The following is a 72,089-nucleotide window of genomic DNA, read 5'->3' as shown; positions in this document are numbered from 1 at the left end:
AGGTTTTGTCCCATGTATCTCTGCTCTTTCTTGGACCAGGGGTTACCCAGAGCATTTGGTATGATCCATGTACCTTATTCTGGAGCCAAAGCTGAAAGGGCAGCAGCTACATGGGGAGTATGTTAATCACGTAGTGGACCATCAAAGGACAAAAGCTCAGTTGTGCAAGTTCATTTCCACCCTGGGCACATTACTTAATGTCTCACTGATTAAAGCAAATCACATGACACAGCAAGAGGAGTAGAAGCGTACTCTAGAGCTAGAGCTAGAAGAGTACATTCTGCCCACCATAAAGCCAGGCAGGGGTGTGGCTATAGGATTCTATTATGGTTGAGGAAGCAATTAGAACCACTAATTAAATCTACCACATTTGGCGTAAAGTAAAACTCATCATCTTTAAGAAGATTGAACTGTATTATCATTTATTATACTTTGTACAAGTGGTGGTTAACTCATATAATCTGTTGTATTTACAATTGATGTTTTATTTTTTCCATTTCTCAACACTGATGTTGATTTCCAATTCAGAAGTTATAGCCCATTTTTTACTAAGGACCTCTTTTTTACAAAAAATAGAAGAGTGTCATTTATTATCTCTTAAATTAAACTCACCAATCTACCTGCTCTTTCTGCTGCTGAGGCTGGGAACTCATCTGCTTTGCCAGATGATTCCACGCTTGACTTGCCAACAGGAGGTGCTGGAGGGAACTGCCAAGCTAGAGGAGGAAGTATGGACTGTCTCCCTTTTGTTTGCTTCCTATGGGCTTCCTTTCAGCTCTCTCTCCAGTGAATATAACACAGCAAGACTTTTTAATTTCACCAACAGCAGTTCATTGAATCCACTTTGCAGTGCCCCTAACACCCACAGCATTAGCGGAGTAACACCCCCACCGCAGAGGCGCCCCTCCTCCAACCCTCCTCCAAAAGGCTTTAAGCTTCAAAATTTCCAACCTCTCTTTGCTATTTCTCTTCATTTTTAGGAGTGAGAGCTGCTTCCAGCAGTTGCTACTTCATCTTACCTTAGCTTTCTCTTTCTTAGATAGCAGTTCTTTGTATCTAATGAACAATCGTCAATATTAAATTCCTTCTTTTGGGGTGCCTGAGTGGCTCAGTTGGTTAAGGGTCTGACGTCAGCTCAGGCTCAGGTCATGATCTCATGGTTTGTGGGTTCAAGCTCCAACTGGGGCTCTGTGCTGACAGCTCAGAGCCTGGAGCCTGCTTTGGATTCTGTGTCTCCCTCTCTCTGCTCTGTGTCTCTCTCTGTCTCTCAAAAACAAAATAAACATGAAAAAAAATCTCTTCTTTTAAAGTAACAGGTGAAATTGTTGTCTCCTACCAGGGAATACTCTACTTTTACCTAATAAGATTCAGCTTCATCTTTAGGGAAGACATACGTTGCCAAAAAGAAGAAGAAAAAGAGGAAGAAGAAGAAGAAGAAGAAGAAGAAGAAGAAGAAGAAGAAGAAAAGGAGAAGAGGGAGAGGGGGAGGGGGAAAGGAAGGGAGAGGGAGAGGGAGAGGGAGATGGAGAGGGAGAAGGAAAGGAAGAGGGAGAAGGAGAAGGAGAAGAAGAAGAAGAAGAAGAAGAAGAAGAAGAAGAAGAAAAGTAGGAGGGGAGAACAGGCCATGGTTGGGGCCAGGCTGGCAGAACTCAGCTGGGTTTTTATTGTGGTTCTCCAGGAATACAAATTTGTTTCCATTAGAAAAGCCAAAGACCTTTTGGATGACCAAGGAGACTGGAAAGTAGTGTGGGCAAAAGAGCAAAGATGTAACAGCCTTCTCTTTAACATAATAGAATAGCTTTTAATTTCTTCTTTGAGACCTCAAAATCATAAAGTAAGTAGATTTTTTGCAAAGTGGGTTTGTTATGATTATCAAGTTCTAAACATCTCTCTGTGCATACAGTACTGCATTCTAAACTGGTTGAGGCATGGCCCATTCTGTACTTCAGGGATTTTTATGGAGTCTTCATCATGTAAGCATGATCCATTATTAACTCAATCTTTAGCTCCCTTTTCATCCCCTGAGAATGGCAGGTGCGGCTGAAAGTTCCAAGCTTCTGGTCTTGATTGGTCCTTTTAGTGACCACCCCCATCCAGGAGCCCACTAAGAGTTGCTTTATTAGAACTAACGATGCTCCCATCACCCAGGAAATTCTAAGGGATTTGGGAGCCCTGTGTAAGATGCTCCTATCACCCCATTACTCAGGAAATTGCAGGAGTTTTAAAATCTCCGTGTCTCAGAAACCAGGATCAAAGCCCAAATATTTGCAAGAACCAGGGGCAGAAACCAATATATTCTTATTATTGCACATCCATTCTCACTGTAGACCTTCACTGTAGATATATATGTATATATAATCTCAAATAATGTTCCCAATATTAACCTTAAATCCTTTCCTCCTGGCTGATTCCTCCTTGTCTTCCCTCACAGCCCTCCCTAGACTAGGTTAGGTGCCCCAATTATAACCTGCTATATTGGCTTGTTCTTATTTTTTTATAGCACTCATCACAAAATACTGAAATGACAACTTTCTACATCTATCTTCACCATTAAAACGTAGACTTGGGTAAAGAGATGTATGTGTTTTCTCCTACTGTGCCTCTGGTCCTTGGCATCGTGATGGGCACATCGTAGGTATTTCAGAAATGTTGAATGGAGGGACTAACAAAGTGCTAGACTTATGGGGAGCAGGGGGTTAGTGGCAGTCAATCACGCATAGTATCTATTATATCTATTATATTATAGATTATATATATATAGATCTGTTATATCTATATCTATACATACATAGATATATAGAAATATAGATATAACAGATATATACATAGATATATCTATATATAGATATAGATATAACAGATCTATATATAGATATATAGATATATATTATATCTATTATATCTATTATATCCAATAAGTATCTATTATACTTTGCATTCTGTGTATCTAGATCAGTGCTCCCAGGTGACTTTGATAGCATTTGCTAAGGGACTACACTGTGAGAAGCAAAGCTATGGAAAATATATCCAAAATGGAGCCCTCTCACTAAGACCCTAAGTAGGAAAGAAGTAAATGAGACTCACATGTCTCCATTCTTCCAGACCCTTAATCTTTCCTTAGCCAAAATCCTTTTGTTGGAAAACATACACATTTCTGAGTTAAGTGGCAGAAAATTGTAAATAACCATGGGACCTGTTTAATATTGTTCATATTTTTAAACAAGGAACAAAGCCCCTGTTTATTTTGAAACAAGGGACTAGAACTCTGTGTGATGTCAGGTATAAAAAAGCTAGTAAGGAAAACTGGAGACCACACTCGTAGGCAACCAGAGACTTGACTCACTTAGGAAGTGCAGCCCTGAGAACAGCACCTAGGACAGGGTGGGTGCACAGACATGTTTGTTGAATCAATAAAGTCAGATCAGTCTAGCATATCCCTCAGCGAAAAGAAAAAAAGTATACAAATTGTGCATGCACAGAGAATCTGTGCCATTGTGGGCCTTCTGGAGCTGTCCATGAGACTCATTAAAAAAAAAAAAAAACAACCCACATCCTACCTACAGAGTGCTTGCTCACCCTCCATGGGAAAAAAAAAAACCCTGAAAATAAAATATTGTTAAAATAGATGTCGTTCTGGCTGAAATTTTGCACATTTGGTAAATGATTCACTCTATTAGGTAGGCAGAAATAGGCACAGAAAATTCACTAGGGGATGCTTGGAATTAAAAGTAGAGAGAAGTATGAATTTCTGTGCCCAATTCATTGCGTTCTCCCACCATTAAGAAAGATTCTGTCATTTCAAAATGCAGAGATTCACAGTTTCTGATTTTTTTGGAGACTTCTCCTGAAGCTCTTGGTACTTCCAAACATGGATGGTCAATAACATTCTGTAGAGAAGACCTCCATTGTGGAGGATAAGAGCTGTCATAGTCGTTATAGAGAATAGGAAACACAACCTGCTGTGTCCCAGAGCATTCCGTTCCTTCAGGGAGGACACACTCATTCCTTCTGGTTACCCTGATGAGCACCACGCAATGGTGATGGATGGGTAAGGCTCAGATCTTGACTCTGGTGCTCCATCAAGGTTAGATATGCTCTACTTTGCTGCCTTTTTGGTGGTTTTGTGTTTGCTTCGCTCTTTTCCTGTCTTTTATACATGCCTCCACGTGACGCTTATGGATATCACCGTTGCTGAGTTTGGGCACGCTTCCAAAGAAGCTCAGATTTTGCTCTTACTTTTCCATCCAATAAATTCATCTGTTAAGTATCGGGAGAAGAATTCTGGAAACTTCATCACTAGTTGGCAACTATCACATTTCTTAGGAGAAGAAAAATCTTCAATCTAGTTGGAATCATATTTCTTGTGCTGGAATGGATTGAAGACAAAAAATATATTGCACATTTGGGCATGGGCCTTGATTTTTCAACATAGATCTTCCATGTGTTAGGAACTGATGATGCACATTTTTCCCCCCTTGGGGATCTTCTTTTCCTTAAGGCATTAAATTGCCTGTTCAGATGTATAAAGTATCCACTACCTTGAAGGAATGGGCTAATTAGCAAAGGCAAAATTTATGGACATACACTGAGAAGAAAGTGGAGATTAAAATCCCGTTGTATTTAGGTATTCTATGTTTACACAAGGGAAAACAAATTATGGTAAAGTGACTTCCTTTGTCTAACTGACAATTTAGAAGTGGAAGGCAGTCATGCATTGTGTGGAAGGTGGAGAGCAAAAGCTGTCCTTTTTCTGCCTCTCCAGCAGATATCTCACACCAACAGGTCTTAAGCTCTGCCATCCATGGACCCCTGAGAAAGCCCCCATCGCTAGCCTTGCCCATGCCTCCGTCCATTGCCTTAGCTCCTGTATCCAACTGTAACCCGGCTGATCTTGTAGGTCACTACCACCAAAGAGTTCTTAAACCTGGCCAGCTCTAATTACCGTTTACTTTTATGACATTTTCGTCTCTAACTCAGTGGTTCTCAAAGTGGTCTCAGTGGTCTCTGCCCCAGCAGCAGCAGCACCTGGGGACTCGTTAGAAATGTGCATTCTAAGGTACAATTCCAGACTGATGACATAATAAATTTGGGGGGGGGGGTGCCCAGCAATCTGTCTTAACGGGCACTCCAGGTGATTCTGATGCATGCCCTAACTGGAAAGATCTTGCTTCCTAATTTGAAAATGAAGATTAAAAGACTGTTCTTTGGTCTGAGTCCAGAGTAGCAAACAAGTAACCACAGAACAAGTATTCAGCCCATACGAATCAATGAGGGATAGCCATGTGCTTTTGAAGTTCAGCCAATAAGCAGCAGCAGCACTCCAGGACCTGCTTCTGAAAGTCAGTTAATCCCTAAACTTCACAGCTGAAAGTCAGGCAATTTCTAAACCCTCCCACTTTAGAGAGTCTGCCAATCCTTGGACACCATGGTTCCTAAAACCCTTTATGATATCAAGTTTTGCTTTGTACAGAGAGAATGGGATTTTTAAGACTAGCTCTCCATTGTTTAGTAAGCAGTAAATTTAGCTTGTTTTACCTATATGTGATTGAGAATTTCATCCATCAACCAAAAAAAATTATTGGCGATTTTGAGAAAGTCAAAATCTGTACAGTAGTTCCCCCTTATCCTTGGGTGATACATTCCAAGACCCCCGGGGGATTCCTGAAACTGTTTATAGTACCAGCCCTATATATACCATGTTTTTTTCTATGCATACATACACACCTATGATAAAATTTAATTTGTAAATTAGCACAGTAAGAGATTAATAAATATACTTAATAATAAAATAGAACAATTATAATAGTATATTATAATAAAAGTTAGGTGAATGTGGTCTCTCTCTCTCAAAATATCTTATTGTACTGTGCTCACCCTTCTTGCGATGATGTGAGTTGATAAAGTACCTATGTGAGGAGATGAAGTAAAGTGAATGACGCAGGCATTGTCATGTAGTGTTAGGCTACTATTGATCATCTGATGATAGGTCAGAAGGAGAATCTTCTGTGTACACAATGCAGGTGACTCTGGGTAACCGAAATGGTGGAGAGTGAAACTGAGGAAATAAAGGTTGGGGGGGGACACTATTATATTGACGGAAGATTTGCTTGGCATTGTTGAAGCTTTAGTGGTAAGGACAAGACATGATGTGTCTTGTCCAAGACAAGGACTAACTATGAATCAGATAGAAGATTATTTGGGAATCAAAATATACAAGAAAAAATAAGAGATGAAGTATAATAATTTTTCATTACTCTACAGGCATCGTTATTATAAACAATTACTATTCACCTTATGAAAAGTTGTGATATAAGAATCAGGAGAATGGGGAGAGAAGAAATGAAGTCATGAGGGTGGTTTGGATGCTAAATCGTAATTTGCTATAGCAGGAAGCCAAGGAGAAAGGAGATACATGGCAGAGTTGAAAGTGGAAAAAATATATGATGTCACCATTACATCAATTAAATTTTAATACAATTCAAGAACTATTTATTGGGCACATATGTACGTTGGACTCTTAAGATGCTGGAGATATAAAGATCAAACTGTCAGAAGAGACAGGCTGTAAATAATTTCGGCACAATCCAAAGAAGAAATTAATTAATTCTGACAGGAGTGATGTGATCAGAAAAAATTGCAAAGAGGAAGTCATGTGAGTTAGGTTTTTTAAAGATGAGTAAGCACTTCCTAAGCAGACTGAAAAGAGAAAAACATTCCAGGGTGAGGGAATAATGGGGCAAGGGCAGAGGTGTGAAAATAAAAATGGAATTTGGGAATGAGGGAAATGGACAGAAGTGAGACGGGAAAAATAGTTTAGGGCTAGGATATTAAAAGCCTAGACATCATGATTAGGAGTTTAGATTTATCCTGAAGGCATAATTTTAATTTTAACTTGAAGCAACAATATTCATTTTAATGTCTTGGTATAACCTTAAACTGGAACAGACTCACGTTTACTGTTCTCAGTAGGGGTGTGCTATGTATTGAGTTGTGTCCCTCCCAAGTTATATGGTGATGCCCTGGTTACAGCAATCACCAATGTGATTGTACCTACATGGAAGCAATTAAGGTTAAATGAGGTCACAGGGTGGGTCCTAATCTGATAGAATTAGTGTTCTTATAAGAAGAGACACAGAGAGTTTTCTCTCTCTCCACCACCGTTTCTCTGTCCCTCTTTCCCAGTCCCCATCCCCACCTCTCTCCCTCTCTCTCTCCCCCTCTCTCTCTCTCTCTCTCCACCATGTGAGGACACTACAAGAAGGCAGTCGTCTGCAAGCCAGGGAGAGGGCCCTCACCAGAACCCAACCATGCTAGCACCCTGGTCTCAGACTTCCAACTTCTAGAACTATAAGAAAATAAATCCCTGTTGTTTAAGCCTTTCAGTCTCTGATATGTTGTTATGGCGGCCCAAGCAGATTGAGACAGGTGCTGCCGACATCGGTTGGAACAATCCTTTACACTACAGGACTTTTGTGTACGTTGCTGGATACTCAGTAACTCTGGTCCCCAATGTTAAAATAGTGGTAGTACTACTCTGTCACCATGACAACCGAAAAGTGCTCCTACACCACTCCAAGTGCCCCTTAGTGGGGGATTGTAATGTTTCTGGTAGAAAACCACAAAAGGAAGCTATTGAGAAGACTACTACCATTAAAATAGGATTCATCATACTTCTTCCCGATCTGTTAGCAAGAGTAGGACAATGTGATATAACAAAGGATAATTTTAATATTCTTTCCAAGAACCTATGGGGTCTTACTATTTTGAGGATGGGGTCTCTGATTTTGAGAAAGCCAGAGTGATTCCTTGTCTGGTTGCCGGAATGATGAACACATCATTATACCAGTGAAAAAAATAAGAAAAACAAAACAAAACAAAACAAAACCCAAGCTCTTTGCTTTGAGATAAATAAAACCAAAACAAAAGAAAACAGTAAGTACACTGCTTAGCACTAATCTCCAAAATAAATGAAGCCTCGAGTCCTTTCTATTAAGTTGCTTACACTTCAGGAAAAAGTTATCCCCAATTTTTGCAATACTGAATTTGGCAGATATGTGGTACTTTGAAGATAGAATAATTGTGTGAAGCAATTGCTGTTTATCTCACCCTAAAAAGACTAAATTTAATCTTGGTAAACTTGTGAGGTTTTTTTCCAAAACTGTAGTGTCTTTTATTTGGAGATCCCAATCTTTCTGAACTCTTTTTAAAGCTCTTCAAGTAAAAATACTTGAGAATATTTTAACCACAGCTGAAATTTCATCATGCTCCTTTACAATTAGAGGCAATTATTTTCTGCTTTCTATCACCATAGATTTATATTTCTCTTCTTGGACTTCATATAAATGGAATCAGTCACTATGATTATTTTGTGTCTGGTGTTCCTCATTCAACATCTTTTTGAGACTCATCCATATTGATGTGTGTATCAGTAGTTCTTTTTTTTTTTTTTTTTTTTGGCTGAGTGTTATTTTCAGTGAGTGGACATACACAATTTGTTTATTTATTCTTCTATTGATGGACATGTGGCTGTTTCCATGTTTTGGCAAACATCAGTAAGGCTGCTAGGAACACTACTGACAAATCCTTTTGTGGACATAAGGTTTCATTTCTTATCTAGAAGTGGAACTGTTGAGTCCTGGAGTAGATGTATATTTAACTTTATAAGAAACTAAAAAAACATTTTTCTGAAGTTTTTATGGAATTTTACATTCCACCAACAATGTAGGAGGGTTCCAGTTACTCCCATCCTTGCCTTATGTGGTCAGTCTTAAAAATTTTAGCCATTGTAAGTGGTTGAAAACAGTATCACACTTTTGGCTCTAATTTTCATTTCCCTGATAACCAATGACGTTAAATATCTTTACATACGCTTTTCATAAATCTCTTTTTAAGTCATTTGTCCATTTTTACTGGGCCATTTGTCTTTATATTGTTGATTTATAAAGACTGTTTTATATTTATGAACACAAGCTATTTTTTTTTAAATATTGTATTTTTTCCCCCGTCTGTTACTTGTTTTCTGTATCTTTTGATTAGCAGGCATTTCTAATTTTTATGAAGATCATTTATCAATGTTTCCCTTTCCTGGGTAGTACCTTTTGTGTCCTAAGAAATCTTCATTTACCCCAAGGTCACGAGGAAATTCTCCCATGAGTTATTCTACTAGAAGTTTTCTAGTTTTGCCTTTTACACTTGTCTCTATAATCCATCTCAAATTATTCCTTTTGGTATGGGGTCAGTAGAGTCCAGTTTGTAATATATGGTGTTCTCCGTGAAACACATTTGCATACAGAAGGTTTATTGGGGAGCATTCATTCACAGGAAAAATACTTGTGAGTCGTGAAGGAAGCAGGATTGGGCAGAGGGAGAAATTAAAGTGTGATGCAAAAAAGGCATCAGGCAATCCTATGAGGAGCTCAGGATTTAGATGGCTCTTCAACATTTTTTTAAGTGATGCGAGAGTCCCGGACCTTTGTACCTCTACACTAGCCAGTTATTGGATTCCCGCTTTTACCAAGGAGAGGCTATAACATTGGTTGATGACAACAGTTTCTGGAGAAGGGGCTCAGCTGTGAGCCATCAGCCGCCAACACTCCAGTGACAGAGAAATGAGTCTGAAGAGGGAATCTGGATTGTGCACCATAGCAGCCATTGAAAGGTTATTTTTGTTTTATTTTCAATTTCCTTTCACTATTTGTTAAAAAGACTTTTCTTTCCGCCATTAAATTGACTTGTTGCCTTGGTCAAAAATCAATTGTATGGGTCAATGCCTCTACTCTATATTCTCTTTCATTGACCTATTTGTCCTTATGGTAATATCAAACTGACTTGATGATTATAGTTTTGTAGTAGTTGCTGATATTGGGTAGGTTAAGTCTTCCATACTATCAAATTTGTTCATTTTCAAAATCATTTTGGCACTTCTTGATCATTAGCATTTTCAGAAAAAACTTAGGATCAGCTTGAGTTTCTTAAAAAAAAATTTTTTTTAGTGTTTATTTATTTTTGAGACAGACCGAATGCAAGCAGGGGAGGGGCAGAGAGAGAGGGAGACACAGAATCTGAAGCAGGCTCCAGGCTCTGAGCTGTCAGCACAGAGCCCGACACGGGGTTCAAACTCACAAACTGTAAGATCATGACCTGGGTTGAAGTCAGATGCTTAACTGACTGGGCCACCCAGGTGCCCCAGGATCAGCTTGAATTTCTTTAAAAACAAAACAAAACAAAACAAAACAAAACAAAACGCTGCTGAATTTGTTTGAGAGTGTATTGAATCTATAGATAAATTTGTGGAGAATGGATATCTTAACAACATTGAATTTTTCAATAATGAACACTATAATTAAAGACCTAAATGTGAAATGTGAAACCATAAAATTTCTAGAAGAGAGCACAGGCAGTAATTTTTTTGACATCCACTGTAACAACATTTTTCTAGATATGTCTCCTGAGGCAAGGGAAATAAAAGCAAAAATAAACTATTGGGACTACATCAAAATAAAAAACTTCTGCACAGCAAAGGAAACAGTGAACAAAACTAAAAGGCAACCTATTGAACAGAAAAAGATATTTGCAAGTGATATATCTGATAAAGGGTTAGAATCCAAAATATACAAAGAATTGATACAACTCAACACCCCCAAAACAAATAACCTAATTAAAAAAATGGGCAAAAGACATGAACAGACATTTCTCCAAAGAAGACATACAGATGGCCAACAGTCATCTGAAAACAGTCACGTGAAAAGATGATCAGCATGACTCATCATCGGGGAAATGCAAATCAAAACCACAATGAAATATCACTTCACACCTGTCAGAATGGCTAAGATCAAAAACACAAGAAACAAGTGTTGGCGACAATGTGGAGAAAAAGGAACTCTTGCGCACTATTGGTGGGAATGCAAACTGGTGCAGCCACTGTGAAAAACAGTATGGAGTTTCCTCAAAAAGTTAAAAATAGAACTACCCTATGATACAGCAATCGCACTACTGGGTACCTACCCCAAAGCTACAAAAACACTAATTCAAAGGGATACGTGTACCCCTATGCTTATAGCAGCATTATTTACAATACAGTAGCCAAATTATGGAAGCAGCCCAAGTGTCCACAGACAGATGAATGGATAAAGAAGAGATGATATATACACATGTATATATATTATATATATATATAAATGGTATAAAAAAAAAAGAAATCTTGCCATCCTCAACAATGTGCATGTAGTTAAAGAGTGTAATGCTAAGCGAAGTAAGTCAGGGAAAGAAAAATGCCATATGATTTCAATCATATGTGGAATTTAAGAAACAAAACAAACAAAGGAAAATGAGAGAGAGGAAGAGATAGAGAAAAAAAACAAGAAACAGACTCTTCACTATATAGAACAAACTGAGGGTTACGGGGGGGGGCGGGGGATGGGTGAAATAGGTGATGGGGATTACAGAGCACACTTATCATGATGAGCACTGAGGAATGGGTACAATTGTTGAATCACTATACTGGACACTTGAAACTAATATAACACTGTATGTTAACTATGCTGGAATTAAAATAAAAAACTTAATAGAAAATGATGAATACCATATGTTTCTCCCCCTTTATTTGTGTTTTCCTTAATTTCTCTCAGCAATCTTCTGTAACTTACAATGTACACGTCTTGCCTGTCTTTCATTAGCTTAATTTTCAGATATCTGATTGTTCAGATGCTATTATATACAGCATTTTAAGCTTAATTTCATTTTCCAATTGTTTATGGCTAGTATGTAGAAACACGATGGATTTGCAAATTGCTTGCGTATCATCCTAACTTTAGTTCTAGCAGTTTTTGGCAAATTTCAAAGAGTGTTGTAAATTCAATTCATGCCTGCAAAGAGTGACAGTTTTACTTTTTCCTCTGTAATCTTTATGCTTTTTTATTTCTTTTGTTTTCTTATTGCTCTGGACTAGAATTCAATACAATGTTTAACGGAAGCGATAACAGTATACATCCTTGCCTTGTTCTGGATCATAGAAAAAAGGTGTTTGTGGCTTCATGATATACAATGTTACCTATAGGTTTTCCGCATGAAAAGTTATCGCATTGAAAAAATTCACTTCTATTCCTCATTTGTTGAGAATTTCTATTATGAATAGGCAATGAATTTTGTCAAATATTTTTTTGCATTTATTCAAATAATTATGTTTTTGATCTTTTTTTTCTGTTAGTGTCAATCATTGATTTTTCAAATAATGAACTAACTTTATATTCCTGGAATAAAATCCACTTTGGCATGCTTTTTATGCATTGCTGGATTGAATCTGCTAATATTTTCTTAAGTTTATTCAAATCTATGTTCGTGTGGGATATTGGCCTGTAACTTTAAAAAATATTTTTGTCAAATATTATTGTTGGGGTTACATTAGCATCATAAAAATAGTAAGTGTTCACTTCTATTTTCTGAAAGAATTTCCTTCTTAAAATCTTTGATAGAATAAACTGATAAAAACTGGAATTTCTTTGTGGGAATGTTTTGATTATAACTTCTATTTATCAGATACAGAGTTATTTAATATTGTATGTCTTTTTGCAAGTTTTTGTAAGTTGTATTTTTCAAGGAATTTGTCCAGAGTTGATCTAGTTGGTGTTGGGAGATAATTATCCATGGATTTGCCAAATTTTGCATGTTTTGTGAGCTGAAACACTGACAGCTTTTGTCTCAGACTGTCTTTTGAAGATATTTACATGGCAAATAGCTTGGAAGATAGAAGTCATTTCTCTGTCTGGAGTAGAGGGCAGGTTTTTTTGTTGTCCAGTATAATAAAGATAAGGTCTTCCTCTGGGGCAAATGTCAGACCGGTTTGCTTGCTGTTCCTTTTCAAAGATTGGAGTTTCTCAACCTTGGGATTCTTCAGTTGTGACACAAACCAACTGATGTGCAGCATCCAGCTGAACTACCGTGTCACCTGATGGAACTGAGGGATCAAGGGGGAACCTGCTCAAACATGAAGCTCATAGACTTGCTGTGAGGAATATCATTTGTCTCTGACCTAGGAGTCTTGTCTTCTGCCAGCATACACAAAATTGGCAGGCTAACTTATTAGCTTACAAATATAGTGATATCTTCATAGTTCTTGAAGTCGGGACCCTTGCATTTCTTGACTATTAGCATAAATTGCTTATAATATCCCTTATTATCATTTGAATGCAGTTTAGTAAAAACAAAAACAAAAACAAAAAAACTTTGCCTCATTCATTTTATTGTTCTCTCTCTCTCTCTCCTCCCCACCCCCTCACCCCCCCCCCCACCCCCTGCTTGTGTGTGTGTGTGTGTGTGTGTGTGTGTGTGTGGTTTCATTGATCTTGCTAGGGGTTTATCAATGTTATTAATTTTATCAATGTTACTGCCTTCATTGATTTTTCTCAATTTTGTCTTTTCATATCATTAATTTCTGGTCTCATATATAGTATTTCCTTAATTGTGCTTATTTTGGGTTTAAATTTTCTCTTCTTTTGCTAGTTCCTTAAGAGGAAACTTAGATGATCAATTTTTATACTATTTTATTTTCTAATACAAGTATTTAATATAATAAATTGCCTTCTACGATTACTTTAATGTACCTCACAAATTTTAATGTGTGGTATTTTTGTTACCATTCATTTTAAAATATTTTCTAATTTCCTTTGTGATTTCTTCTAAATAACCCATGGGTTATTTAGATGTGTATAGCTAATAAATTTCCAAAAATTTGAAGACTTTCTAGATGTCTTATTATTATCAATTTCCAATTTAATATTCTAGTGGTCAGAGAGCATACTCCGTATGTCTACCTTGGTGAACGCTCCATGTGCATTTGAAAAGAATATATCTTTTCAGTATTGCAGCTGTTGGGTATTGTTCTAAAATATCAGTTAGTCTGGGGACTGATAGCAGTTTTCATGTTTTCTATATCATTACTGATTTTGTCTATTTGTTTTATCAATTACTGACAGAGGGATATAAAAATTTCCTATTTCCTTTTTTTAAAAAAAAGGTAGATTTACACCTTTTCCCTTTTCATTCTCTCAGATTTTTGTCCATGTATCTTGAAATATTTAGAGGATTATTATGTTTTCTTGATGACTCAACCTTTTTAACTCATCAAGGAACGTCCCTCTTAAACCCTGGTAATACCTTTGATCTTGAAATTGACATTGTCTGATATTATAGTCACACAACCCATCTTATACTTGGTGCTTGCATGTTTTATCTTATAGCACACTTTTACTTTCCACCTACCTGTGTGTTGATATTTAAAGTGAATTTCTTGGGTGGCGGCTGGCTGGTTCAGCGGGCAGAGCATGCAGCTGTTGATCTCTGGGTTGTGAGTTTGAGCCCCATGTTGGGTGTAGAGATTACTTAAGGAAATTTTTTTTAAAGTTATTAAAGTGAGTTTCTTGCAAACAGCATAGAGTTGTATCTTGTATTTTTAATCTGGTCTGACAATCTTTGTTTTTTAGTGGGAATGTTTAATTAATTTATTTATTTTTTATTTAAAATTTTTTTTTCTAATGTTTATTTATTTTTGAGACAGAGAGAGACACAGCATGAACGGGGGAGGGGCAGAGAGAGAGGGAGACACAGAATCGGAAGCAGGCTCCAGGCTCGGAGCCATCAGCCCACAGCCCAACGCGGGGCTTGAACTCACGAACCGCGAGATCGTGACCTGAGCTGAAGTCGGACGCTCAACCGACTGAGCCACCCAGGCGCCCCTGGTTAATTTATAATTAATGTAATTACTGGTATGGTTGGGTCTGAGTCTACCATATTGCTATTTGCTCCTGATAGTTCCATCTCCTCTTTGTTTCTCTGTTCATTTTTTGATGACTTCTATCTGGTGAATTGAATGTGATTTTTTAATTATCTGTATCTCCTCCATCGACTTTTTAGCCGTACTTTTTGTGTGTGTGTGTTTGCTCTAGATATTACAACAAGCATCTTTAACTCAACATAGTCTATCTTCAAACAACACTTTTTTATTAAAATTTATTTATTTTTGAGAGAGAGAAAGAGAGACAGAGTGTGAGCAGGGGAGGGACAGAGAGAGAGACACACACAGAATGCGAAGGAGGCTCCAGGCTCTGAGCTGTCAGCACAGAGCCTGACGCGGGGCTGGAACTCACAAACTGCGAGTTCATGACCTGAACCAAAGTCCTACGACACTTAATGACTGAGCCACCCAGTGGAAGGAACACCCCGAGGCAGAGTCCCAAGTCCTTGAAGGGGAATAATAGAGACCGGTGCTGGAGGCAAGCGTAAATAGGTTACACATTAAAAGCTTGGGGTCACAGGCTTCCAAAACCTTGGGGCTGAGATCAAGAGGCACAGGTGTGGAGCAAGCACTCTCCTCTTCCACCTGTGCCCAAGGACAACTTCTAGACTCCTGATAGTACATTTGCATTGTGGGTATTACCACCACCACCATGGAGAAAGGCTGCCAGGGCCCTTCAGGTACAACTTTGTAGGGTCAAAAACTGCCCCCCCCCCCAACCTGTGGGAGGAGCTCTCCAAAGGATTAGAAGCAGAAATCTGCCGGTCTCCCACCTTGGAAGTATACTTTTGCCTTAATAAACCTCTTTGGGCCTGTTAACTTTCCTTCTGGCTGTCTTTATTCTGAGCACGGACCCTCACATGAATCTTCTCATGGGAATCCAGGGACAGAGACCTCCATTCACACAGCTCAGACTGTCCCACCGGTAACAAGGTCTCCAATCTATAGCCTGTGGGTCAGAAGCACAGGTGGTCACCTGGGCCTGCGACTGGTACCTGCAGTGGCAGAGAAGGCAGTCCTGTAGGACTGAGCCTTTAATCTGTGGAATCTGATTCTATCTCCAGGTGGAGAGTATCGGAACTGAGCTGAATTGTAGGACACCCAGACGGTGTGTAGAAAATCACTGGAGATATGGGGAAGAACACCACCCACGTTGGAAATTGGTCTCAGAACTGCATTGCAGGCCATTAAAAGTTCATTTAGATTTTGCCTGTTTTTTCCTTACCCCTTTCAGTATCCGATTTTCTACTCTGCCAGGGATGAATGTGGCCACGGGTCTCTTTTCCCCTAAGAAGGGCCGGTCACTTTCTGGAATGTAGTTCATTTAGATTTCTTTGTGTCCTTATCTCTCTGACAGATGAAGAAAAAAACGCCCACAGCTATGATTTAGTAACTTCTCTGGAGTGTTCTTGTTGCTAGGATAGAAGCAACAGTTTCTCATGACTTTTTACATCCTCACAGGAAATGGCAGTCACCCGATGTCACTTTAGATTTATTTGTGGAACCCAGTCCCTCAGTGAAAATTGGTATAAGCCTTATGACTTCTGTGATCACTTTCAGTTAATAAAAAGGTCTTATAGTCAGCAATTCAAATGTTTAGTCCACTATAATAATAAATACTTAAAATTTCATTTAAGTCCCATTTTTCTCAGGTTCAGCTTACTGCAGGCTGGCCACCAGCCGTGGGAGAGGGGGCATCGTTGCCTTTTTCTTCCCCACCCTATGCTTTCCTGCTTCCTCTTGTCTTTCTAATCTCCCTTCAGATCCCCCAAGAGGTGGAAACAGCGGGGAGAGCTAAGAGTGAGGAAGCAGAAATGCCTCATTTGACCAACACCAATTTCTGGCTGTGCTGGATTTTTTTTTTTTTTTTTTTTTTTTTTTTTTTTAACCCAGCTCTTCCTTGAGATCTTTCATGGGTTTTTGGAGTGCTGGGTCTGTCTCCCTTATTTCCAGGGAATCTCTCATCTTGCTTACCTTTCAGGAAGGTGGATCCACCTTTATTGCAACAGGGTTTTTGTTTGTTTACATTTATTTATTTTTGAGAGACAGAGAGAGACGGAACATGAGTGGGGAGGGGCAGAGAGAGAATGAGACAGAATCCGAAGCAGGCTCCAAGCTCCGAGCTGTCAGTACAGAGCCCAATGCGGGACTCGAACTCAAAAACCGTGAGATCATGACCTGAGCCGAAGTCGGGCACCCAACTGACTGAGCCACCCAGGTGCCCCTGCAACACGTCTTTTATGTTTTTCTCAGCTCTTAACACTCTGGCTTCAGTTCAACTGTGAATTTTTCTTCCAGGTATTCCTGTTTAACAGAGCCTAAGACATCCCACACTGTCCTTGCTTGGGGTCCTCATCCAGTCCTGAGGAAACACACATTCCTTGCCCAACTTTAGGAGTGCAGGTTCCCTGTACCGTCTTTTTGTTCATCTTCTAAGCAGCTAGCCTTACAACCCTTACCTTTAGGTTTTGTAGATGTACAGCCATGTATCAAACTCTCTGGGCAACCATCTGGAAGCATCTTTCTTTGTCATGAAATGGAGAGTGAGGATCCCCAGTGCTCCCCCCATGGGGAGCTAGGATTCACAACCCAAGACTACGGTCTCCAAAATATTTGCTCATCTCCAAATCTCAGCCTCTTTATATCCTTTCTGTGGGTCAGAAGCTTAAGAGTCACAAAACTGGTTTTTCACCTCTTTTAGAAATCATATGATCTTTACCTCGCTTTGGGATTGTTAAACACTAGACAACGGGTCCAAAATTGAGTGGCTTCCTCTAAGCCCCATGTCACCAAAGCAAAACTTTACTTAATTACGGTTTTGGCTCTGCCACAAATGGAATCTTAAACCAGGCAGTCGGGAATTGCGAGGTCAGCAGTAGTCAGGTAATCTGCCCAGTAGACCCTTTCTATCCCCTAAAGGAAAGCAACCCTGTGATAACCAATCTATTTTTGTCTAGTATAACTTCCTTGTTCCTGTTCCCTTCTGCCTCTAAAAGTCATTCATTTGGTACAGCTTTTTGGAGCTTCTCTCTATCTGCTAGATTAGAGGCTGCATGATTCATGAATCATTAACTAAAGCCAATAAGATCTTTAAAATTTATTCCATTGGATTTTGTTTTTTAACAAAATGTAACATCTTGGTGCCTCAGTGGAAACTTGCATTTTTAAAAAATTCTGTTCTACAGGAAGGCATGAAAAATTGAAAACGACCCACAATATGGGACTAATTAAGTAAAATTGGGGTACAGCTATTCAAGATCATATTCTGTAGCACCCCACCCCCCAAAAATGATGAGGACACTCTTTATTTGTTGATTTGAAATGATCCCTAAACTACAATGTTAAGCAAAGGAAAAAAAAAAAAAAAGGAACAGTGTATAGATACAGGATGCAATTGTTATTTTTAAAAAAGTGGAAATCTGTTTTTGCTTGTGTTTAATAAAATATCTCTGATAGGATACACAGGAAACTGGTTGCCTCTAGGGAGGGATGTTTGGTAGCCAGGGGTAGCTTTTTGTACTTTTTGAAATTTAAACCAAGTGAATATATGATTATGTTTAAAAAGAAGGTAGTATTAAATTGAAAGAACGCATGCACAGTGAAAAAGTAAAGATTACAACTGATTCTTTCCAGAGCTTGGCTGTGAAGGAAAGAAAAGAAAAGAGTAGGAGCCAGGACTGGGTGCAGGGTTGAGGAGTGAGGTTTTCTTGTTTGTAGCAGAGTCATGGCTATTCCATGATTTGTATAAAATGATGATGGGGTTTGGGAAATGCTACTCTAAATCATGGCTCCTTGGCATATTATTTTAAACTAAAGGGGTTTGAGAAAATGGCAGAAGCAGCAAGGTCACTCTGACTTTCCCCCCAACCAGTCTGCCCAGCAAGAGATCACAAGACCTTCATGAGAGAGGTGCCCTCTCTATACCTGGAGGGAAGAAACATCCTTATCTGCAAAGACAAAGAGATACTGAGAAGAATCCTAACAAACAAGTCTTGCTAATTTTCCCCAGTTCATTACACTTCCTTCAAACCCTCTGACCTATCACGTTTCTACCTGACTGCCTACCCTTCAACTTGAGCATAAAAATACTCAGGACCAAGTGAAGGCCCTCAGGTCACGTAAAACCTGTATTTAAAAAAAATGTTTATGCTTTTCTTTTGTTAACCCGTGTCTGTTTAATATTCAGATCCAGCCAGGGACTCTAAGGGGGTCAAGGAAATACTGTTCATTCCCTACAGCCACTATATTGAGTTGTGACCTCCTTCTTCCACCCAAGTATTTTCTGACACCCGCTGAGTAGCAGGAAGCTTGAGATCCTCCTGGGAGATCTTGAGTCACAGCCACAATGGGGATTCGGAAGATATCAACACGTCTCCCAAATGGAGGTGGGGGGAGCAGAGACTGGAATATTCGACAGGACTGCCGCCGAGAGGACTCTAAGGAGTTATGTTCTGAGTTTGCCATTCACATAGCAAATAGTGTGCAAGGAGCCCTCTGGAGCTGTACAGGGCATTAGGTCTGTCAGGGACACGCTTGCCATCAGGCTTCTTTAAAGAAATTAGGGCAGACACGTGGGATCCTTCCCCTTCTCTTCTGTCTGCACGCTGCAGTTGTCCAGGCCCCATGCAAGGTACCGAGGTCAGTGTCCACACTGAGAACACTGAGGGGCAGAACCATCAGCAGGACTCTGTACCCCGGCATGGAGTCCTAGCTCAGCAGAGTGAGGCCAGCATTTCGGCGCATTGCAGATTCAGCTGGAATCTTCGGAGGCCGCGGACCTTTTGACAACAGTGCAGTAGCTCTCCAGCAGTGGATGACAGAACCCCGACATGGGCTGGGAGCGGGCTGGGAGAGGTAGGTCTCTAGCAAGGCAGCAGCAACAAACACAGTATTTTCATGACTACATGTAAGATCCTCCTTCCTTCTGGGGATCTCACATAGGCTGGAGGCAGAGGTAGGTGGAGGTTGGGGTTAGAATACTTGGCAAGGTGCAGGAAAGCATTTGTAAACTTTTTTTTTTTTTTTTTAACCCGGTACGATTCGGGTTTAATCTGGAAACTGGTGAAACCCGAGAGCATTTGGGTTGCATTATATTTTTCTTTATTTATGATTTACTTTTTGTGTAGTAGAGACTTGTATGTATTGGCTGTGTTTGAGTAATTAAGAGGAAGAGCTCGAACATGAAAGAGTATATGGAGTCTCTCTGAAGGAGTCCAACCAACCAGCTTGTCAAGGCCCTGGTCCCAGAATTGGGGATAATGGTGGAGAGAGAGGATTTTTAAAAAAAGAGCACCTTTTCTCCGAAGTCAGGAGGGGAAGAGTTGCAGTGGAAACGGTTTCATAAACACGGACCGGACTTCTTCAGTGTAGTCAGGGGCTATCTCACCTGCTGAGAGATGAGGACGACGAGTGGATTGGGGCCCTCTAGGAGAGCCATGAAGGCTTAGCTACTCCTTTTGGGAATTTGCGGTTGACCAGACAATTATAAAATAATTGCTGAGTGGTGCCAAGGGCCCCCCTGGAGTTGAAGGCCATGAATTTGAAGTGACATAGCCTTCCTGGGCCCCTTAAATCTCTAGGTTAGGTGCCTTCCTGTGCATTTCCATGGTACTCTGTTTTCCCATATGATAACACTATGGTGTAGTTGTAGAGCTTCCCTGCTCTGAGAAGAAGAAGAACCTCTCTCTCATTCACTGTTGTATTCTTTTCTGAGTCTAGGATAGTTTCTTCTACTGTTTCTAGTGCCTAGCAGGTACTCAACGAAACTGGTTGAATAAGCCTCAGCGATATGGCAGCTGTGAGATTTCTCCATTCCCTCAAAAATGCTGGGGTCGAGACGCAAAAGAGGCAGATGGAGTGAATGGTCCAGAGTGATTAGAAGATTTTCAGGTGGGTGTAGCTGGGGGTGAAGACGTTAGGGGTGCTGGCAAGAGCCTTATGGACACATGATGCTCCGTGAGGATTGGGTTGGACAGCATTTGAGAGGTGGTGCATGCCAAGGTGAGGAAAAGGTCTGGGGAGAGGCCTTGGGAGTGGAGTGTTTATGGGAATCACTAGAGATGGAGCAGGGCTGGGCTATGACCTTGGCAGGTCCAACTGTGCTCCTGGCCTTGACATTCTACTTCTCAGTGCATTCCTCACAACCTAGTGGGAACCTCCCACCGTCAAGGATAAGGAGGAGGAAAAAGCTTAAACAGCAAATAGATTCTCCTTGAAAAACAGATTTGTGAGTGGGAGAAGAAAGCAGACATTAGAACTAGGTTTTTCAATGACAGTCTTGACATTCAGTTCTTACAGAGAATCTTTCTTCCAAGTAGTTGAAATGAGATTTGCAAAAGCACGTCATGAAACTTTGCGGCTCTCATAGTGGTCGGTATTTTTATGCCGGTTCTGAAAGCACGGCCCATACCGAGTCACCCTTGTAGGCCCTGGGCCCAGCATGTGGGGGTATTGCCCGATAGGCTGGCATTGACCTAAAACCTGTCCCCAGGTCTTGCATTCACTTACTGCACTAATAATTAGAATCTATTTCCACGGACACCCCGATCAGTTAAATTTACATGCCTGTTTTTTGAGCTACCCAAGAAGTTTCCCTTTCTAGCTTGCAGATATCCTGTTTACACAATACCAGGCAGGACAACAAGACACGCTTTGTACAGTTTTCAGAACTTCATGAGTGAGGAGCGCTCACAGGCTCAGGAAGACTGCATTAAGAATGAATGTCTGCCGGGATATGAAATTTCACATCACTCTAGCAAACAAGTACTGGCCATCTTCTCTGTGGAAAACACTGAACAAAGGGAAAATACGCACTCTTCCTGCTCTCAAGAATTTTACAGTCAGGTGGAGAATGCCGGAAATGGCAGAAATAACTACAAGAGAAGCAAAATTGTGGAGGAGCCAGAGGGAAGATAAAAGGCCATGGAAATTAGCAGAGAGAAAGAAACTGCTTTCTGCGGTGCATAAAGGGCCTTCATTAATTACACTATTAGAAACAAACAACTTTTATGAGTTGCATATTACTAATATGTTTTATATTGATGAATAGTAAATTTGTTATAAAATTATGGTATTAAATTATAAAAAGAAAAGTTACTTGGTAGAACGCCACAGCAATCCCAGAGAATATAACTACTACATTATATGAAATTAATGCTTGAGGATCAAGGAGCAATACAGCAGTTGAGAAAGGAGTTATTAAATGGTAAGGGATGTCACAATTGAATATTAATGTGGAGGAAAAAAATTTAAATCCATGCCTCATCCCTAAAATTTCATTAAGTTCCAAATGAATTAGTGGGTTAAATTGTATTACAATCAGAAGAAAATAAAAAAGCCTATTTCTCCCACTGATGAAGAAGAGATATGTGCCTATTATGTTATACATTTTATATCATTTAATAGAATAAATCTAGGAAATATGACCCATTTCTCCTGGAATGGGAAAATTATAAGATCAACGTATAACACAAACTTACTGTTAAAAACAAAATTTTCTATATACACAGTCAGAACCCATAATGTAGTGGCTTAAAATGATAACCATTTATTTAGCGCCCGATTCCATGGGTTGGTAGTTTGGACTGACTGCTCCTTCGCTGGTCTACACTGGCTTACTCAGGCATCTGGGGTCAGTTAGGTGGTCTGGCCCCTAAGGCCAGCTGTTGGCTGATGCATTGGGGCACCTGATCCCATCATCCAAAAGTCTTGTCGGGGTTTGCTCATGTGCGGCAGATGGGTTCCAAGTGCAGCCAGGGGGCAAACCCCAGTGCACAAGTGCTCTACGTGTCACTGCTTGCATCACGTTGGCTACTGTTCAATGAGCCAAAAGAATCACATGATCAGTCCCAGAGTCCATGTGGGAGGGCATTGCCAAAGTATGTAGAGTCAGGGAAGAGGCAGATCGGTGGCCATTTTTGTAACCTACCCCACGTCAGTAATTGGCAAAGGAGACAGGCGGCTCTCACACAGAATAGCAGATCATTGCATGGAAACTTGATTTTAGTACTAGTGAATAAAGAAATGCATATTAACATTGGCTTCTAGCCTTTATTTTGTAGAGGAAGAAACTGAGGCCCAAAGCTTTGCTATCATGGTACAGAAGATAACCTCCCAGCCCGCTGACCAAGCAAGGTCTTTGATGCCAAGTCTAGCAGTAAAAGGCAAATCTGGGTTCAAACTCAGCTCTACCATTTCCTGGTGGTGTAACTTGCATAATATCTCTAAGCCTCAGTGTCATCTTTGTAAAACTGGAAAAATAATACATGCCATATAGATTATGAGGATCAAATGAAATCATGTGAAAATATGCTGTGAGGGGCCTGGTACCTGCTCAGTTCATGTCTCCTCCTTCTCCCCCCCCCCCTTTTTAAAAATAATTTTCTTTAATGTTTATTTTTGAGAGAGAGAGAGAGAGAGAGAGAGAGAGAGAGAGAGAGAGAGGGTGTGAGTCAGGGAGGGGCAGAGAGAGAGAGGGAGACACAGAATTTGAAAAGGCTTCAGGCTCTGAGCTATCAGCACAGAGCCTGATGCAGGGCTCGAACTTATGAACCACAAGATCATGAGCTAGGCCAAAGTCAGATGCTTAACCAACTGAGCCACCTAGGCACCCCTCCTCCTTCCCTTCAGTATGATGCAATCTTATAAAACCAGCAACAAAGGAAAGCAAAACAAGAATAGCTCAGGCAAAACACACCAGCAAATAAATTGATAAAGCTCTGGGGACGAAGAAGAAACTGCTACGTTTGTATGTAACTGGTGACTGTTTATACAGTTATTAAGTTCATAATTATTGGATACATTTCTGGGCCTGGCCCCATGCTAGGCAATGGAAATACATCCATGCCCTCATGGATAGTCTAATGGCAAAGACAAACAATAACCAAATCATCACATCAGTAAGTATGAAATTGTGGCCTTAATTAGTGCTATAAAGGACTTTTGATTAGTACTAATAAAACAACTTGTAAGAGGAAGAGGTACCCCAATTAGGAGCGGGAGGGGGCCAAGGAAGACCTCCTTGAGAAATGAATAGGTTGAGGTATGACGGGGGCAGTGATGGTTGTTACCTAAACTAGGGTAGGGTTATCAGAAAGGGTCAAACCACAGGGTCCTAGGAAATGACAAGTAGATGGTCTTAACCCTCAAAGCAATGTGAAGTCAGGGAAAGATATAAACAAATTTGGGATTTGAAAAGCTTTTTTTTTTGGAATCAGAGTCGAGAACAGATTGGAGGAGAGAAAGAATGGCTTCAGGCAGATGAATTAGGAGACTATTGCAGGAGTCCTGTAATTTATAATTTAGTTCAATTTTCCACAAAGTAATTGTAGACCTATTCATTCTACTTTGGTAAGTCCTAAGGAAATACACCCCAGATACTTGTATGTTCATCAGAAGTTATCAGTGACTAACATTAGACTAATAATATACATTTCAGAATGAATAAAGTTGAATAAATGGGCTTTGGCCAGCCAAGTCAGTGTTAAAATCCATATGTGTTTTTAACAGTCATAATTGTTTTGTCATTATCAATTTTATTTATTTATTTACTTTTAATTTTTTTAAAACATTTATTTATTATTGAGAGACAGAGAGACACAGAGCATGAGCAGGGGAAGGGCTGAGAGATGGAGAGACACAGAATCTGAGCAGGCTCCAGGCTCTGAGCTGTCAGCAGAGCCCGACATGGGGCTCGGGCCCACAAACCGCGAGATCATGACCTGAGCCAAAGTCGGATGCTTAACCGACTGAGCCACCCAGGCGCCCCTGTCATTATCAATTTTAAAAGTTGCCTTTCTTTCCCAGCTTGAAAGGACCAGCTTGATAATAACAACGTTCCAAGCAACATTGGAAGTTTGACCTCCTTATTAGTAAAATTTGCACAGACATCTCAAAAGTCTGGGTTACTCCAGATAAAGTTTGGATTTGGGCTTTACCTTGGATGCAGTTATTTGAAGATACCAATAGCTGAATTAATCTCACACAAATTCCTACATAAGTGAAGGTTTTCACCTGATTTTCAACTACCCTTTCTAACTGCCCCCGAAATGAATAGACCATAATAATGCAGAGGGTTGTCAGGAAAAATTGTGAAAAGCTACGTAATGGACCACGAGGATTATGGGGCATCTACAATGGTAAAGGAAGAACACTATCTACAGCACTGTTTGTGGCTACCTGGTTTTCATTGTTTTTGATATATTTTACAATTCTGTACATTGTGAAAAATTAGTAATAATCCAAATGATTCTTGTCCGTAGAAATACCATTGAGGGGCACCTGGGGTGGCTCAGTCAGTTAAGCGTCTGACTTCCGCTCAGGTCATGATCTCACGGTTTGTGGGTTCGAGCCCCACGTTGGGCTCTGTGCTGACAGCTCAGAGCCTGGAGCCTGCTTCGGATTCTGTGTCTCCCTGTCTCTCTGCCCCTCCCCCACTCACGCTCTGTCTCCAGGTTTCAAAAATGAATAAGCATTAAAAAAATTAAAAAAAACAAACAAACAAATACCATTGAAAAGTGTTCAGTGGAAGGAAATGACTAATTTTGCATATTTTTTGTAAATTCAATATAGCATTCTTTGTTGCCTATATATCTGTGTTTCTCTGACTTCTCCCTTGAACGGGTTCTAACTTCCTATTTGCTCTCTTGTTCATTAATGCAGTAAATAGAATCAATTGTTTTAAGGTTTATTTATTTATTTGGGGGGCAGGGGAGGGGCAGAGTGAGGGAGATAGAGAATCCTAAGCAGGCCTGGTGCTGCCGGCACAGGTTCCCTATGTGGGCCTGGAACTCACCAAGCCTGGGAAACAGGTAATTTGACACATGGGAAACAGTTACAAACTACACCTAAGAGAGGTGGGCAAATGAGTAGATTTTACAGTAGAGACTTCAGGTTGCCATTGGATTTGAGGAAAGAAGGAGATTAGGGCGGAGTAACCAGAAAAGACTTCAGAGAAAAGGTATGATTTCAGAGTCAGGACTTCAGAAAGCCCAGGAGAGATGGGAAGGTAGAGCCTGCTGTAATAAGATGCAGAGGAAATCAGCATGGCCTGTTCAGAGAGCTTTCCTCTTTGACAAGGACTGGATAGAAGAAATAATAATCAAGGCTAAATTTTATTCAGCATCTACAAAGTACATGGCAATGGGTGCCAGAGATTCTCAAACCTGCCTCCCCATTCAAATCACCTTTGGGAATGTAAAAATGCTGCGGCCAGGGAGCCCTTATCAGAAATTCTGATGTAATTGCCCCGAAAAGGGAGGTGCCCCGCACAACTCTCCAGATGGTTCTGAAAGGAAACAACGTTAGCAAACTACAGTGCTAGGCAATTTACAAGTGCTCTTTGATCTTCCATTTCAATTTAACTCTCCTGGTAACCCCCTAAGGGGGGTATTTTCATCCTTGTTTATATTATAAAGGAGGAAACAAAGGCTCCCAGAGACTTGGTGACTTGCCTCAGCGGGGGAGAGGGGGGAGGAGGATGGAGGTGAGGGAAGGGTGGGGTGCTGCTAAGAGAATGAGGGAAATCTTGGTTAGCATGTGACATAACATTCCTCTAGAGTATTAAGGAAATGCTGATAGAAGAAAAGAGGACCCACAATAAACAAATGAATACAAAAGTAACAAAATAGGACTCATTTGGGGGCATCTTATTAGTGTTTTTTCTTAAATGTTTATTTATTTTTGAGAGAGAGAGAGAGAGAGAGAGAGACAGAGTGGGAGCGGGGGAAGGGCAGAGAGAGAGGGAGACACAGAATCCAAAGCAGGCTCCAGGGTCTGAGCTGTCAGCACAGAGCCTGTTATGGGGCTTGAACTCATGAACCGTGACATTATGACCTGAACCCAAGTCGGAAGCCTAGACTGAGTCACCCAGGTGCCCCTGGGGGACTCTTATTAAAATGGAGAGTCTGGGATGGAGATTTGGCCTTTCTGACCTTGCTTCAGTAATGCTGATGATGCTGGTTCCCAGTCCATATTCTGACTTGTAATTTTTGGTTTTAGATAGCATGATCAATGCAGACCTGTGGGTCTCAGTTTCTTTTTCTGTAATTGGGGTCAATAACTGATCCTACTACATGAAGGTTGTTTATGCATTAAAGCATAGCGTCTGGGAATACAGTAATCACTTAAAAATTTTCCTTATAATTTTGTAATTTGCTTTAGCTTTTAAAAGACTTCCCATCAGAGTAAAATGGCATCCTCCTGGGGGGTTAAGGAAATGCTAATGGAAGTGATGAGGACATAGGACAATTAGGGTAAGGGATGTGAATGCTTTGCTGATGTTATTTCCATACAAGAGAATAACAGGTATGAATCTTGTGAAATGTGGTAGTCTCAGAGTACAAGTGTGGAACTGGAACTGAAATTTTTTAGTATACTTGGGTTTATTAAACCCCATAATAATTTTAGTAACTACTTTTCTGTATAAAATGAATCTCCATATGTGAAATAGAGTAGGAGTCTTACTCCTATGTTTTTATTTTCGATACATAGGAAACTCATGAGAATAGGAATATACATTAAATTAGGGATATTCTCATATTAATACGTTCTTAGGTCATAAACAGAAAGCTAGGATTATATAGATTATATCCAGCTGATTTTAGTAGCTAATATACAGCTCATTTTCAGCAGATGCTCATTTTCAAATATCCGTTTTGCTAATGGATATAAAGCTGAGAAACCCCTCCACCCTCTGCCTCACCTCTAGAAAATTGCTCTAGAGGGGTGCCTGGGTGGCTCAGTTGGTTGAGCGTCTGACTTTGGCTCAGGGTTGGTGAGTTCCAGCCCCGTGTCAAGTTCTGTGCTGACAGCTCAGAGCCTGGAGCCTGCTTTGGATTCTGTGTCTCCTTCTCTCTCTGCCCCTCTCCCGCTTATGCTCTGTCTCTCTCTGTCTCTCAAAAATAAATAAATGTAAAAGAAAAAAATAATTTAAAAAAAAATCAAAATTTCTCTAGAGAACTTTATATTATTAGGAAATTTGATGATAAAGGAGAAAACAGTTCTACATTTTGCTATTTGGAAGTTTGATTTTTCTTTTCTATAGAATGTGGTTATCATACGTTATCATAATCGTGTGCAGAACTATAAACTGGTTACAGATCCTTGTTATTAGTGTCAATGATAATTACACCATACATTTTTGATAGTTTTTACAATCTTCACAGGGCTTTTACATAGATTATTTCATTTAATATGCTCCACAAGTCTGAGTGGGAGGGCAGACTGTTACAATTGTTTATGAAGGAAGACAGGTGAGGTTTGCCCCAAATCATATGGCTAATAAATGGGGGAACAAAAATTAGAGCCCAAGGCTTCTGACTTTTAACCCAGTGCTCTGTACATGGTCTATCTAGTAATGCACTGAGATTCTGACAATGAATGTAATAATCTCTAGTAATCTGTAATGATTTTGCTAAATATAGTCAACAGGGATGAAAGGTTAGGGCAATGAAGCTGGGGGAAAATCCAGAGAAGAGAAGAAAGCCTGTTCTAATTGTGTTGCCTTTCTTTTATACATGTATGTACATACATACATATATATGTGTACATATGTGTATATATATATCTTTGCATATATATATATATTTATAGCTTTACTGAGATATAGTTGACATATAACATTGTGTATTTAAGATGTATGACATATTGACTTGACACACTTATATATTGTAAACTGATCACCACCATGGAATTAGCTAACACCTTTATCATGCCACATAATTACCTTTTCTTTTTTTATGGTGAGAGCATTTAAGATTTACTCTCTTAACAACTTTCAAGTATATAATATAGTATTCTTAACTGTAATGACCATGCTGTGCACGAGAATCCCAGAATTTAGTCATCTTCTGACTGGAAGTTTGTACCCTTTGCCCTATATCTCCCCATTCCTCCCACCTCCCGTCCTTTGGTAACCGCCCTTCTACTAGATAGTTCTGTGAGTTTGGCTTTTTCAAGATTTCATATGTAAGTGATATCATACAGTATTTATCTTTCTCTGACTTATTTCCCTTAGCTCTCATGGTCCATCCATGCTATCACGAGTAGCAAGATTTCCTTCTTTCTCATAGATGAATGATATCATATTAGTATATATATATATATAGTGTGTGTATATATACGTATTGTATGACCCAGGGTGATGAATCAAAAGTGTCTTGTTGTTGTTTTGAAAATTAGTTGGTGGTTAATGCTGAGTGAAATACCATCCAACTGGGAAAGAGACGGAAAAGTATCCAAAGGGCTAATTCCCAAGGTAATTGCCCTTACCACACCTTGGTTCTATGCCCACCCCTCATCCAGACAGGTGGCAAAGATTTCTGGAGGCAATCCAAACTCCTCTCTGGGACTTCTTCCATCTCCGTGCCCTCCCGCCTCTCCTGTTGACACTTGAGAGCATGTATTTCTTCCCTCTGCTCCTGTTCCTTTCCATGATGATCTAAATGAAAGATACTTTAGCACGAGGGAAGGAGCAAAGTTTATCATCTCCCTCCTTGAGGACCCTGTCACACAGTACTGTGAACACATTTGGCAAGGCAAGCGAACAATGAGACAGACGACGCTTGTTTTCTGAGCCAACTAGTATGGCGTGCAATCTAGCCAGCATGTGATTTTCTGTAGTTCACTGGCTGTTCTGGAAGCCTGGTAAGGACTGGCTGTGTGGGATGGTCCCTGCTCTTCGGAACTTCAGTTTTGTCTGTTTCTGCATCTAACTATCCGCAAAGTCCAGAAAGATCCCTGTGACTCAAGAACAGTTGTATTCATTTATTTTCATTTGTCCTGGGGTCTGGTTGATGTGTTGGCTGGGCCATCTGAGAAGCAGGTGTCACGATGAACTTAGAAGTGGAAGAGATTTACAGGGGGGTAATCCTTGGGAAAGATAGAAGGGAGAGGAGACAGGAAAAGGCAAGGAGAGCCTTCAGAGCATGACCCAGATCTGACAACTGTGAAAAGTGAAGGGCAGGAAAGAGGGATTGAGTAAGAAAGGCCTCAGACTGTAGTGCAACTCCAAAAAGATTGCTAATAGAGGAATCCTGCACAGGTACAGTGGTAAGCCCTTGTGCCACTTCTGTGTTCAGTCATTGGTTAGGGAATGCCTCTTAGGTAGCACTTAGTCTCAGCTTGAATGCTAGTCAGATTCTGAAAGTACTCACAGCCAGAGACTGGCAGCAGTTTTTCTCTTGAAAGTGGATCTCAATCTGCTGGCATAATCACAGCTACCGCATCTGGCAGAAGGGAAGGGGATGGTCACAGAAAATTAAGTGCCGAGCCATAAAGGTGAGAGGCTGGATCTAGCCAATGGATTTATGCCGTCTGTCCATAACAGGCATATAGATTCATGCATCCCTCCATCTACTCCTGCATGCATGCATCCACACGTCCACCAACCCACCCATCCACTCATCTATTGTCTTAGCTGACAGCAGTATTCTCTGAAGCTTCTGTCAGGACACGAACGTATGCTAGGTGCTGCCACACAAACCAAATCTAGAGTTTGCCTCTTCTGCCACTAAGGCCATAATCTCTGAGTGACAACTAGCTTGTGTCTCCCTGCAATCTGCCTGCGTCCCTACTTGTGACCATAAGTCAACCTATTATCCATCTGAGACCAAGCCCTTAAACACAGCCCAATTTTTGCCTGTCTGACACACCTCCTTCTTGCTTCCTGCTGGTATTTTATTCCACTGGGTGGATGATAATTCACGTTCCAGCCCTTTGACCCAGTTGTGAAAGTCACATCACCAGGCATAAAACGTGCATGGCGAGCGAGGAGTTTTACTGCAATGTCCATGGGTTCAAGGTCAGTGGAAAAAACTAAGGAGCAGCAGAGGTGGTGAACTGGCTTGGCTGTATAACTTTCAATTTTTAAGCCACTCAAGTTGTTTACCTTCAAAATGACCCTGGTCTTTGTTATTAGTATTTCATAGAGCTTCTTTGCAACAAATATGGCAATCAGCCATGGGAAATCATGGACCTCCTTCTGAGGCCACATTATTTTGGAGGACGAAGATGGTGGAAATGTCTAGGGTTTGGCATGTAATAAAAAGAGGTTGATCTTTTAAACAAATATTTCTGCCAATTACAATGTAATCATCCTCCAAATCAGTAGTCGCTAAGATTCTTTCATTTCTTTTATCCTATTACTTATTCTCTCAAAGAACATGGGTCTCACCATAATAGCAACAAATTCCCATTTTTTTTTCCCCCATAAAACAACGTTTATGGTTTGGCAGGTCTTCTCTCATGTGGGTTTAAAGAACCACATGTGTTTGTGAGCATGCTATCGCGTAGTTTAAAGAACATAAAACTTGCGGTTATAGTTTTGGGAGTAAATTTTATTGTTATGGCTTTAAAACACAATCAAATAGAAACAAAAATTCCATTAGTAGTTGAATATCGTAATAATAGAGTTGAGGATAAATTTTACTGTTATAGGAACTATAAAACAGCAATAATAAAAAAACAGTACTATTGTGAATAAATTGTTTGAGAGGACTAACTAGAAAGCCATAAAACACAACAGTGAGGAATAATCTAATCACCAGGAAAGATGTGATAATAATTCACCCTTGTTAGTGAGGAGTCCAGTGGTTCCAGTTCATTGGCTCTGGGTGCTCTAGGTTACTGGTTTCATTCCATAAGGTTGCAGAAAGATAATCTTTGGCCAGTGAATTGGCAGGAAACCACATACTGCAGTGCATTTGGACACGAGGATTGAGGAAAATCCAATTATCAGTGACTGTTAGGAAAACCCTGTGTAGCAATGCCAAGTGTGCTCACAACATATTTCTAAAATTTAGTTTATTTATTTATTTTGATAAAGAGAGAGAGAGAGAGAGCAAGTGCATAAGAGAGAGAGTTAGGGAGGGGCAGAGAGAGGGAGAGAGAATCCCCAGCAGGCTCCACGCTGTCAGCCCAGAGCCCGACACGGGGGTCTATCTCATGAACCATAAGATCATGACCTGAGCTGAAATACGAGAATTGGACACCTCACTGACTGAGCCACCTGAGCACCCAAGTCTCATAACATAGTTTTAAAAATTATGGGGCGCCTGGGTGGCGCAGTCGGTTAAGCGTCCGACTTCAGCCAGGTCACGATCTCGCGGTCCGTGAGTTCGAGCCCTGCGTCGGGCTCTGGGCTGATGGCTCGGAGCCTGGAGCCTGTTTCCGATTCTGTGTCTCCCTCTCTCTCTGCCCCTCCCCCGTTCATGCTCTGTCTCTCTCTGTCCCAAAAAAAAAAAAAAAAAAAAAAAGTTGAAAAAAATTATTTGTAGGCTTCTAATAGCAATTTGTATATATTGTTTATGCATTTTCATGTATTTCTTATTTTTATTTGTGTTCTTTAGCTTCGGAATAACTGCATACAGTCACATATCTGATGGAGGGGGAAGCCTATTCTAATCTCACCTTTTATTTGGACTACCCCCATACTCCTCTCTGCCTCTCTGCCTCACGGCAGAGAGGAGCCTGGAAAGAAAACACCCTCAACTCCTCTCTTCCACTCTCCCTCTGTGGAACTCACGGCTCCATTAAAACCTTTGCTTCAGAATGAAGACCCTGAGGTGACTGCTCTGTCCCCGCACTTGGGTGAGGGGAAAAGTGTCGGGTGTTGCATTTTACCTCTCATTCTGGACATCATCAAAATTTGAATTCAATGGTTTGCCTCCCTCTCTGTTTTTATCTGATTTTACCAGAAGAGACTCTGACATATAGAGAACAAACTGAGGGTTGATGGAGGGGAGGTGGGTGGGGGGGGGGATGGGCTAAATGGGTGTCGGGCATCAAAGAGGGCACTTTTCAGGATGAGCACTGGATGTCATGTGCAAGATGGTTCTACTCCTGAAGCCAGGATTACACTGTATGTTAACAAACTCGAATTTAAATTTAAAAAATATACATATGAATTCAAGATTTCTGACTTGACAATATCCCAAAGGGATGGCGGAAGATCATAACAATGAAGTTTCCATTAGGCAAGCTATGCTGATGCAGTTTTCTATACTCGCTGCCTCCACTTTCTCACTTTGCTTTCCTTCTTTAACCAACTCCAGTCAGGCTTTTGTCCCTACCACATGTTGACTGAAATTGCTCTTTTCTAGGTCTCCAGGAGCCTCTATCCTGCTGGATGAGACTGCTAGTTCTCAGTCCTCATCTGACTCCACTTCTGAACAACATTTGGCCCAGCTGGTAACTCCCACTTTCTTAAAATGCTTTTCTCACTTGGCTTCTGGGATACAACAGTCTCTCAGTTTTCCACCTACTTCACTGGCTGTTCTTTCTCAATTTCCATTGCTGAATTCCTCTCTTCTACCCAGACCTCTAAATGTTAGACCAGCCCAAGGCTCAGTCTTCGTTCTTGCCTTCCTGATCTATGTTCACACCCTAGATGAGCTCCTCATGTGGCTTCAGGCATCATCTTTTGCAAGCTGAAGAGACAAATTTATGCACCTCACTCCAACTTTCCTCAGCTCCAGCCTGCCATTGTTGCTGCCCACATGACAATCCCCTGGATATATAATAATACGCACCTTCAACTTATCAGAGCCAAACATAATTCTTGAGTTTCCCCTTCTTCAAATCTCATCTCCCTCAATTGCCGCCATCTCATAAGAAGTCACCACTAGTCATTCCATTTTGTAGTCCCAAAGTCTACGAGTAGTTCTTGAGTTTCCTAATTCCCTCACACTTCATTAGTATTCCATAACAAGTTTGTTGAGTCTGCTTTTAAAATAAATTCCCAGTGTGACCATGTCACATGATATCACTGTGACTGGCTAACCCGAGGCCCCATCATCTCTCCCTTGGACTGCTATGGTGTCCTCCCAGCTGGCCTCTGTGTTTCCATTCTTGCCTACTCTCTACACTGCAGCCAGGCAAATTATTTAAAATATAAAAGCAAAACCTTTGCAGTGATTTCTTGGAATAATATTCAAAGTCCGTACTATGGCTCATGGTCTCTACAAGACCAGCGCCCTTGCCTATCTCCTTGACCCCATCTTCCATCACTCTCTAAGGCCCACTTCACTCAAATACTGGCTTTTTTCCGGTTCCTCAACGGCACCAAACTTATTTCTTCCCGGGGACCCCTACACATGCTGCCCCATCACCTACCATACCTTTCCTACAACCCTTTGCATGAACCATATCGTTTAGAACTTAACTCAAAAATCATCTTAAATAAGGGGCTCAGTAGGTTAAGTATCCAACTCTAGATTTCAGCTCAGGTCATGACTTTGTGGTTCATGGGTTCAAACCCCACATTGGGCTCTGCTGACAGATCAGAGATTGCTTGGAATTCTCTCTCTCTCCTTCTCTCTCTGCTCCTCCCCTGTTCACGCTTACTCTCTCTCTCTCTGTCTGTCTCTCAAAATACATAAATAAACATTTAAAAAATATTATCTTAAATCAGGACAGACCTCTCCATCTCAGTATAGTTTTGGCCCATGATCACTCTCTATCTCCTTAATTTGATTCCCTTTACTTGAAATTGTACTTGAAATTGAATATTGTTCTCTCCACTCTATTGTGAATTCCATAAAGCAGAGTCATGGTCTGCCTCATTCATCTTTGTATGTTTTCATCTTTGTACTAATGCCCGGTGTGTAGTTGGTATTTGTTACATTGTTGTAGAATGAACGAACGAATAAATGAATGAATACGGAGCACAGGATTTAGACTAAGTCTCCAAATGCCAAAGACTCTGTTTAAATCCTCCACTTCTCTGCACGAAAGCTTGTCTTGCTCAATTAGACTTTTAACAACAATCTTAACTTGAACTTTTACTTGTTAGTGATCACTGAGATTCAGGCATATCCTGGGTTTGTCTGGAAACATAGTGGGGTGTGTGACAGAGTCCTTTATGTGAGAGGGGTGTGTGGGAAAATCCACTGGGGAAGGGATTTAAAATGTTTTCACTGCTCAGATTCAGAGAGACGTGGATTTGTTTAAGAAGCTGGTGGGGTGATTTCTCAGAACAAGAGAAGGAATTTGACCCAACGTAAAGCTTTAAGAGGGGAGTGGAAATCCTGATAATAACCATGCCCACCATACCCAGAGCAGAAGACATACAACCCATTATGCTCAGAGACCTGTGTGGAGAGAACAGCAGGAATAATCAGCTTCTAAGTAAATACAGGTGATGGGGATGCCTAGGAATGAGGACTTCCCGTAGGGAAGAACTTCTTTCCGGATCTAGTGGAGCCAAGAGCTTGTGTGAATTTGGTTTTCAAGGAGAAATGAAAAATAAAATGGTAGTGTTTTCCACTACTTAAGAAAAAAAAAAGCTATTTGAGGACACGATAGAGTTAATAAAGCAACTGCTCACATAAAATTCTGCTGAGACATCCATTAACTGACTTATCTTATCTTGATTGTGAGAGCCTCTGCCTTTATGCATTCTCAGAGGTGCTTGGTCCATTAACCTGCAAGAGAAGCCCAGGATTATCTAGTTCTTTCTGCAGGAGAATGAAGCTGCTGCTTGGGACCCTTTACCTCTTGGGGATCCTGGTTTCTGAGGAGCTGGGATATGATGGGTGAGAGTGAAGTGGGAAGAGGGGCTGATTTATCTTGATTTAGACTGTCTAAATGGAAAGCTTTTTTCAAGATCAGTATAGCTGGATTCTCCCCTTTTCCAACCCATATGCACCACCATGAAATAAGAATAATAAAGATTGTGGAAGTTTTGTCATTCAACGTTACTCTAATAATCTTTGAATAAATAGATAAATATCTGACAAATATTTTCCAACATAACATATGATAAATACCAAAGACATGTCGTGTGTGATTGAAAAAAGGAAATTTAATGAAAATTCTATATCCTTTATTTACAGGTTCATAATTGGTAAATAAGATTATGCTAATTATTTGAGAAAATGTTTAAAAATGTTTAAAATTTCACTAAGATATAGTTACTATTAATGTTTTTGGATAGATGGATAGATTCAGTACTATTGTCAGAATTTTTCTGTTAAATTGTATTATTGAAAATTTCCTTTGACATTCATAATTCATTTAAAACATATTACAATCATTAATAATATCCCATCATTTGTACCCTACGGGGCATATGCTTGATTTCTACTTTGTCATTTTTACAAATAATGCCATGGTGAGCATCCAGCCACATAAAAATTTTTTGCAAGTCTTTGATTATTTTCTTAATATAAGTTAGAAGTAGAATTCCTCATTCAGAAGCTGAGGAAAATGTAAGAATCATATTGCTTATTGCCAAATTGCCCTCTAGAAAACTTGCATCGGTTTGTGTGTGAAAATATCCAGTTGCCTTACTTTGCATTTTGTTGATTTCTAATAAAATTTTGTTGATTTTGTCTTATTAGTCATTTTATTAGTTTATAAATTGCCTGTTCGTATCATTTGCTTATGTTTGTGTTCTTTCTCTCTTCATAATGAATCATAACTTTTTAAAACATATAATGTATATCAAATCTGTGTGTGTTGGGGGGTATAGTTTTCACATAAAGTGTGTATTTTCCTTTGTTCATGCATGGTTTATCCTGCTCATTTGGCATATCTCATCAAGCATGCATGGTTGTAGATAGTATTTTTTCCTTTTGCTTCATGGTTAAAAGAATCTTGCAATAAACCCACTCTCACAGAACAGGCAAGTTCACTCTGATTTTTGCCCCAGATGAACAGTGCAATCTCAGCTTATCTCTTAGCTTGATAGGAAGTCTTATTTCAGATATATAGAGAGAGTCTAGGATCTTTCCGGTGCCAAAACCTCTTTGAACAGTCCATCTCATGTTTTCCATCAGTTTACTTGGTTTCATATATATATATATATACTGCATTTATCTTTCCACCTGAGGTTCTTCTTCACAAATTAGAGACAAAGACTTGCATATGTCATGGGGCTTTGATTGGGAAAAAAATCAACTTGCTTAAAAATATCAAAAGCCTTAAAACTTACACGTTGTTTCAAGTAGTAGCTTTGTCTCTGAAAACTTATATTGAGAAAATAAGCTAAGCACAGAAAGAGTTTTATGCACGGAGATGTAGCTTTATTAATAACATAAATATTGCATAAAATATTATAATATTTGGAAACAACCTAAATGTCCCATATTAGGTTATATACATGTTGATATATGATCTATGATAATGGAGTATTATTTATCCATTAGAATAATGATTATGAAAAAATTTTAATAGAATAAGAAAAAGCATGTTTTATGCCAAAAGCAAGGTGCAGAATGGAAAAATGTAATAAAATAGCTAGAAAAAGAAAAGAAAAAGTATGTGCCAAAATGGTCATTGTTATCTTTGGATGGTGATTTTTTTCCCCCTTTACCTTCAACTATTCATTTTGTGAATATCAACTATTCATTTTGTGAATTTTCTTCAATAAAGATGCATAAAACTTTTATTGAAAAAAATATTTTTCAAGCCCAGGTTAAATTAGGGGAATGATTTGGCTCAGGCAATGGGACTCTGATGAGATGACTCCCATCGGATAACTCAAGTGCAGCTATGACTGCTCTTAAGGAGAACATTTTAAATCTGCTAGTCTTGGTCCTTAGTGACTGATTGCATCTTCATTATTATTTACTAATATAAAATAATGTCCACTTTTTTTATGGCTCTTACCAACTCAAAACATCGGTTACCTGCCATTTTTGATACTCTATTCATTACATGTGATGCAATAAAGGTCCAGAAAACCTATGATTAACAAAGATTACAAGCTTTGTAATCTTTCTTTTGAGCGTTTAGGGAAGTGAACTCCTATATACTGCATACTCCCAAGACAGTGTCAGTCTGTAAAATCACTTGGGATTTAGCAATGTGACCTAAATGCTTGAAAATATTCATCCTCTTTGACCTATTAATTTTTCTCCCTGGGATGTAGCTCAAGGAAATAGTCAGAAATGAGCACAAAGATTTATGCAAAAAGTCATTAACTCCAGAATTATTTACAATAGCAAAAAAACAAAAGGAGAAATAGATTTAATATGTAGCATAGATGACAATGTTTAAATAAGTGATGCTTAGTAATATATACCTACTGTGAAATATTATGCAGTCATTAAAACTAATGTTTATAAAAAGTTTTCATTGGTAGATAGGCAATACAAAGGAGGAAAAACAAATTTTATGTAGATATAATCTGCATTGTGTTTAAGAAAAAAAATGTGCACGGATAAAATACAGATAAGAAATATGCCAAAATATCAACAGTGGACTCAGGGAGATGGGATTATTAAGGATTATTCCTTCTTTCTATTTTCTATTTTTCTCCTCTCCATACTTTCTAAATTTTCCATGGTTAAGTGTATGCTAATTTTATAAGAAGGGAAAAAAAGTTTGAAAATACATTACTGTCATGAAATATTCATGTAACTGTATCCTTACTAAGTATTGAAAATACAAAATTTGCCTCAGTGTTCATTAGATTTTTGCCTCTTTATACATTCCAGTCAAAATTCCACTAGACAATCTTTGATCCACAGTATTTATTAATAATGTACCCCAAAGGATCATTTTCTCTGTTAAACATTTCATGAATTCCTATTCAAAAAGAATACACAAAGTACAATAATCTTTTCATTTGATCAGTGAGATGAGACTGGTGATAATTTGGGGGATTAGCCAGCTTTTCTTCCCTCTCTGCATGCATTATGCATCATCCAAGAAATCGCCTAGAAACAAGGAATTGCCTTTTCTAAGTATATGGTTTAAACATTGCTTGAACTAAGTATTTGGGTTTCTGAGATTTAGGTATTGTGTTTAATCTCATGGAAAAATGATAAGCACTCTTAATATCAGATGTTTTCACTCAGATCCCATACGGTTCTTTTTTTTCTTCCTTTTTTCTTTTTTTTTTTTTTTTTTTTTTTTTTTTTGCATTTTAATGAACTCAGTCATTCAATGTTGGGCTTAATAAGCAAGGTACTCATACATTTAGCAGACATTAGCTAGGGGAAAGCCAAATGTTGTTTCTTGATGGTGCCCAGTTACCTTTAATTTCTTCCCTTCTCTATTGTGGAATTGCCAGGGAATATCAACCCAACTGAAACAGGAACTCACCAGGGACCAGCCCTGTTTTTTGTGTACTCACTTTCCTACCCTGCTGAGTAGATAACTATGATAAATATTCAACCATAAATGCTGAACTATATGAAGGATGGAACAGGGTCGCTCTTGAATAGTGACCATCTCCGTCCCAACAGTGTTGTGAAAGCCTCTCTGATGATCTCATTTCTGGGCCAGACTGGACAGGCAGGACAGCCAATGTGAGGAAAGATGAAGGGAAGGCTGAAAAGATATCCTTCTACTTTGCTTCATTTCCTCTCTCCCTCTTTCCAGGAAAAGCACTAAAATTGTTTTCTAGTGACTTTATAATGCTCGTTCTTATTTTGCTCTCTTCATAGTCCAAATTAGAGGTAGACAAAGTTTTAAATGGGCTAATAAATATTTTATGCTGATTCCCTAGGGTACAATAAATGCATAATTTACCTATGTAACAACATCTTCAGAATAAAACAACAACCTGGGATAGTAGTATTTACCTTAAGGATTTTTGTCAGGATTAAATAAGTGTATATATATGCATCAAGTTCTTTGAACAGTGCTGGCACGTATAATTGCTAGCACAAAGTTGGTTGTTATTACTGGCTATTCTCAGGTTAAGAATTCTCCCTCCTTTGTCTCCAATACACTTAGTGTACCATTGAACTGGTAGTCAATCGGGCACTTTCCTTTTCACACTTTATGGCTTATTATTTAATGGCTGAGTATTTATGTCTATTCCCTTAAGTAGATTTTAAGGTCTGTAAAAACAAAATCGACTTTTCTTTTATTATTATCTATTACTAATTTTGCATACAGTACCAAGAGCACCCACCTCTTGGGTTGTTGAATGAATTAAGTAAATGCTTTTATCAGTGCCTAGCATATAGTGCTCAATAAAGATTAGCTGGTATCATAATATATATATATATATATATATATATATATATATATATATATATCTTCTGATTATTTGATAAAGACATGAAATGTGCCCTTGAACATTTATGTGTAGATTGAATTTTTATTAACTTAAACACACCAGGGGTTGTACATATTTTCTTTACAAGATAATATGTTTTGTTGATCAGCCTCAACATACTGCTTGCATCAGTATATATATTTTATATTAGAATTGCTCACCCCAAATGAAGCACTCTTGCTTACTAAAAAAAAAAAAAAAAATCAAATGAATGATAAATATTAGAAACCAATCCCTGAATAACATGTTGTTTCTTAACTATTACAATTTTAATAACAGTTATTTCTTTTAATCCCCTAAAATTCATTTTCATTATTTTAACTGATTATTTAGACAATCCTATCTCATGAGATTTTCATTTGCACAGAGTGAATAAGGTAAAATTCATACTGTTATTAAATTTAGAATAATAATTCTTATTAATATTAGCTATTCTTATAAATATTAGTAACAATTAAAAATAATAAATGTGGTTCCAAGTTGAAAGCCATGGAATTATGTTAGAGAGATTGATTTCTATTACAGTGGGTAATTGTGGTACATGGTGCTAAATGAACCAGATTGAAAAATAAAATTTAGTCAATTCAGTTACTGGAGTTCTGTCGCTACGAATGGAACTTGAGTTTTAATTAATTCTTTCAAAATATTTTGTTGCTCAGTATTGTGTGAAGACAATACCAGTTAGGTGGCTAAAGTATTCTCCACACAATTTTTATTTTTAAAACGATTGCAGCTAAATAGCGTTCTGCTTTGCTTTGTTTTGAACTACTAGTGTGCCTTAACGCTGATCAAGCATTAACTAGTTGTCAGAATTATGCTCACTGTAACATGGGTAAGTGTATTAATTTATTTAGTTTTCGTAAGAATCCTTTGGGAAGGTATGGTTATTCCCATTCTGCAGATAAGGAAATGAAGGTTTAAGGAAAGGGCAGATATAATACCACGAATGTTCAGAGGGAAAAAAAAAAGAGAAAATAGATAAAAGTCATTGAAACATTAACTAATTCAATCTCTGACACATCCTTGCAGTGCAAGGTCACAATCCAAAAGTTCACACCCCAGCTTCTCCAAAGGCTCCCATCCTAGTGCTCTTAATATGATAATCACTCCATACATATTTGTTGGGTGAATGAAGTATCAGTTGGTATGTGCTCGTAATGAAAATATTATATACTTCTTGCTTAAATAAAGCCTTTTAGCTAGGAAACTAAAATATTTATCAGTTGCATGACTTAGAGATAGGGTACTAGCTGTTCGACTTACTAGTTCCGCAACCGTTTGCAAGTTACTGAATTTCTCTTGGCCTCAGTTGTTTTATTTATAAAACATGGGTGATAACATTTCACAGGGTTGTAATGAGAATAAATTATATAATGTGCTGAATGTATTCTCTTAAGTGCTGGCACAATATCTGGCATAGCGGAGCGGAACTGAATAGTTTTATTAAACTGTTTATCAAAAGATGAAGAATATATAGACAATCTGAGTAGGCCTATATTTATTAAAGAAATATAATTAATAATTAATACCTGTCCAAAACAGAAAGCTGAGGCCCCAATGGGGCCTTTGATGAGTTCTACCAAACACTTAAAGAAAATTTTACCAATTCTGTACAGTCTGTATCAGAAGATGGAAACAGAAGAAATACTTCCTGACTTATTCAATGAGATCAGCATTGCCTGGATACTAAAATCAGAAAAACAGTGTTATGAAAAAAACACAAAACAAAACTACAGATCAATATCTCACATAAACATAGATATAAAAATCTACAGCCAAATACCGGCAAGTTGAATCCAACAATATATAAAAATAATTATACATCACAGCCACCAACTGAAATCTATCTCAAGCGTGTAGAGCTGGCTTAGTGTTTGATAATCAACTAATGCAATTCCATCACACCAATAGGCAAAGAAATAAAAACTCATATGATGCAGAACCAATAGATACAGAAAAGGCATTTGACAAACACCGGCACCCATTCCTGATAAAAACTCAGTAAATTAGGAATAGAGGGGAACTTCCTTTACATCGTAAAGAGTAGCAACAAAAAAATCTACAGCTAACATCATACTTCACGGTGAAAAACTAGAAACATTCCGCTTAGATTAGAAACAAGGCAAGGATGTCCACTCTCACAACTACTTTTGAACGTTGCACTGGAAATTTTAGCTAATACCATCAGACAGGTAATGGAGATAAAAGGTATACAGACTGGGAAGGAAGAAAGAAAACTATGTGCACAGATGACATGATCACCCATGTAGACAATCTGAAAGAACTGACAAAAAACCCATCCTGGAATTAAGAAGCAATTAAGCAAGGTTGTAAGGCACAAGGTTGATGTACAAAAGTCAATTGCTTTTGTATATAACAGCAATGAATAAGAGAGATTTGAAAATAAAAGCATATTATCATTTATATTATCACCTCCCAAAATAAGATACTTAGGTATAAGCCTAAAAAAATATGCACAAGATCTATCAGAAAAGCTATAAAACTCTAGCGGAAGGTATCAAAGAAGAACCAAATAAATGGGGAGATGTTCCATATTAATAGATAGGAAGGCTCACTATTGTCAATTCTTCCCAAGTTGATCTATAGATTCAATGAAATCTCAATAAGAATCCCGGAAGGTCATTTTGTGGATATTGACCAACTGATTCTAGGGTTTATATGGAGGGACAAATGACTCAGAATAGCCAACGCAATATTGAAGAAAAACAAAGTTGCAGGACTGAAACTACCTGACTTCAAGACTTATGATAAAGTTACAGTAATGAAGACAATGTATCGATGAAAAGAAGAGACAAATAGATCACTGGAACAAAATAGAAAGCCTGGAAATAGACCCACGTAAATATAATTAATTGATCTTTGACAAAAGAACAAAGATAACACAACAGAGCAAAATAGTCTTTTCAACAAATGGTACTGGAACAAGTGGGTACCTACATGCCAAACAACAAAAAGTGAATCTAGACATAGACCTTATACCCTTCATAAAAATGAACTCAAATTGGATTAACAGACCTAAATCTAGAATGCAAAACTATAAAACTTCTAGAAGATAATGCAAGACTTTAAATACAACACCGAAAGCACAATTAATGAAAGAAATAATTGATAGCTTGGATTTCATCAAAATTAAAAAAACTCTACTCTGCAAAAGACAATGTCAGGAGAATGAGAAGACAAGCCATAAACTGGGGGAAAATATGCGCAAAACATGCGCCTGATAAAGGACTGTTATTTAAAAATATACTAAGAACTCTTAAAACCTAACAATAAGAAAATTAAAAACGTAAGTTAAAAATGTGCCAAAGACCAGAACATATACCTCACCAAAGAAGATCTACTGATGGCAAGTGAGGGTACAAAAAGATGCTCAACATCATGTTATTGGGGAACTGAAAGTGGAAGCAATGAGATATCACTACATACTTAGAATGGGCGAAATCCTGAACAGTGACAACACCGAATGCTGGTGAAGAAGGTTGAGCAACAGGAACTCTCAGACATTGCTGGTGGAAACACAGGCTGGGAGAGCCACTTTGGAAGACAATTTGGTAATTTCTTACAGAACTAAACATACTCTTAACCGTATGACCCAATAATCATGTGTCTTGGGATTTACCCAAATGAATTGGCAATTACGTCCACACAAAGCCCTGCACACAGATGTTTGTGATATTTTTGTTCATGAGTGCCAGTTAAGCAATTAAGATGTCCTTTGGTAGGTGAATGGATACATGAACTGTGGTAATTCCAGACAATGAAATGTGAGACAACGCTAAAAAGAAATGAGCTATCAAGCCATGAACAAACATGGCGGTAAGTTAAATGCATGTTACTAAAGTGAAAGAAGTCGGTCTGAAAGGCTACACCCTGTGTAATTCCAGTTCTGTGACATTCTGGAAAGGGCAAAACAATGAAGACCGTAAAGGTATCAGTGTTTGCCAGTGGTTGGGGGATGGGGGACAGGGATTGACAGCACAGAGGATTTTTAGGACAGTAAGACTCTATGATACTACAATGGTGGATACAGTTCATCATACAGTTGTTTAAATCCATAGAATGTATAACACCAAGGGTAAACCCTAATGTAAACTATGGACTTTGAAAAATAAAGATGTGTCTGTTGATGTTGGTTCATTGAATATAACAAATGTTCCACTGTGATGTGGGTTATTGATATGTGTGTGTGTGTGGGGGGGGTGGATATATATATGTGTGTATGTGTGTGTATATATATATGCACGCATTATATATGTATCTATATAATGGAGTATTATAAGTAAACAATACTGTTGGAGGATTTTTTTTACCACAATACCCGGGATTTGTTGTCTTGCCACTTCAAAGAATGAAGAGGTGGACACAAAATGAGCAGCAGGCAAAAGTTTATCAGAGTATAAGATTAGAAAGGAAGAATAGTAGGAAAGCTCTCTTTACAGAGAAGGGACATTCAGAAGTGAATGCCCCAGGACTATAGGGAAGGGTCCTTGTTTTATAAGGTTCTGGTCAGCCCTCCCCCTCCCCTTCACTTCTCCCTTGTTCCTTCTCAGGTTCTACCCTTGTTGGCTAGGTGCTGAGTTCTCCGTCCCTGATTGGCTAGTTTCCATTGTATGAGGGGTGGTTTCTGGCGGAACCTAGGTCTTTTGTCAAATTCCTGAGGGAAATCAGAGTGGGGTGGGGGGGGGGGAGGTCTGTTACATTCTTAAGAGGAAACTTAAGCCTTGAGGGGGTTTGCTGTGGTCAGACACTCCCTGCATTGTTGCAAAATATGTGTCCCCCCACCCCACCGGGAACTCAGATCCTAATCCTTTCCTCTCTGCCTATTTTAGCCTATCTTCTATTATAATACATGTGTTGAATAGTCCTCAGCCATAAAAAAGAATGAGATCTTACTGTGTGCAACAACCTGGATGAACCTAGAGGGCGTAATGCTAAATGAAATAAGTCAGACAGAGAAAGACAAATACCACATGATTTCACTCATATGTAGAATTTAAGAAACAAATCAAACGAACAAAGAAAAAAAGAGACTAACAGAAAAACCAAACTATTAAATTCAAAGAACAAACTGATGGCTGCCAGAGGGGAGGTGAATGGGGATATGGGTGAAATAAGTAAAGGGATTATGAGTGCACTTACCATGATAGGTACTGAGAAATGTATAGAATTGTTAAATCACCATACTGTATAACAGAAACTAATGTAACACTGTATGTTAATCATACTTCAAAAACATTTTAAAAATAATTTAAAGAATACTGCAGGCTCTTCAATCAGGCTGTCAGTTATAGTCAATCCCAACACTTTCCCTGTGACTCAATTTCTTCATCTCTGAAATGGGGATACTATGAGTACCTATCCCAGAGTGGTCAAGAGAAGTGAAGGAGATTTAAATTGCTTGAGTGTCTCCCTGGGTGACTCAGTCTGTTAAGCGCCCGACTTTGGCTCAGGTCATGAGCTCACGGTTCGTGAGTTCGAAACCCGTGTCGGGCTCTGTGCTGACAGCTCAGAACCTGGAGCCTGCTTTGGATTCTGTGTCTCCCCTCTCTCTCTGCCCCTCCCCTGCTGCCGTCTCTCTCTCTCTCTCTCTCTCTCTCTCAGAAATAAAATAAACATTAAAAAAAATAAAAAAAATTGCTTGAGTGTCTCATGATAAGTTTCAGTTCAATAAATCATAGCTGTTACTTCTTTTACAAATTGAAAAGTATGTTCGTCTACAACATCTTACTGAATTATCTCAGCTTCCTTGCAAGATTGGAGTGGCTGTCCTCCCCTCACCCAACTGTTGAAGAAATTACAGTTTGGAGAGACTCAATTGTTGCCCAAGGTCTCACAGTCAGTAAGTCACAGCGAGAAGACGCTAACATTGAATTTCTCTCCTCCAAATCCTGTTCCCATCGCTTCTGACCACCTTTTTACCAGCTTTTCACTGTTCAGGACATCCAAGTTTCTTCCCTGCTTTCAGCCTGGCTTTCTTCTGCAGATCCCTAGCACAACACAGACGAGAGGTTGTGGAAGAGACAGTGAGCCAGAGGGGAGGCCTGGACGCCTATTCCTATACCAGATATCACCCCATGGAGGAGGTAAGCAAGGACACAGGGAAAATTTTTTTAAAGAAATATTTGTATTGCTACTAAGATGTTGTTGTTTTTGAAACTGGATACAGGAAAGAATTAGCTACTCTATAGACATATTTGTGACTTTACGCCAAGCTTTTTTCGAAGTATAAATTTTCTAGAAATAGAATCTCTGGGTTAAAGGATAAGCACATCTAAATTTTTATATAAATGCCCAAGTGGCTTTCCAAATAGGCTTTATCATGAATTCTCTCAGCATTTGGGGGGGGTCTATTAATAATTTCCAGAATTTTTTTTCAAAGAATGCAGGAACAAATTTACACATTCTTCTGTAACAATCACCCTCAAGCAGTAAAGATTCTAAAAATTTGAAGAAGGCACAGTAAGGCCCCTGGAAAGATTATGCTCTGGTATCAGGAAAGGTCACACCTGCCTTGGCCACTTGCTCTGTGACCTTGACCGAAACATTTAACCTCCTTGATCCTCAGTTTCCTCGTCTGCGAAACAGGAAATCAGTACCTATCTTGCAGCTTTTCTGTGAGAGTGAATGGAATACACTATACTACATCTGATTAAATGATGAAGGGGGGCGCCTGGGTGGCTCAGTCGGTTAAGCGTCTGACTTCAGCTCAAGTCATGATCTCAGAGTTCATGGGTTCGAGCCCCACACTGGGCTGTGTGAGGACAGCTCAGAGCCTGGAGTCTGCTTCGGATCCTGTGTCTCTCTCTCTCTGTCCCTCCCCCACTCACACTCTGTCTCTCTCTTTCTCAAAAATAAATAAACATTAAAAAAATTAAACAATAAAGAAATAAATGCTCCTGCTGTGCTGTTATTTGTAGCCCTCCCACGGCTTAAGACACCTTCATCTGTCTCAGTGCCATCAAGAAGCATGCACAATACCCACGTGATAAGCTGTTGCTCTCTTCAGTCAACAGAACTGAGTTGAAAAAAACCCCACTGACCTATTACTAGTGTTATAATAATGAATTTTATCTACAGATATTCCATGTATCTCAATCGAGATACAAATTCTTTGAACAGAATATTTGTTATCCCAAAGTAATTATTGCTATTTACCATAACTCTTATGGAAGAGATGTTTCAACTATACAGATATTGAGTGTGGGACTGCCCCACACTCAATAGGATAATGACTATCCTAATATATTTTATGTTTATGAATTCCCTTATTCCATTCACCATTATAGAATCCCATAGTACTGACATACAGGTGAAGGTATAAGACCCTGCTTTTCCAAGCATGGTATAAGACTTTTAATTAAATCAACATCCATTCAGGTCTCCTCACATGAATCAAAATGATTGAGTTGGGATTGATTGAGGAACTTCTATTGGCATGTTCTGTAAAGGGCATATCCAGCTCCTCTCTAATCTTGGATCCATGGGCATTAGCAAAGGATATTGCTGGGATCCCAAAAGATCCCCCAAAAGCCTGACTGAAACTTCTGGCATGATTGGGTACCACATGGAAGCCTAGAGGTGTGTGACCATTTGAAGGACGTGTTATTGTACGATGTTTCTTTAAAATTTTTTTTAATGTTTATTCGTCTTTGAGAGAGAGAGAAAGACAGAGTATGAGTGGGTGAGGGGCAGAGAGAGGGAGACACAGAATCTGAAGCAGGCTCCAGGTTCTGAGCTGACAGCACAGAGCCCAACACAGAGCTCAAACCCATGAACTGTGAGATCACGACCTGAGCCGAAGTCAGTGGCTTAACTGGCTGAGCCACCCCACCCAGTTGCCCCAGTATGATGTTCTCATATTCCCTGTTATCAGTGGATTATTGAAACTATGAATTCTCAATAATTTATTTGTAAAGTTCAATAAGGTGTTCTAAGATTGGGTGGCAGAGTAGATCTTTAAAGAAAATGGGAGGCAGTCAGTGATACTTTATTGGTTGAGTCTTGTAGTGTGTTTAGCACACAGTCGTTGTAATGTAGAACAAATAGTCCAGAGTTCAGTTTCTTAATGAGAGAAGCAGTTATCTTAATTAGAGGCAAGCAAACAATTTTCTTATTGATATCCGCAGTCCTTCCTGACTGTTTCAGATCTATCAGTGGATGATCCAGATAAGTGAGAAGTACGCAGAAGTCGTGACACAGCATTTCTTGGGAATGACCTATGAGACCCGGCCCATGTATTATTTGAAGGTGAGTGAGAAGGCTGAGAATTACCTTAATTCCTTGGTTCACTGCCCTATTACCACTTATTGTAGACATATTAATTTACAAAACACATTCCCAAATTTGAGAGTTATCTATAACTACAAAAAAATAAGTTGTATTGGCTCTGAAATAGAATTTACTCAGGAATTGAGTGAATGATTGGCTCATTCACTACCTACCTGATTTTCAATAGGCCATCAAACTCTGAGCTAAGTCAGCCAAAAAAGATGGGTAAATATCCTCTGCCTGGGGCATATTTTAAAGAATAAGGAAGCAATAAAAAGAAACTAATCGTCAAATACACACACTCATAAAAGGGGTAATTATAAAAGAGAGTTAAGATAAAAGGTGGATTAGGAAATATGCTGGCAGTTTTGAAAATGGGTGAGGTTAGAGGGAAAAGGTTCCTTGAATATGATGAATCCAGTCTTGTATTTATCTCAATTTGTAAATTTCTCATTGATAAAGAGGGAGACTCTTGATCAACCTCTTCCAAAGGCTTTCAATGACTAGAGTCTAGGCCATTTACATTCAAAACAGATATGACTGTTACAAACTTGGGAGTGTTCACAACCTCTTTTCCATCAAAGGGAATCCACACTTGCCAGGTTAATCCCCACTCACCCCACCCCTCTAAGGCTGAACTGATGTACAAGAATGGCACAGGGAGAAAGGAAAGAAGATTTGGTTGACTGGGATTGGAAAAGTCTCTAAGGAATAGGGGAAGTTAATGAATTTAGTAGATATTGCAGAAGGTTATGTATTTGGATCCATTCACAGTTTCAAGAAGTTAAAAAAATTTTTTAAAGTATTTATTTTTGAGACAGAGAGAGACAGAGCATGAATGGGGGAGGGTCAGAGAGAGAGGGAGACACAGGATCTGAAGCAGGCTCCAAGCTGTCAGCACAGAGTCCGACACGGCGCTCGAACTCACTGACCATGAGATCATGACCTGAGCCGAAGTCGGGTGCTTAACCGACTGAGGCACCCAGGCACCCCAACAGTTCCAAGAAGTTTAAATGAAGACCCGGATTCATTTTTAACTACTTGAACCTTACTTCTTGTAGGTACTTTACCACTCTGAGTGAATCCTATGTGGTAAGCCTTTATAAGGTTTATAAAGACTTGGTCTCCTGGTTTATAACTTGGGGGTTTCTGCCTTTATTTATAATTAGGAAATAGGGGTGAAGGGAAGGCCAGGCTTTGGGTGGGGGACACGGGGAGTCAGAATATGGTCCTAAGAATAGCAGCCAAGGTACCTAGCAGGAGAACAAGAGCAGCCACGGAAAGGGTCATATTGGTAAATGTCTCTGCCATCATCCCTGCCTCGTGCTTGGAACCACAGAGTTGAGGAAGAAAGGGACCTGTGGGGGAATAAAAAAACCCTGATAACTTTGCACAGTGGCTTATGATTATAAGCAATTGTTTGGTAACAGAGCATGAATGTCCCTCCAGATCAGTCAACCATCCAATAATCCCAAGAAGATCATTTGGATGGACTGTGGAATTCATGCCAGGGAATGGATTGCCCCAGCTTTTTGCCAATGGTTTGTGAAAGAAGTAAGTGTCTTTAGCTTCCTTTTCTTTCCTTTTCTATTTTTATGCTTATTTATTTTTTTTGGGGGGGGGGAGGGCCAGAGAGAGAGGGAGACACAGAATCCAAAGCAGGCTCCAGGCTCTGAGTTGTCATCACAGAGCCAGACACAGGTCTTAAACTCACAAACTATGAGATCATGACCTGAGCTGAAGTTGGCTGCTCAAATGACTGAACTACCCAGGCGTCCCTCTTTAGTTTTCTTATAATGGTTAACCACCCAACAAAATACCTGTCACAACAGCTATTTAGAAAGCATGCTTCTTTCACATGTAGGCATGAATTACTCCTTCACTCCAAGGAACATGGAATGTATAAGTAGCTTTACTGAAAACTGGGTTAGGTATTCTGATCTCTTTTTAGTGGATCCTAAATAATTTTTACTGGAAGGTTAACATACCTAAGTGTATATGACAATACACCTTGGAAGTCAGAGATGAGTAAAGCCTGGTGCTGTCTTTTTCAAATAATTTTGGGCAATTTTTCTAACACTAGGATCCCTACTTTTTCACCAGCAGAAGGAGCATGGAGTGGCTTCTTCAGGGGGGTCTGTTGTATGGATGGAGAGATTTAGCATGTGGAAAATACCTTGCTCAGTGAATTGTTACCTATTAGCTGGACCCTATAAGTCTTGAGAAACCAACAGAAAGATACCTACAAAGAGTAGTTCTCAAAGTGCGGTTCCTAGATCAACAGCATCAACATAACTGGGAACTTGTTAGAAATGCAAATTCTTACCACATTAGACCTAGGGAATTAGGGGTAGGGGATGGAAATGAGGGAAGAGAGCCAGGATGTGTATATTTTAACAAACCCTCCAGGTGATTCTGATGCACAATAAAGCTTGAGAACCACTACCATAACAAACAGGACAACTGAGGCAGGCTGGAGGGTAGAAGGGTAGAAGTTCCATGTACAATCACCTCTTGTAATTAAGTTGAGATTGTTAGAAAATTGAAAGAAAATATCTCTTCCCAGGAGCATTCCAAATGTTTCTCTCTTAAATTTTCAGATTCTACAAAACTATAAAGACGACTCAAGGATAAAAAAGTTGCTTAGAAACCTGGACTTTTATGTGCTTCCCGTTCTGAACATAGATGGTTATATCTACACTTGGACAACTGTGAGTATGTCGAGTCTGGTTCTGGAATGAGTTCACGAACTAGATCTTGACTCAGGTTCGTTTTTCTGACCTTAGTCGTCGGAGCGACCAACATGTTTTGTGGCCATGGAAAGAAAGAAACCCCATTTGGAATAAAAATCAACTCAATAATGTTAAGCCAACAATCTACATCAGGTTTAGGATTGAGAGAGCTGAGGTCTTTTTACAGTTGAAATGCAACACATATTTTTATGTTTGTTTGTTTTTAACGTATTCCCAGTTTTCCAGCCAGAGTTAACGTTTCTCCAACTCCAACTCCACCTCCTTAAAGTTTGGGGATTGCTTGCCAGATTGGTATAAGATTCATATGCTGCCTAGTATCCACCTAGTTTTGAAGCATGAGGGGCACAAATGATATATAAACTCTAACCCAACTTTCATTTTTCATTGTGATCACTCACACAGGGAACCAATATCTCATAAGGTTTTTAGTTAGTAGAAAAGCTTCCTCTTTAAAATCTCACTAAAGCATATCACTCCACAAACAAGAAGCCCTGTTTCTAAAGAGTATCCATTCCTCCCTCTCCCCCTTTGCTCCTCCAAAAGCTGTTCCTGGGACCCCTTTCTCTGCAATAGCCTTTCGGCGTGGGTGTGAATCAAATTCTTTCCTCTGAGCTTGTCCGGAGAAACTTGTCTTTATCTTCATCTCTGCTCATCAGTCTTTTGCTTCCAGAAATGTGCAGAGACCATCACTGATACACCTGGAACAGCCCTTTTCCATCTGCCAAGCTATTTACCTTTCATCCTGTATCACTCGGACATAAAAAATGACTCTCTGAAGCGATCCCTGATTAAGCAGATCACGTCCACCAGGCACTGCTTATCTGCTCATGAGGAAAAGGCCATACTCCATCCAATTTGATGGTTTACGTGTAGGTACGCTTGGATTGTACAGATGTTTCTGTTATTGGGGGTTGCTGGCCCCTCTGTGAGACTAAAAATTACATGCACAAGCTTCATTATGTTAAAGGCAAGTTTTTCCAGACAATCCTAGAGAATATTTTTATGTTTGAGAGCCACCCAATCATTACCAACACTGTGATTTATGAGACCTTAGAACAGCAGCATTTCTATGTTCCTCTGTTACAGGATCGGCTTTGGAGGAAATCCCGTTCATCACACAATAATGGCACATGTTTTGGGACAGATCTCAATCGAAATTTCAATGTATCGTGGTGTAGTAAGTACATGTTTAGTAGATGACCTGCTGAACAAAAAACAGAGAGGAGAAGCTAGGACCGAGGTGAACTACTAGAGATATAATTTACAGAAGTAGACAGCTAATTTTGCACAACTCTCTGGACTTCTTGACCAGTGTTTTTGTTCTAAGGAATGACATCTATATAGTAAGAACCAGCAACACTCAAATGCAGGACTCTCATCAAGTGGGATGGGGTAAACAAGGGCAAAGAAAACCTAGATCAAGTGAATATGTTTGAAATCTATCACCTTATTTTTTAAAACTTCAATTCTTTTTTTTTTAAGTTGATTTATTTTGAGAGAGGGAAAGAGAGAGAGAGAAAGGGAGAGAGAGAGAGAGAGAGAGAATCCCAAATAGGCTACACACCATTAACATGGAAACCAATGCTGGGCTCGATCTCATGAACCACGGGATCATGACTTGAGCCGAAATCAAGAGTCGGACACTTAACCAACTGAGCCACCCAGGTGCCCCACACCTTATTTTTAAATATACGAATTACCGTAAAGAAAAGAAAAGTCAGAGAATTATCCGTGCAGATTATTTTTATAGCAGGGAGGCAGAAGTAAATAAGGCAAACATTTCTTTCTTAAAGCATTTTCATGTTTCTGAATCTCAACATGCCCAAGGAATCAGAAGCAAATAAAGAGGTAAAAAAATAGTTCAGAGCAGTCTGGTTAAAAACCAGATGATAAGGGTTGACAGCTGTATGGTCTTGGAAAAATCGCTTCATCTTTCTCTGCTTTAGTTTTCTCTTATTTAACATGTGGCCTGGGGGGGCGCCCGGGTGGCTCCGTTGGTTAAGCATCCAACTCTTGATTTCGGCTCAGGTCATGGTCTCATGGCTCCTGAGATGCAAAACCCCCAAGTCGAGCTCTGCACTGACAGCGTGGAGCCTGCTTAAGATTCTCTCTCTCTCCTTCTCTCTCTCTCTCTCTCTCTGCCCCTCCCCTCCTCTTCTCTCTCTCTCTCTCTCTCTCAAAATAAATTCATTAATTAATTAAACTAAACTAAGCTAAACTAAGCTAAATTAAGCTAAACTAAGCTAAAATAAAATAAAATAAAATAGTAAGATGTGGCCCGTAGTCATACCATCCAATCGGTAGATTGTTGTGGAGATTTGATCAGTTTCCACAGAGGAGGAGCCAACCACAGTGCCCAGTGCGTACAAGGTGTGCGGCTGATGGTCCTTATACTATCAGTGAGAACAGGCTACTGCGTCCTTGCAAAATAACTCTCATGATATGGAAGCCAGAAAGTCAGTGAAAGAGACTTAGGCCAATAAGGCTATGGCAGAGCCTGACCTAGGAACCCACGAACTGGTTCCCAAACGTCTGTTTCAGGGCCCCGCACAGATTTAAGTAAAAGGAATGCCATTTCATTTTGCATCGCCCTCTGCAGCCCATGGAAGCGTGGAGTTTGTCTCTAAGTCTGAAGGTCAGCCCTCCTGCCTTTCTGAGTTCCTCCTTGAGTGACCATCCTTGTTCGCGAATTTAACGGGAACTAACTTCGACAAGCCAGGAAAAACCCTGATTCCACCCACGGGTTGCCCCGAGCAAGGGTGACTCCTTGTCCTCAGTTCTCAACTGGCATCATGTTGACCTTCCCGTGGTGTCCCGTATATTCCAGGCATCGGCGCATCTAGAAACTGCCAAGATATAACGTTCTGCGGGACAGGACCGGTATCGGAACCAGAGACAAAAGCTGTCTCCAGCTTTATAGAGAGCAAGAAGGACAACATCGTGTGCTTCCTGACCATGCACTCTTTTGGGCAGCTCATTCTCACTCCTTATGGCTACACTAAAAATAAGTCCAGTAACCACGAGGAGCTGGTAAGCCCACAGCAGCAGAGTCTTAACAAAAGCCTCCATGGGACCCCTGCCTTCCTTTCCTCGGTTTCCATTTTCGAGATTTTGGCTCCAGCCCCGCTTTTGTTCTCCCCGCTCTTCCTTATTTTCTTTCGTCTGCTTTTTACACCTTGCCAGACGCCTGCTGGGAAGGCTTCAGGTTAAATGCTGCTTTACCTACATTAATTAACTACCTGTTTCACAAAGTGTCAAGTTGGGAGACATCTTAGGTATTCGTCTATAATATAAATGAGACGATTATGTTAATAATCTGCAGGAATGTGCTTTCATTTCTGTAAATTCTCTTGAAGCTCCGTTCAGCAATTATAGCTTTTGAACCGTGCTTTAAAGAACTTGCCAGCTGTTAGTGGAATATGGCATATCTAAAATAACATGGCTAAATAATATCTGCTCTCTTCTCTGCTAAACACAATGCTTTATTTTCTTCTAAGCTCTGCTTCTAGTATTTGCCTAGGAATGTCTGTAAGGGGGAGCGCCCGTGAGGCCCAAGCCGGGCAGGGAAACTGCACTTTGTCTCACCTGGCTCTTCTGAAGCTGTGTTTACCCGAGCACCGGGCAAAACTGCTGAAAAGGACAGGTGTCTTTGCCCTTTCAGGAACCCGAGGACAAAAGACACAAAGTAAAGGGAGAGGACATTTAGAATTGTTGGAATGCTTGGTATCTTTTGTAAAGCATTATTTTTTTTTTTCGACTTTTAATTATGACAAAATTGGAATGACCTAAAATTCGCCATTTTTAAGTGGGCAGTTCGGGAGTGTTAAGTGTATTTGCATTATTGTGCAACTAATCTCGAGAAAACTCTTTTGTCGTGCATAATTGGCACTCGCTACCCATTAAAAACAGCTCCCAGTCGACCACCGTTCTGCTTTCACTTTCTGGGAGCTTGACCGCTCTAGATAACCTCCTACAAGTAGGATCGTATGATATCTGTCTTTTTGTGACGGGCTCATTTCATGTAGCATAATGCGCTCAAGGGTCATCCACGTTGTGTCATATGTCAGAATCCCCTTCCTTTTTAAGGCTTAGTATTCCATCATGTGTACGTATCACATTTTCTTTATACATCACTGCATATTTGAATTGCTTCCACCTTTGGGCTATTGCAGATAATGCCTCTATGAACATAGGTATACAAAGATATTCTTTTGAGATCCCACTTTCAGTTTTGGGGGTATACAACCAGACATGGAATCGATGAATCATCAAATGAATCGATGAATCATTTTTAATTTTATGAGGAAAATACTGTTCCTCATAGGGATTGCACCATTTTCTACTCCGACCAACAGTGTGCAAGGGTTCCGATTGCCCCACATGCTCATCAACACTTGTTATTGTGATCACAGAGGCCTGGGGACCCAGGCAGTGGTTGGTAGAGTCCGGACTGGAACTCATGTCTTCAGACTCCAGAGGCTACATTCATTTAGTCACTTCATAACTGTCTCTCTGCTCTGAAACGGCTTGCAGCTTCTAGGAACTCCTATCAACTTAGATGCCCAGACCACTGTGTCCTAGTTCTTCCTATCCCTGAGCTCTAGAAATCTCATTTCTTCTGTAAAGGAAACTGTAGAAACAGGGCTTTCAGCTGAGACGCCCAGAACCCTTTTTATATCCCGGTTTCTGTGGCATTTGTTGTAGATGTCTACTTTCTGCTCAAAGGGATCTGTGGCAAACACAAATGAACCACCAAAGACAGGCTGTTATAGATCTTTGATGGGACACGCCTTCCACCAGCAAAATAAAAAAGCAGCCTGTAACCCCGGTATAATTTTAGGGAACTTTGTTCCTTTTGTGGCTCAGGGAAACAGATACTAGGTGACCATTTTGCAAGGTTTGTATGCAAAGGTGAGAGGTTCTTGTGCTGTTGGCTCTCTGGTTAGAGCCCTCTGGCCACAGGCTAGAAGAGGCAAGAGGGCAGGAGAGACCTGTTACACACATATCACCACTACTGGATGGTAACTCCAAGGTGGGACTTACCGAGAACACTTTAGAACGACAGGCAGAAACTGAGACATTGAATTGAGAAAGGTTGCTTCAATTCCGTATCTCTTACAGTCTCAGGAGCTGAAGAGTTAGCATGAACAATCATCTCTAAAAAAGACAGTGTGAAATTTTTGCCACCTTGTGTCAACCTTGTTGAAGCTAGCTAGCAGTGGTTTTGGGTTAAGAACCTAAGGGTAAGCTTTGATAGAGTGCACAGAGGCACGGAATCAAGCCAACTGTTTAAGGAGATTTCCAGTTTGGGTACTATTTACAACGACCAGAGACTAGCAATTAATCTCTATATATTTACAAAACCAGAAATTTGTAGAAATCATGATAAATATTACACTGCATGATAGACAACTTGGCAATCACTATGTAGGGGAAACATAACTATATATAGCCCTGTTCTAAATGGCTCTGGAAATTACAATGGCTGTAAAAATTCTAATGTTTTAAATGCAGACATTCTTTCATTTGAACCCTTTCCTTCTCAACTGCTAGATTCCATCCCAAGCTCCATCCCCCCACACACATGCCAGGGCCTTCATCAACCTTTTTTTTTGTGTGTCTGCCTGGGCATATACGACTATAGGAAATTCTCTGGGCCCAGTGAAGGAGTTATGAAGGAGGCTTGAGGTCTTTAGAAATGTAAACTATGTGCTACTGGCAAAGGGATTTTTATTATTTTGACTGAAGTTCCTGTAGGCTGAGAAGAAGGCAGCGGAGAAATTGGCTCTGTATGGCCTCGGGGTATAGTGTCAAAAGGAGAGGGAAGAATAATCAGGAGGTCCACCCCGAAAGATAGAAGTCAGAATCTTCGCATTTTATTTTATCTTCTTGGAAAGGACCAAGTCTATAAGCTAGGGCCACCATTGTATGCTTCTCCTATATGTTATTCTATGTTATTCTTCCTGCTCCTATCGACTTCCCCATTAGAATTGCTAATGGGATCATTGAAAAAAAAAAAAATCAGAAGTTCACAGCCAGGATTTGAGGGAAAGGAATTACGTAGGATAAAATAAGTAATGGCTGGCAATCAGAAGAGGGAAATCATCATCTGGGGTGAAGTGCAGAAGAAAAAAAAAATCCAAGTGCCATTTGGAAGGAAAATATAGCCTGGAACTGGTCCATATAATCCAAATAAAAGTTAAGGCCCACATGGACCAGTCAGCATGTAGTTTCACTCAAAGAAATGCAGAGACACGTAGGAATGACAAATAATTAAAAGCAATTTGTATCTCTACCGGACTTTGAAAGAACTTCGAAAGGAACTGTAGTTGGTAAATCACAGAAATTGTTTCCCCTGGCTGTTCATTTCACTATGGATAGCAACTACCGTGATCCTTTCTCTTCGCCTTTCATTTTTATTTCCTTAGCAGAATTTCTCTCTCCAGAAATCCCCTCTCTGACTTTCTTCTCCTTCTTATCATTTTCTCTTCTTCTACAGACAACTCTTATACCCCTTTGCAGTGTTAATGATGAAAACCAGCTTTATTTCTTATGCGTCTTTAGCCCTTACTACCCATCCTGTCAATTCTGGACAACGTGAGACCAGGAACGAAGCCAGACGTAGAATCTCTTTTCAGGAAGAGAGAGAGAAGGTGAATGGCCCAAGATGGAATTCTCAGTATTGAGTAAAGACGCGAAAATCTTAAATATATATGTTCAGTTGAATGTTTTTTCTTCTATTTTCACCACACACAGAAAGTCCCAAATGCCCTAAGGATGCTACTCTCAACTGCTATATGTGACCCACCACGACTTACTACCTTTTTTACTCTTCCTTTTGAATTTCATTGTGCCTATCCCTACTCTACCCAAGCGCCACTCTGTCATACCTTAGGATTCACCTGGACAACACAGGACCAGGAAGGAAAAGACAAGATTTAAAGTTAGGCTCATCCCTAGTCAGAAGTCAGGGGAACTGATGCATCTGCAAGAGCAGTCAGGCTGCCCTAAGAGGTAAAGAAAGCCAAGGTAGATCCCAGTCTAGACAGGGAGTGGGTAGGAGGATTTGGGTGGTGTTTGTGTAGAATCTAAGGGGAAACATTAGGGAGTCCGGGCTGGAGAATACTTAGAGAAGACTGTTGAAAGGGTACGTGAGGAGATTTATCAGAAGGCTACTAAACATAGCCAATGCACTTGGTCTCTCAGTATTGGTGGCTCTGATCTCAGAAAAGGGTCTGCAGAGAGCAAGGTTGGAACATTAGAAATCATCCGGTTCTGACGGATTTCCCGTGTAGTCAGGTAACATGGTGGTAGGTGTGAGGAAGGGTGTTGCTTCCAGCTCTGAAATTCTATAAGCCTACAATCTCAAATATGAAACTGAGAAGCTTGGGCTTAATTCAATGGGCAGCTAAGTGTAGGGCTTTTGAGCAAGATCATGATCATAGTTCTCCTCTATAGAAGTTCACCTGGAAGCCAGAGGAGATCGGTTAGGATAAGGATTGGTGAAAGGAAGGGAAACTTACTAGAAGATGACAATAGTCCATTTCAGAGGTAATGAGACTGAAATAGGGTGATGGCACTGGAGATGCAACTTGGTAACCATTTGAAAGAAAGAGAGTCAAAGGTGAGGGCAAGATTTTACATGTGTTTGCAGGAGCATGGGGCATCAGAAATATGGAAACCAGAATAGCTTTATTAGTGGGGGAATGATGAAATTGGGTGTGAATGTTTTGAGTCAGAGGTACCAGCAGGCTACCTAGGTATAGAGGTCCAATAGGAAGTTAGGAAGATGGTCTGGAACTCTGGAAAAGGATTTGGACAAAATATGAAACCCTCTGGATTGTTGGATTTATTTTTAACACCAGATATCTGTCTCTGCATTTCCCACCTACAGATCCAAGTTGGACAGAAGGCAGCAAATGCATTGAAAGAAAAGCATGGAACCAATTATAGAGTTGGATCGAGTGCAGATATTTTATGTAAGTAGCTTTTTTTTTTCTCCTCTTCAATAGTATCTAAGGAACAAAAGAAACCAGTGGACTTTGGGGAGTGGGATGGGCAGGAGAAGGACGGAAGAGCTCCAGAGGTCAACAGGAAGTTGTACAAATCAAAATGACTGAGGATAAAAGGGAATCTGTACCAATCTAGAATTATGCTCTCTAGGGATAAGGTGTGAGCTAAAAGAAAAAAAAAATTAATATACTGGCGCATACCAGAACTCCCTCTGGCTTCAGTTAAAAAGAGCTGGCAAGTGAGAAGGTACAGGAGTTAACAGGAAGGACATTTTCCAGTGACCCTTGGTCAGTTGATTCAGTTCTCAGAGGACCTATCAGGCTGAGAAAGCAAAGCAGGTGGGGCTCGGAGAAAGGATCTAAGACAATAAAAAATTTAGTTAAAAGGACAACGCACTGCTTTTCCCCATCCTCAGCCACCACATCTCCCACCCACCTGAGGACCACCTGGATGATATTTGCATAATATTTTCCCTGTTGCTCATTTTGCTTCAGTTCCTTTATATGTCAGTTCACTTGCCATGTAATGCTGGGTTTTCCTAGTTTTTGATTCAGCTGAGAAGCTTAACTAGTCCTCTGCTATGTGCCGGGCATGATGCGAGGTACTCTGGGAGACGGGCGAGAGGGAACAGAGAAGTTAGACACGATGTAATCCCTGCCCTTACGGGGGCTTCGTTTCAACGAGAGGGAGAAGACAACTACCCATGAATCCTTACTATGAACAAGTCTACTCATTTTCCTGCACCGAGCCTTTCCTCCCTGAAATGGCCATGGAGACGGGTCCTTTCCCAGTATAACTTCTACCTCTGCCTTCATGCTTTCGTTTGTAGATGCCACATCAGGGTCTTCAAGAGACTGGGCTCGGGACATTGGGATCCCCTTCTCATACACGTTTGAGCTGCGGGACAATGGTACATACGGATTTGTTCTGCCAGAAGCTCAGATTCAGGCCACCTGCGAGGAGAGCATGGCAGCTATGCTGTCGGTCCTGGATGACGTCTATGAGAAATACTGGGGCGTGGACAGTGCTGGAAAGGCGGCATCTTCCGCCGTGGTGCTGGGCCTGCTATTCTCCTTCATGTCTCTTCTCTGAGTGCATGCTCCCCACGCCGGCTGAGCCCCAGTGACGAGAACGTGGTTGCGGGGATGGTGCTTGGTTGTCGTTAAGGAGGTATCAAATAATTTAACCAAAGATACTTCCCATTTCAATAAAGACGAATCACGTTTGCATTTTCATGTGTGTTTTGCTGGTGATCAATTTTTATTACTTTAAAAGAGTATTAGTTGTTGCTATAATACTGTTACGATCAGTCCAAAGTTCAGTGGCTCATGAATCTATCGGCTAGCGAGGAAGGTCTGCTGATCCTGGCCACGCTCACTTACGCATCTGCGGTCAGTTTCAGGGCCTGGAGATTTTTTTTTTTTCTCATCGAAATATTTTGAGAAATTTGCTTGTGTTTTTGAACCAGGTTCACACTTAATTTTGTATCATCGAATTACTAGCGGCACTCAGAAGATGTTATGTAATCCATGTAGCTGTTGCTGCCTTAATTTATTCAATATTTTATTTATTTGTTTACTTGAAAATTTTTTTTGAGAATCTGCTAGGTACATTTTGCTAAGCTCTGGGCTTACAGTGGTTAATAAGATAGACATGGTCCCTGTCCTCTGGGAATTTCTATTTCAGTGGGTGAGATTGGGGATGGTAGCCATAAATAATTGGAATGGACACCCTGTTGCATACAAGGCAAATCTCAGCTCAGGGGAGCCGTAATGATTAAGAACACAAATAAATAAACTGAATATTGTAGCTTGTGACAGATACTATGAGAGAAATAAAGAGTAAGTAGAGAGGTAAGCAAGGGCCGGATTGTACATATATGGGAATACAGGCATTTAATTGTACTATCTTGTCTATTAAACTGTAAGTGCTCTTAAGGTAGTGTCTATGACTGTCATTTCCTATGTATCTCTATGCGACACCTTGAAATGGTGCTAAGCACTTGTCAGGCTTTGAACAAATGTTGTGGCTGTAACCAGCCGACAGAGCATCCTTGGGCGTTCAGTCACCCATTTCCAAATTTCCTTGTTGGTCGCAGTCACAATATACTTCTTGGTCATAACCATTTTATTGCCTTTCTTTGCCCTCTTTCTTTCTTCCTGTGTTGCCAGTGTGCGGCTAATGAGGGTCAGAAAGAAAAAAAAATGTCAGGGGCAATAGGGCTTAATGAATCAGAGAGCAGCTATTTACATGAAAATGCCAACTCCACAATTGTGGCGTTGTCAGGAGAAAACGGTAGGGTCTCCTCAGTAGTCAACCCAGGAGGGAAGAAACCTACTGTGACCACCAGTGCCATATTCAAGAAGAAAGCCAAGGAGCTGTGCCTCGGGACACAGGTTATCAGCCTTAATCTAGCCTGTGTTTTACTTTCTATGGTTGTCTTTTAACAATTTGAGCCTCCAAGTCTATAGAAACTCTGACCTACAAAACTTAATTCATGTCTAAAGACTGAGCCTATGGACAAATAAAATTAGAAGGGAGCAGATGGAAATGCAAGCTATTAGCTTGCCTGAAACCTCCTACATGGATTCTCCCAAGAGTCTAGGACACAATCATAGCTTTCTTGGGGGGCTTCCCATGGCTTTGAGAGCATGAGGAGATCTGAGGGCCAGGACATGTATGTTACTTTTTCTGGAAGTTTTTTTTACTTCTTGTGAAAGGATCCTAAGAGCAAAGATCTAAAGGTGATAAACAACCACACAGATCTTTCTTTAAAAAAAAAGAAAAAGTCTATTTATTTGAGAGAGAGAGAGCAGGCACGCATGCAAGCAGGGGAGGGGCAGAGAGAGGGAGACATAGGATCCCAAGAGGGCTCTGAGTTGACAGCTTCAGCACTGAAAGCATCGAGCACGAGCATGCACGATGCGGGGCTTGAACTCACTAACCTCGAGATCATGACCTGAGCTGAAGTCGGATGCTCAACCTACTGAGCCACCCAGGCACTCCCCACACAGATCTTTCTTTTTTTTTTTTTTTTAATTTTTTTTTTTTCAACGTTTTTTATTTATTTTTGGGACAGAGAGAGACAGAGCATGAACGGGGGAGGGGCAGAGAAAGAGGGAGACACAGAATCGGAAACAGGCTCCAGGCTCCGAGCCATCAGCCCAGAGCCTGACGCGGGGCTCGAACTCACGGACCGCGAGATCGTGACCTGGCTGAAGTCGGACGCTTAACCGACTGCGCCACCCAGGCGCCCCCCACACAGATCTTTCTTAAGGAAGCTTTCAACTTCCTGGTCTTAAATGGCGGTAGGTTGGGGAAACTTCACCACTGATGTAATTAATGCAAACTTGAGAGTGTCTCAAGTTTGTACTGTGATGTTGCTGGGTCTGGGATTTGATATTGCCCCAATTTAAAGCTAAGAACTTAGCTTGTTACTGTTTCATGGATGTTGAAAGACATGCGACTCCTGAGTCAGAGACACAGGACAACATTACTCACGGTGCAATAATCAGCTTGAGCATCAACATATTTGCACCGGTTCCTCTTGCTCTCAAGTTCCAAAAGAGCCCAGATGACACCTGCTCTTGCAGTGAGTGGTGTCATAGGAAAGAAACACTGAGCTTGAGGACTTCACTGCTTTTACAGCAAGCAGTCAGGAAGACCGCTCTTTATCCCAGAAGGAGACACTTCCTTATTACTCACAGTTGCTTGCTTGCTGCAAACACAACTCAGAGAAATGGGCCAGGTGAAGAGTGGTCAGAACCTTGCATCCTTGGCATAGGCAGCAAGATGCATAGGAGCAAGAGAAGTCCATAGATGACTGTCTCCCAACAGGTATTATATTAGGTTGAGTCATATGAAATTGCTGTCTTCGTAGGTCAAAAAGTCCAAGTGTTGGTGATTTTATGTGGTTCAACATAATTTCTCAGGGCTAATAAAGGTGTCTCCATGGTGCCTTTTCTTTAATTTTTAAGAAAGTTTGAATATCTTGCATTTTCTGTTACTTTCCTTCCACCAAAGTAGCCAAACCTCGAACTCCTATTTTTTTCTACATCAGTGGCAAAATGAGTTATATTTTTGTTTTTGCTATGTATGACCGAGCTCCTGTTTCCCTTCCTTTTCTTGTGCAGTTTAGCCATCTTTTGATATGTTCCTAAAAATGTATCCTTCATATCACCCCAGTATGATTCGCATCTCATGCATACATTGTAATCTGGCATAAATGTATCATGACACTAAGAGAAGCCCACTGCCTACATATATACAATCACAATGCTAACTGTAAAGAAGTTAAAAAATTAAAATGAATAATCATTCACTTCCGCTTCACTATGAAGCGATTGAAATACTTGATTGCATATTACTTCGTGCAATACTCATACGATTCCCGTTGGGTACTTTTATTTATTTGAAGATGAAATCGAGACAAAGAAAAGTAGCATGACTGTGGTCACACTGCTCTTAATAATTGTTGGTTGATCAAATAATTACTGAGAATTTCATATTTGTAGGAATTTTCTGGCTCCAGGATATCTGAAGCACTGTCCAGCGGCCACCGCCAATGCTTCATCCGTATCCCTTCAGGCCCCTTCTCCTGTATCTATCTCTGCCCCGGAGGTATTTTTTGCCTCCAACCGTTCACACGTGTGTGACTCATCTTCTGAAGACTACTTTTGGCTACTGCACATACTTCTCCTATAGTCACAGAGAGTGAGACGTGTATGGGATTCGTACCTACCACCAGAAACCCCTAGCCACTGCCTGGATGGGAACCATTAAATTCATGAGTGTAAAGTTCTGTCCCCTTGCAGTGGGTTGGGGGAAAACTCCCAAGTGTAACTCATGTTGGAGAGGTTTTGAGGGATGAGGTTGAAGTTACCCTCCGAAGAACTTTCTCTGAAGTTACAACTGTGCATGGCTTCCCTTTTCCTGTCCTTCTCCCCCATCCCTTACCAGCTTCTCTTGGGAGCACTTCCTGAGTAAACCACTGGTGCGTGAACCCACGCTTGGAGGTCTACATCTAGGGAACCCAACGTAAGACACCCCCCGTGGGAATGACTATCCAAACAAAATACAGTCATACTTTCCTAAAAGGACCTTTAATAAGAGTAGCGCTAGGATTTAATAATCAGAATATGCCTGGGGATTATCAATGTTGCATGAACAGAAATATTTGTATTTTGAAGATGTTATCATTCTAGAATGTGAGGAATCTGGTTTCAGATAAGGCTTTTATTTCAGGAAAACATATGCATTTCCAGTTTTGTCTTTATTGAAAGCAAAGTAAAAAAAGATTAGCCTTTATGGACTTGTAAATTTTGAAGTATTTGGCGTTACGATAAAACTTTATGAGAAAATAATGGCCACTTACAACAGTTTTCCACTCTGCTGTAATCAAGACTGCATAGTCTTTTCTTAGCTACCCTGAAAAAGGAATTTTATTTCTTTCTCAGGAGTCATTCATTTAAAATAATAATAATAAAAAGTAAAGCTCCAAAGAGCTTAAATGGTGAGTGTATTAACTCCTTCCCAAGCTGCGTGTGCCTTTCCCATAGAGCTCTTATCAGGTTTTCTTTTCCCCCCAAGAACTTGTTCTTTAAAAAAAAAAAAAATTGAGCAAGTCAGCTCCAAAATAATGGTGCAAATAAAGGCGACTGTCTTTTCTGATGCAAAAGCAACCACAGAAACACAGAGGAGGCAAAGAGTAGTATGTATTCATAGGTTTGAACTCCCTGAAAACTCAGTTAACTAGATAGAGGATCTTAGAGAAAGTGAGGTAGAGAGTCAAGGTGGAATCAGGTGGTTATAGATCCTGAATGTCAAACGGTTCGAATAGTGTCCTGATAGGCTGCTGGGAATACCAATGCTTTTGCACAGGGAGGATAAATAAACACATGTTATGTAAAGTTAAGTCTGGGAGGATGAATTAGAAGGAGACAGTTGGAGTGGAGAAGTCTGAGGCAAACAGTTCAGAAAATATACTGTGCACATATAAACTAAATAAGACTCAAGTGAGTTGGTGGCTGTAAAAATGGAACCAAGGGACAGAAATCAGAGGTGCTATTCAGAAAGATTCAATGTGGGGTCTATGTGAACACGGAAATGTGAAAAAAGCACATTGAAATCATTGGGAGTGGATGACTAGAATAATTGTGGAACTACAAGATCATGAGAACTTGTCTGAAGTCAAATTTGTTTCCTCCCTCCCTAGCTAGAAAGGTGCAATAGACCAATGCTGAAAATGGACTTGTGGGTTTATGGAAGCCAAAAGGGAAGCAGTATGGAAAAATGAGGAAACCACTGAGTTTCAGACAGGAAGTAGGAAATATGAAATTGTCATGGTGAAGCGTCAGCTGAAACTTAGGTTTATTTTCCAACTTTAAATCGGGTCTCTAGACACGGGCAACCTTCATTTCAATCTTATGTTTCAAAATTTCCTTCAACATGGAAACTTGGTAGAAGCTTTTAAAAAAGTTAAAAAAAACCCATAATATCCACCAACTTCTTCCTGCACATACGCTAATGTACCCTATGACATTTATTTTATAATTAGGTTCGCAAGTCTATCACTTTAAAGGTTGACTATTTTCTCTAACGCAGTTGCTTCAAAGATTTGTTTTACAGCAGAATTCCTATTTAGACTAAAAATGTACCTTACGGCATGATGTATCCGTCAGACAAAAACAGGGAGGAGGGTCCAGAGACGCCCCTCAGCCCCCTCCCACAATTTCCCCAAAGCCCTGAAACACTTCCTGTTTTCACTCTAGGCCCTTACTACTCATAGTGTGGTCCCCGATCCAGGAGCTTCAGTCTCACCTGGAAGCTTATTAGAAATTCAGATTCTCGGGTATCAGAATTTGGGTTTAACAAGATCCCTAGGTAATTTAATAACGTTGAAAATTTCGAAAGTGCTGCTCTAGAGTACACAAGTCACCTGGAAATCACGTCAAAACACCGATTCTTGGGCCACGCCAAAAGATCCGCGGCAGAGCGTAAAATTTTCATGTGTAACAGGCTCTCTAGTGATGCTGATGCTATGGGTACCCTCCGACACATTGAGTGGCAAGAGGCTAGAGCAGCAGTTCTCCAACATTTGCACGTATCAGAATCATCCGGAAGCCTTGTTAAACGTGGACTGATGGGCCCCATCTCAGTTTCTGATTCAGCAAGTGGGGCCTGAGAATTTGTAGTTTTGAAAGATTCCCTGGGGATGTTAATACTGCTGCTCCAGGGAACACACTTGGGGGATAATCATGGATAAAATAAATCAGGATAAAACCACCACTAGATGAGCAGAGAGTGCCTTGATTTATCTTTTGAGTGAAAGGAGGTAAAATGTGAAAGATAAGTCTCTTCCCTCAAAGAGACTTTGAGTCTAGTTCAAAACACAGAAAAGTAAACCTCACTTAAGGATAAGGACTAAAACAGAGGCCATATACATGGAACTAACTAAGAATGAAAGAGCCATTAACTTAGCCCCTGTGTGAGGTGGGTGAGGGCCAGGGAAAATGTCACCTGGTTGTCTTTTTTTTTAAGTTTATTTATTTATTTTGAGAGAGAGAGAGAGAGGGAGACAGAGAATCCCAAGCAGGCTCCACCTTATCAGTGTGGAACCAGACACAGGGCTCGATCCCACAAACCCGTGAGATCTGACCGGAGCCGAAATGAAGAGTCAGATACTTAACTGACTGAGTCACCAAGGTGCCCCTCACCTAGTTGTCTTAAATCTCGAGTAGAACTTAGAAATGGTCAGATTGTGTAAATGACCTGTAGCCCATGCAAGACACATTCTTGAATTTGAGATCCTGATAATGGCTATGGATTTCCCATTCAATTATGTTTTTGTAAGTAAGAATGCTCTCAAAGTCTTTTATGAGGCGGAATGGGGTTGGGTGGGATGGACTGGAGGAGTAGAATCGGGAGCCAGGGGGCTTGCAGGGGAGCAGTGGCTGTGGGGATAAGCCTGAACAAACCCTCTCTCAAGCAGGGAAGAAAAGGCTGGAATTAACTCTCAGTCCAGAAACATCTGGTTGTTTCTGGATCTTTGCCTTAAGCATCTGATGTCAGTTGCTGCCCCTGATAACAGGAGGAAATTCCCAGGACCCTGCTTCTGAAGGAATAGAGTTCTTAAGTCCTAGGACTAAGGGGTGTGCCTTCCTCCAAGGGTCCACAGGTGTCCCAGCCAGATTTCTCTCTCTCTTTTTTTTTTTGATACAAGGGACTGGAACCTCAAACAATCTGGCTTTAAACTTTAAAAAGGGAATCTATCGGTTTGTGTAACAGAAATGTCTAGACTAGGGAGTTCAGGAACAGAAGGATCTGGGAATTCCAAATATGTTCTCAGGGTTGGTGATTTTTCATATTTTAATTTTGCATCTGCTTTTTTTCTGTTGGTTTCACTGAAGCGGACCCTTCCCATTTGGGGACAAGCAACCCCTAATAGCTCCAGGACTGTATCCTAGCCTCTCTGCTACCAGGAAAAGTGCTTCTCTTTTCCAGTAGTTCCAGTAAGACCCAAGAATGGGCCTCCTTGGGTCAAGAAGTGGGAATATGCTGATATCCAGGCTGGGCCACATGTCTGCTCATAGATCAGCTCTCCCAAACCATATAGACTGAGACAAGGGGTGAAGTCAGGCACTTGTAGAGGAAGAAGGATGGGTGGGCACTGGTCAGTCAGAAAGCAAAGCTGACCACTCTACCAGGGAGAGGGAAGGGCCTTTCTCAGAATTTGTTCCAACAGATTCCGAGGATCATATTCCCAAGAAGCAAGTCAAACATTTCTTGAAACTGTGCGCTGGGCATACATTCAAAACTAGATTCAAGGTCCCCCAGACCAAAGCCAAAGCCCATTCTAATCATGAGGTCTATCTGATTGTAGCAACAATGTCTCTGGGCCTCCACACGAGTTCTACAGGTAACTGTTTTCATGGACTATTCCCAGGTTTCATCTATGGGAGAAACTACAGGGCAGTGTCAGTGGCAAAAATTCTGAAGCCTTGTTGAAAAGGCTTCAAAAGGTCAAAAGCTCAGCCCCGTTACTTCATGACTGTATATCTGGGGGAAGTTAATGAACCTATGTTTTAACGGCCTTATTGATAAAATGGGAACACTAAGACAATTTACCTTACACAGTTGTTGAGAACATTCAATAAGATAATGTTTGTAAAACACTTGGAAGGGGGCTGGTTTTCCATGACAAAGTCACTTGTCCACCCTAGACCACCTCACTAGTCACAGAGTAAGTGCTCACTATACGTAAGGAGTTGAGACTATTATTTCTACTACCCCTTTCCCCAGCCCTCATGGGAAATTCCAAGGTACAGGAAGGGCACTCTCACCATAGAGTAACAATAAAAAGGAAAGCATGCCTGGGTATATTGAACTGTTAACTGTCCTCCACCATGGTGACCTGCCTTGCCCAGGATATGTCTGATGTGATTATCAATGACTAAATCTTCGCAATATTCTCTCTTCTGTCTCCTGGTTTGTCAGCATTCTGTTATGCTGGAATCAGTAAGATGTCTCACAGTGGCACCACTGAAGAGGGTTTTGCCCTTCAAGGACACCTGGCATGGAAGGATGGGGTGGAGGGATGGGGTGGAGGAGGGAGGCAAAGTATAAGTGAATGACTCCAGAATGCACCACAGGGTTCCCCCACATCTTGGCGACCTGCTGGGCCTCAGCACCGATGCTGAGACTCACTCTGAGACTCACACCTCACTGATGTCACCAGGAAGGGGGATCTTGTCTCCCTTCTCTGTTTTTTTTTTCATTTTTTTTTCTAATGTTTATTTATTTTTGAGAGAGACAGGGACAGAATGCAAGTGGGTTAGGGGCAGAGAGAGAGGGAGACACAGAATCCGAAGCAGGCTCCAGGCTCTGAGCTGTCAGCACAGAGCCCGATGCGGGGCTTGAACTCACAAACTGCGAGATCATGACCTGAGCTGAAGTCGGACACTCAACCGACTGAGCCACCCAGGCGCCCCATTGTCTCCCTTCTCTTGTAAGTACCTCTCCCTCTCATTGCCTTTTTCCTTGGCTGACCCCAGAGTTGTTCTTGGTCCTCTCTGGGCTCTCTGGGATATCTTCCCTGTTCCTTCCAGAAGACAAGTTTCTGCATCACAGCAATGAGGCATACACATGTACAGCAAAGAGCAGGTTATCAGTAGTCCTTTAAATATGATTTCAGGTTAGGGGAAGAGGAGATGGAAAGTAGAATCATTGTGTAAGGTAGTCCCAACAGATCACTTCCAAAAAAAAAAAGGAGGAAACCCAGTGAGAAGGTCCTAGATGGCTGAGGGGGTCAGTCAATTCTTTTTTAATGATCTCTTCTCCAGCCTTCATTGGCTTCTTGCTGGAGGGTGACATTTGGATAACTGGCCCTGACAAGGGTTGACCTTCCATGAGATTATCTGTGGTTGACACTAGCCATCTACCTCCAAATTGAGGTTACAAAGTTACAGAAACTAGGTCATCCTACTTTCCTGGGAGGCAAAGGTTTCTTATGTGTCATTCATCTACTCTTTATCCGTGTCTGTATTTTATCCCAATCTCATTAGTCTTCGTGGGTCATTTTAAGCCACTGGCCCATTCCTTTCTATTTGTCTTCGTCTGGTTCATCGATGTTGGCTTGCTTTCCTGCTGTTCCTCTTGAGGTCAGAGCCTGATGTTTCTGGCCCCTGCACCCTTTCCAGGAGAGTACAGTGTGCCTGACTTATCTAAAGTTAAACGTGCCACTAAAATGGGGCGCATGTCCCAAATCACGACTTAAAAGTGACTTTGAATCTCAAAACATTTGACCCATGCCAGTATAGACAGAAGACAAAAATGAGACATTCTCCTCATTTGCTATGAAATAGTGATATAAAATAGGAGCAAAGTATTCTGTAAATAGTGAGCGCTGGGTAATTGACTTATCATTACCAATTCCTTCTCTGTCCCATTTCTTATTCTTCCACCATGGCTTCTTATTAAGAGCTTTTGTCTCCTACTCTCATTTGTTTGTTTACAGTAATCCATTTAATCCATAAAGGGACAAATTGCATTTTCAAGATAACAACGGTGGCCTTTTGTTAAGTCCCTGTGATGTAAGATAGTAGTTAAGAACTTGGGTTTAAAGTCTTGTTCAAATTCTAACCCTGCCTCTTAGCTAGCTTGGGTTCCAGTTCTTCATGTTTCCCTACGTCTACTCTTGCCATGGTTTCATCTTGGGCAGGGTGTACTTGCCCATTCTCTGAGTTTGGGCTCACCCATGTGACTCACTTTGGTTAGTTTTATGTTAAGAAGAATCAGCCCCACATGAGTCCTGAGTCTATGACTTTAGTGGCCTCGTGCGTTTCCACTTTGTTGCTTTCATCTCTACCAGCACCGCGGGGAGAATATGGCCCACCTAGTCCACTGATCCAGGAGGATGAGAGACAGAGGGAGAAGAACCACCCCAGCTGAACCCAGCTGAGTGCAGCCAACATCCAGAAAACCCAGAAATGCATGACGTCAGTAGCTACTTACTGTTGCACGCGACTGGTAACATGTAGTTGTTTGTTACACAGCATTATTGCGGCAAGAGCTAACTGAATCTCCTCCCAGTTTCCTAACTTAAAAAGAAGGGATCATAATCATACCTTTTTATAGGGCTGTTGGGGACAGTAAACGAGACAAGACATGTGATGTGCAAAACAAACTGCCTAATATACAAGAACCGATTCGTGCTTCCTTGTCATCATCATTACTGTGTGCAAGAAGCTCGTGCTCCTTCTCTTCTCTTATGTGCGCTTCAGTTTTCCCATTTGCTAAATGGAAAGAAATGAGGCTGAAGTAGGAGAAATTTCCAAAAAGTTACAAGTATTATATAGATATGAAACACTGCCATTTGCATCACCTTCAGACAGAGAAACAAGGGTGCGTTCCCAGTAGCCTGCTGGAGTGATCCACGTAAAGCCAAAATGGAGAATAGAAACTTCTTTGAAGGCTCGAATCAGAATGTGCTCATGTGACCATACAGCCTCTGGCAACAGATGAGAAAGGGAAGACAAAAGGCTTCCTGCTATTAACTGATGACAAAGATGAAAACACAGAGCCAAAGATACAAATCTTTGGTGAGAAGCCCAAACCTTGGGATAAATTCTGTATGTCAGTGTTTTATTGCTATTTTAATGTAGGTTTTACAATCCATCCCACCCTTCATGTCATGAGATGTGCTCCTTTCTTCATATACAAGAGTCCCCTGAAAGGGTTGTGGGGCTACCACCATGACCTTGTCAGAAGAGGCAGTGTCTGATCCTCCTGTCACGTGGAAGGCTGTGTTCTCAAATTACTTGCATTAGGGTTGCTCTCTGGGGGTTAAAACAAAGGATGAGTCCAACCAGGTGCCAGAGCAGAACACGTGCTTCCACTCTGTTTTTCTGGAGCCAGGCTGAACCAAGGTGTTCTCAGGTATGTGTGTCTGCAAATCCAGGATTCTCAAACATTTAAACCTATTTTCAATATAAGGCCAGGGAATGGAAGGGAAGGGGAATATTCCTGGCCGTTCCTTGCAGGTGCCAACCCAAAGGTCAGCTCATTTGCAAATATTCCTGTGGCCCTTCTTTTCCCCCAGGAGACCCAAAACTTAAAGGCAGGCTTGCAAAAGAATTCTAGCTGCATTTTAATTGGCTTTGATGATGATGGTAATGAACTTTATTAAATCATATATGGAACATGTACGCATTTTCCCGGGGAAAGGATACGTACGTTTTCAGATTGCTCAAAGGGTCTTCCAAGAGATAAGAACTACTCATTGAGAGGGTGGCTAGTGAAAATTAAGCAATTCAGTTAGTTAACTGAAATCAATTAATTCAGCTAATGAGAATATTTTGTATTTGTCTTTATGCGGATAATCATTTATTTCAAAAGAAAGCTGTTAGTAGAGAAATCCGTTACCTTATTCTTATTCATGATGAAAAGTCTGATATCTTCTCAAATGCATTTTGTTCCAGCCAAAATCTGACGACCAACCAGCTCTAATCACTGAAGCTGTGTCTTAGGAAACCCATCGGCCCCCTACGACACTGCTGGGTGGTCTTCATAGGCTGTGAATGTAAATGGAAACTCAGAGGTGCTTTTCTGTGTCTTTGGTGCTTTCTGAAAATATCTCATTAGTTATCCCAGTCTGTCTGTAAAGTGGGATCTTGATAAACAATTGCCACAGAGCAAATGGCTGAAGGACTCAGGGCTCTCTTCTCTCTGACGCTCT

At 40.3% G+C, this 72,089-nt stretch overlaps 1 protein-coding gene across 1 annotated transcript; it reads left to right on the top strand.

Moving 5' to 3' along the window:
• Positions 1–35,182: 35,182 nt before the first annotated feature.
• Positions 35,183–60,088, top strand: CPO (carboxypeptidase O). The gene is made up of 9 exons (XM_060623197.3): positions 35,183–35,319; positions 45,805–45,904; positions 47,967–48,068; positions 49,539–49,643; positions 50,690–50,800; positions 51,929–52,019; positions 53,670–53,872; positions 58,737–58,821; positions 59,685–60,088. The coding sequence occupies exons 1-9, from the start codon at positions 35,252–35,254 to the stop codon at positions 59,945–59,947; spliced, it is 1,128 nt and encodes a 375-aa protein (XP_060479180.3). The 5' UTR covers positions 35,183–35,251; the 3' UTR covers positions 59,948–60,088.
• The last annotated feature ends 12,001 nt before the right edge of the window (positions 60,089–72,089 follow it).

This window comes from Panthera onca, chromosome C1, assembly GCF_046562875.1.
Source record: "Panthera onca isolate mPanOnc1 chromosome C1, mPanOnc1 haplotype 2, whole genome shotgun sequence".
Taxonomy (NCBI): domain Eukaryota; kingdom Metazoa; phylum Chordata; class Mammalia; order Carnivora; family Felidae; genus Panthera; species Panthera onca.
The sequence above is the reverse complement of the archived record's forward strand: the minus strand, read 5'-3'. Positions and strand labels throughout refer to the sequence as shown.

What these genes read in the sequence shown, in the direction of transcription:
- CPO (XM_060623197.3), top strand. Translation starts at nt 35,252, where the DNA reads ATGAAGCTGCTGCTTGGGACCCTTTACCTCTTGGGGATCCTGGTTTCT. An exon ending in ATATCTACACTTGGACAACT is followed by an intron (nt 50,801 to 51,928) that starts GTGAGTATGTCG and finishes CCTCTGTTACAG; the next exon opens with GATCGGCTTTGGAGGAAATC. An exon ending in CCAGTAACCACGAGGAGCTG is followed by an intron (nt 53,873 to 58,736) that starts GTAAGCCCACAG and finishes TCCCACCTACAG; the next exon opens with ATCCAAGTTGGACAGAAGGC.